The sequence below is a fragment of the Rousettus aegyptiacus genome, unplaced genomic scaffold (assembly GCF_014176215.1).
Source record: "Rousettus aegyptiacus isolate mRouAeg1 unplaced genomic scaffold, mRouAeg1.p scaffold_m13_p_3, whole genome shotgun sequence".
NCBI lineage: Eukaryota > Metazoa > Chordata > Mammalia > Chiroptera > Pteropodidae > Rousettus > Rousettus aegyptiacus.
Genome location: NW_023416306.1, coordinates 143,416,344 through 143,488,432, shown reverse-complemented (window position 1 = coordinate 143,488,432; position 72,089 = coordinate 143,416,344). Strand labels below are relative to the sequence as shown.

The 72,089-nt window shown below is 38.5% G+C and overlaps 1 protein-coding gene and 2 pseudogenes across 1 annotated transcript; 2 read left to right on the top strand and 1 right to left on the bottom strand.

Annotated features, from left to right (window-relative positions):
- Positions 1-14,996: 14,996 nt before the first annotated feature.
- Positions 14,997-15,115, top strand: LOC118600774 (annotated as a pseudogene).
- Positions 15,116-25,977: 10,862 nt separating this feature from the next.
- On the top strand, positions 25,978-29,184 carry TMEM30B (transmembrane protein 30B). The gene has a single exon (XM_016162437.2). It carries the CDS (start codon positions 26,263-26,265, stop codon positions 27,322-27,324), a length of 1,062 nt encoding a protein of 353 aa, XP_016017923.1. The 5' UTR covers positions 25,978-26,262; the 3' UTR covers positions 27,325-29,184.
- A 19,437-nt stretch (positions 29,185-48,621) lies between these two features.
- LOC118601483 lies at positions 48,622-48,740 on the bottom strand (annotated as a pseudogene).
- Positions 48,741-72,089: the final 23,349 nt, after the last annotated feature.

Genomic DNA, 72,089 nt, shown 5'->3' with positions numbered 1-72,089 from the left:
CAATGAGAAAGGGAACAAGGGAAAGGAAGTCAGTAGAAAAAAAGTCCTACAAGGGCAGATGGAGTGGCTAGGGAGAGCTTCTTATCCTTCCTCAGTCTTCCTCAAAAAAAGGGGCTTTAAGTTACTCTTTGCCTCAAAAGCCCACTTACGTAAGACAGATTCCAGAAACTGAGATCAGAACAGAGGAGCCAGCGTAAGGTAACACCCCCATAAAAAGCAGTCAAGTTGGTAACACTTTGTACTGGCAACTGCCTAGACACAGCCTGGTGATCGAGAGCAAAAACTCTATAAAACATTTCTGCCATTGTTAATAACAGGAAAATCGAGTGATGCTAAATATTTTATGTGTGTAAAGAGAACAAATACAAATCTCTCTCATGACTGTTTTATTTTTTGACATAACTCATCTGTTCAAATCGACACATATTAGAATATTTTCATTTGAATCTTTTACATTACTTAAGAAACTTTCTTAGTAGCAACATGGAACCCTGGAAAACTTTACAGGTATTCTGTTAAGAAACAGATTCATAAATGTCTTCAGCCTGAATTATAATTTTGTGGATTAAAAAAAGACATACCTCACATACAATAAAAGATGAGATAAATATTTTAGGAAAGCCAAGACTCATTGCATTTGGTCACCTCAAACATTTCTTTGTATCCACTTCTGTAATAACAATGGAAATTAACAAGTCACCAAATGAGGCAAAAATACCTTTTCATATTAAAATAGTTGAAAATTCCTTGATTCCAAATGCAAAACTTACTATAACTCCTCATTTTTAATATTTTTCTTGGCATTTTAAAATAGTGATATAGTGATAGAAGCAAGTGAATAGCGTTTGCGATAGTAATCATTTTCTCTAAACCTACTATAAATATAGTCAGGTTATTCCATTAACTTTTCTCATTTGGTTCTAGTTCATTAACAAGCCAAGAGGTTATTAACTACAAGTAGCAACCAAGTTATTAGATTTTATGGCCTGTATAAGAAACCTGCGAGAGGAAAGTGGTTATTTTGCTCTAATAGCATCTTTCTCTCACCTTTTACTGGTTTTTTTCTCCATGTCTTGTTGATAACATACTCTGATTCACTCAGTGACCATCTAATCCATCATTCATTCTACTCTGGTCCCTTGGCAGTGTATTCAGACTTTTCAAAGTCCTCTGGAATTGCCTTTAGGTCATTTGTAAAACTCTACATATTCTTTCAGTCTTTAAATTGGATAGTTTTATAGTTATAAAATTTAATATATAAAAATGGTGTTTGTCAGTTCAAATGATCTTAATATTAAGATCACTTGGGCCTTCTCCACTATGCTTTTTCACAACTATATACTGGGTGGAGTGAGGAGCAGGGGAGTTTCACTTGAAATAGAATATTTTTCCAGAATGTAGCCATAACTATTGATTATAGTAGCCATTACAGAGTTTCACAATATATTGGTAGTGAAAAAACAGGCAATCAATCCTTAATTCAGCAGGATTCTATTTGGTGTAAAATGTATATGTGTATGTTATGCATCTGTGTAAATATATAAGTGTATACCACTAAATATAAACAGTAGTTAACACAGGTCATAGATTATAGCGCAGAGTCCAGCTAGCATAGAGATTGAAAATGGGACTCTGGAACCAGACCACGTCCAAAGGAATCCTATCTCTGCCTCCTCCCAAATCCTATCTCCTAATCTGTGTGACATTACCTTTCTCTGACTGCCTCAGTTTCCTCAGCTGTAAAGTGGGTTACTGTGAGTTTCATAGAAGTTATTTATAAAGCACTTGGACAGTGCCTGGCACATTGTAAGCAACTTTATAAACATTTATTATTATGGATGGCTTTTTCTTTTTATTTATTGGTAATTTGTGATTTTTCTGTAATGAGATTTTTAGCAATTTAATGTACATTTTTTAACTAACTGCTCACCAAATCACAGATAAAGTTGACTTTAACCCTTTCAAATTGTAATCATTTCCTGTCATCTTTCTGGTGAAACTTCAACGTTTTCTGATTCTTGGAAATGAAAAAGCAGTTTGGTCCCTGTTCCCAAGAACTTATAGTTCATAACCAAGAAGCATAAAAATAACTTTTTGTCCTTGAAATCCTGGTAATGAAGTGTAAAATTTTCACATCAAACCCAATCATCTTTCTCATGCAAGGAGAAAATTTTAACTTTCTACAAAACTGATCAAGACATATTCCTACCTTAAAATCCCCTAAATTTCTTCTTCTTCTTCCTTTTTAGAATTCTGAATTTAAGCATCTGTTTTGAACACAGAAAGTTACCAAATGTTTGCTCTAGATACTAGAAGAGCAGAGTAGTAAATCAAGGTATTGTTTATTTTCCATATTAATTTAATGAAGTCCCACTATGCCATCAACATAATTTTAGCTCTAGAAACAAACACATGATAGCAGAGCAATTCAGACCTTCCAACCACAACCTTTAGAGTAGAGTGGGGAGTTGGAAGGAATTGGCATTTCTGATGAAATTTAACAAGCCCAGGTGATTCTTCTGCACCCAGGTTTAAGAGACATAGCATTCAGGCATAAGAGACAATAGCATTCAAAGACATGTTTGCATTCTCCATAATTGCTTGATGATCTCAGAAAAGTCACACAATTAAATGCAAAGTCCTACAGTATTATGTAAGGTTATCAGTTCTGCCTCCCCCTCCACTCACTTTCCCTTCCCCACCCCCACCTCATCCTTTTGCCTCACACTCTATCCCATGTGCCACTCTCGCATGAGGAACTGGTGCTCAAGACCAGGCACAGACCCACCGCCATGCATGGCTCAGTCTCGTCACCCACAGCAGAGCCTCTCCAAATCAGAGGCAGAATTTTTGACACATTCTTTTAGTTCAAATACAATTGCTCAACTTGAGATTCTAAATATGGAAGAAAACTTGAAAAAAATAACACCAATAACAAGAAAACAAAAGAGAGATCCGGCGAGTATAAGAAATAGAAAGAGGGAAAATAAGCTAACAGGTTACTTGGGTGTGGAAATACAAAAGCCACATACTAAGATGAAACTTAGGCTTGATACAGGAGAAAGGAAGAAGCCAACAAAGGAATTTTACACATTTCCCTGAGTTACTCGTTTTTTTTAAGAGTCTGAACAACTGAAATCAGGAAACACCTGTGCTTGTTAACATTAGTTAGGAAATGACTTTAAAAACTTGGACTCGGTTTGAGATAACTGATGGCAGGCGGTGATATCATTCCAGCGTCTATATTTCCATGTAAATATACAAGCTATTTCTCTTAGTTAGGGTCCATTTTTCTAATAGCAATCAGAGACTCCATTATATTTATGAGGTAACTGTAATATATTTTAACTTTTAAAATTACCTGGCACTTAGCCACATGCTTGTTTTTTGTTCCCATTTGTAATTATTTGATAATTGTTATAACCACTCAGAAATATGGCCATCATTACTCTGAGAGAAGAATAAATGTATAGAATGAATATTTTAAGATGAAAGACAAAAATATACCATTGTAATAAGAAGATGGGTGAGAAAGTAAAAATTAGGATACAGAAAGGATAATTCTTCTGCTCTTAAAGGTGTGCTAGAAGACTCCAGACAAAATCTTTATTTTATAGATGAGGAGCCAAAACTATAAGTTGAGCATTACCCTCTTAGTGTTTTACATATTCCCTGGATCTTCAGAATATGGGGCCACAGCTCCCCAGAGCAGGTTCTAGTCTCAAGTAAACGATCTTTCAACATGCCTTATCACTAATCAATTTATATAAACAACAGTATCATTTATATTGCTTTGATATGTTTTGTTAAACAATAATAGTAAAGCACATAAATTATGGTACAGTCGATTCATATCAGTTTTCCTAGAAATACAGTGTTGGGCAAATTTATTTCTGGCATTTTCCTTTGTTGTGCCAATTAAATTATAATCAGTGAAAAGTTATTTTTGTTATTTTTTTAAAAAACTGCAAGTTGCATTTTGTACCAATGAACAAGTTTTGTATAGATCATGTTATTGTCTTATAATTTTATTGTATCCTACCTTTTAGAAGGATACTAGAATATAATTTGTTCTATCCAAATTTTGTTTTAAACTTTTAAAAAATGTCTTTTCAATGTTTAATAAACACTGTAAGAAGTCGTACAGTTATTAATGTTAGTTATTAATTATTGCAATTTAGAAATGTTAATTATAATAATTTAAATGAACTTCAATAAACTAATGTATATTGAGGATGGATTGGGAATACACAATAATCATCAAGAACAGTACACAGTACTCTGAAATAAAGATAAAACAAAAATCTTTAAATAAAAAAGATGAGTGATTTTCTGTTTTAGTACTTTTATAAGGTGTACACACTATACCAAAATATACATAAGAGGATGCCTAATTCTGATCATACACAATGACTAGTACTGGACTTGTCCTCCCAGTAATAACAGCTATAAATATCTGAGGTAATGATTCCAGGCTTTTGACAATAAACATTGTAGGACTGTGATCCTCAAGAGAAGAGAAACACAAAAGAGAGCTTCATATCTTTTCATCTTTCTCCCCGGGAACACCAACTGGACTATAAGAAAATGGAATCCAAGAGAATATGGACATCCTGCTAAAGGACTAAAGGAGCTAGAGAGGTACAGGTAGAGTTTAGAATGGCTGTGGTCCCTGGGATTTGTAAGGCAGTAGCTGTGTGGTGAAAGGGGACAAGGAAGACTTCACAAATGTTGCCCTATAGCTCATGTGCAGGATGATCATACACAATGTTCATGAGGTCTAGCAGAGAAGGGCTACTGCAAGTTAAGAGAGCTGGGCCAAGATATCACAAGCTGTCAGTACTGGAAACTGGAAATGGGATAACAATGGCCCAGCCAAAAGTGGAGAGACCTTACTAAGTATCTCACGCATTCAACTGAAAATCTAAAGAAGCCACACCTTTGGAGTAAATATCAGGTCCCAGAGGAAGGGCCATGCCTCATAACTAAGGACAAAACTGAAATAGAGCTACCCTAACAAATAATAAAACAAAGGCTTACGAGATCAAGAGAATTTTTCAGTAATCTAACAGCCTGATAGAAGAAACCCCAACAACTTTTAAAGGAACATAAGAATAAGCCAGACTCAATAACTTCTTTATACCACTGAAGAATAATTTTTAAAATATTAGACATGTGAAGAAGCAGGACAATGTGATCCATAATCAAGAAAAGGAATAGTCAATAGAAGCAGAATCCAAGATGACCCAAGTGTTGGAATTAGCAAATAAAGTCCCTTAAAACAGCTATTATAAATATATTTAAAGATGCACAGGAAGAGATATATACATTGAGTAAATGGATGAGGAGTATCGGCAAAGAAATAAACCAAATGGATATATTTGAAATAAATATACATTTGGAGTCCTAATAGGAAAGAAGAAAAAATGAGGTAAAATAAAATGTAAATAAATAATACCTGAAAAGTCTTCTAATTTGGTGGAAAACATCAGCCTACACATTGAAAATCAACAAACTACAAGCAGAATACAAAAAAAAAAAAAAGCCACACCTAGGTACATCATAGTCAAAGGCTGTCAAAGATAAAGAGTAAATGTTGAAAACAGAGAAAAAAAATCAATAACATACAGGGAAACAATGCTATGAGTGATAGTTGACTTCTCACTAAAAACAATGGAGCCCAAAAGAAATGGAATGTCATCACTTAAGTGCTGAAAATGGTCAACCCAGAATTCTTAATGGTAAAAGTGTGCCTTGAAAATAAAAATAAATATTTTCAGAAAAATGAAAAAAGAATGTTTGGAGACTTCCTTCCAAACTATAATAGATACTAATTTAAGAGTCTTTTAGGGAGATGGGAAATGATAGTAAGGGAAATCCCGAGTGACAGGAAGGAAGCACCAGAATACAGGAACACTACAGGAAGAACAGCACCAGAAATGGTAAATAAATGTGCCAGTATACAAGACTATCTTTTTTTCCTCTTCTTGTATTTATTTAAAAGACAAAACTGTTTAAAGACAAATATATCATTGGATTGTTAACACATATAGAAACAAAATATAGGACAACAATAACAAAAAAGATAATTAATAAAATTATGGTATTGTAAGATTTTTATGCTTTACATGAAGTGATATAATATAAATCTAAGTAGACTGATAAGGATGTGCTGTCCAACACATAATTCACTAACCACAAGTGACTACTTTACATTTAAGTTTATTAAAATTAAGTATAAAATTCAGTTCCTCAATTGTAGGTCTTACTACATACAACATGTAGCTAGTGGCTCCCATATTGGAAAAGCATGTGGAATATTTTCATCACTGAAAAAAGTTTACTTGGAGCATTTGAGCCACAAATGTATAGCTTAAACCAACAGTGGAATTAAAATAGAGTCCTAAAAATGTTTTATTAACCAAAACATGGGCAAGAAAGAAGGAAAAGAGAATAAAACAGATGGGACAAGTAGAAAACAAACTTAAATCCAACCATTTCAATAATTATATTAAATATCAATTAACTGAACAATTCAATGAGAGGGAAGAGATTGCAAGGATGACTAAAAAGCAAGATTCAATTACATGCTGTCTACACAAGTTGAAAGTAAAAGGAGGGGGAAAGATAGACCAAGCAAATCTAAGAAAGTTGGGGTTAATATCATCACATCAGATGAACTTCAAGTCAAGAATGAGTGAAGACTAACATTTCTTAATGATAATGGTCAATTCGTCACTAGTTAAAATTTGAAATTCTAAATGTCTATGTGACTAAAAAGCTAAAGTACAAGAAGTACAAGAAGCTTTTGCTTCAAGTACAAGAAGCAAAAATGTGAATTAAAAGGACAAATATACAAATCCATAATTGTAGGTGATTTTTAACACCTTTCTTTGTAATTGATAGAACTAGACAAAAAAAATTAATAAGGATATAAATGATTTGAACATTATCAACCAACTTGATCTGACATTTATAGATTATATTCCTAGCATCTGCAGAATACATATTATTTTCAAATGCATATGGAATAATTACTTTATTGGTCAAAGTTCTCCAGTAAAACAGAATCAATAGGATGGATGGATGGATGGATGGGTGGGTGGATAGAATAATAGAGATAAATAGATGATAGATGATAGATAGATAGATAGATAGATAGATAGATAGATAGATAGATAGATAGATGATAATAGAGAGGATAGCATAGGATAGGATAGGATAGGATAGGATAGGATAGGATAGGATAGGATAGGATAGACATACAGACAGACAGACAGACAGAACCCAAAAAAGGGAGGTTCTATGGAAAGTAACCTCACAGGGTGATCTGTTCATAAATTCCTAACTGGGAAGGTCATAGAATGTAGTCATGCCCTAGGCCTATATCTTCTTTAGTGAAAGTTTCTAAGCCAGCCCTGCCCATTGTTCTTGTGCATCTAGGTTAACACAACTTTGAAATACCAGAATACCCCTAGAAGGGGGTATTAACCCTCGAGAGAACACATAATTTTGTTAACTATCCTGTAATCCCATTCCCACCTTGCTTTTTCCCACCTCCATGTAATTTTCTTTATGTTTCCTTCTTAATTTCAGATGCATAAAAGAAACCACAAAACTGTTATTCTCAGAAGTATTTTAGATTTTGCTCCCTGGCATCTATCATCGGTTCGGCTCATATAAACTCTAGATAGATAGATGATAGATATAGATGATAGATAGATAGATAGATAGATAGATAGATAGATAGATAGATAGATAGATACAGATAGACAGACAGACAGACAGACAGATAATAGATAGACAGGTAGGTAAGTGGGGAGACAGACAGATAAGCAGGCAGGTAGGCAGACAGACAGACAGAGGATTTAGTATAGGGTGTTGGGTCATGTGATTATGGGAGCTAAGTCTCATGATCTGCTATCTGCAAGTTTGGAGACCCAAAAAAGCCAGCAGTGTCCTTCAAAGCCCTGAAAGCCAGAAAGCTGATGTTACAGATCACAGTCCCAGTCTGAAGGCCTGAGAACCAGGAGCACCAAGGACAGGAGAAGATTAATACTCCAGCTCCAGAGCTCTGGAAGACAGTGAATTCAACCTCCCTCTGACTTTTTGTTCTATTCAGGCCCTCCAGGGTTTGGAGGATGCCCACCCACATTGGGGATTACTCAATTCACCAATTCAAATGCTAATCTCTTCCAGAAACACCCTCACAGACACACCCACACAATGTAATTCTAAATAATTTATGAGTCAAAGAAGAAATCCCGGGGAATTTAGAAAATACTTTAACCTGAATTATACTAAAAACAAACAAACAAAAAAAATGTCAAACTTGTGAGATACTTCTAAAGCAGAACTTAGAGGGAAATATAAATATTTATATTTCCATTGGAGAAACTAGGGAAAAGGAGCAAATTAAATCCAAAATAAGTAGCAGAAAGGAAATACTTAAGAGCAGAAACCAATAAAATAGAAAACAGACAAAATAGAGAAAATGAATAAAATCAAGAGTTGGTTCTACGAAAAAGTAATAAAATTTTTAATCCCCTAGCAAGGCCAATCAAGAGAAAAACCACACAAATTATTAATATTAGGAATGAAAAGGGGACTTCACCAGAGATAATATAGACATTAATAGGATGGTAAGGTGGTATTATATATAATATTATGCCAATAAATTAAACAACTTAGATGAATTGAACAAATGTCTTAAAAAAAACCCACAACATATAAAAACTGACATAATAGAAAATAGAAAAAGAAAAAAGAAAGAAAATCTGAATAGCCCTCTCTCTCTATTAAAGGTATACAACAGGCAAAACTCTGTAGTGATAAAAACCAGATCAGTGGTTGCCTATGAAGGGTGGGAACTAGAAGAGAGCTTGAGAGAACTCTCTGGAATGATGGGAAATTTCTGTCATAAGCTTCCTGTGCTGGTCGTAAGGATGACTCATTGGCACACTCATAAAATTGTACCCTTAAGATGTGTACATTGCACTATAGGTACATCTTACCACAATTAAAAATAAATGTGTTGCATCCCAAAAGCTATGACATAAACATGCAAAACTTGAAACATTCTGAAATTTTCAATTTAAAATTTTAAAGATAATTGAAGTAAAAGTTCCGTAAGGTGCGTCAGCATAATGCCAAAATTATCCTATAACCGTATTTGGAAAATGTTTCTTTTCTTTCTGAATAAAAGTACTGAAGTTCAAACCCTACCTTACTTCTTTCTGTAACGACAATAACAGCTATGCTGATCCATCCTTCCACATTCAGCTTGTGACCCTTCTTCAGTGTAATCTTTTCTGGAACCTCCAAGAAGATGTAAGCTCTCCTTCTCTGCTCCTTTGCCCCCAAGCCTTATGGCACTAACATACTGTATTCTGATTGTGTAAATATAGTTATTCTCCCAACCCTACACTGTAAATTCTTTGAAGATTGTACTTTTATCTCATTTTCCCAGTGCCTGATATGTAGCCAGGCCTAGTAGGTGCTCATTAAATGATGGTTGATCAAATAGTTGAATGATATTCATATGGAGGTTCTTTGAGCCAGAATACACAATTGCTCTTGAGAAAAGTATTTAAACATTTTCCCTTTAAATAGCATTTTCTTCCTGTTACATGTGATCTAAGGAAACATATCCTACAGGAGTTTTCCAGCAACCTGAGGAAAGATAGGACATCCAAGGGAACAAGAATATTAGATAGGAGATATTGAATGAAATGCTCAACAATGTTCCAGTTAAAGATTAAATGAAAAATTGAAAAGATAAAATGAAGTGGAAAAATGAGGTCTGGGACAAACAGCACACAGGCTTTTGATGACAAGGGAAGAAAAACTCAAATGTGGGAAGGGGGTCTTTCCAAACCACTTTAAAAAAATGACATAGCAGCCACATTTTATGAAAAATGTTATTTACCTTTTGAAACATTTATTTTAAAATAGCCTTTCTAATAATGCATAACTATGTATGATCATACTTTGTTATATCAAATAACAATGCAGTTTAACTTCTGTAGCTGTATTGTGATTGCAGGGTTATGTGGGCCATCTGATTTTAGGTTAGGTGGGCTGTGCTCAAATACATATGAACTCCTAAGTACAAAACATGTGGTATACTGTTATACACAACACTGTTTAGCAAGAGATCTTGTAAAACTTAACAAGTCTCTAAATTAGTATCAGTGGGACAAAAGGAACGTAACATAGCAGTTATAGATATATGATCAAGAAAAAGCAAGAAAGAAGGCTCTCGGTTTGTGAGCAACTGAGCAAGGCTCTGCTTGTCTCACGAAAAGGTGTTATGGGAAATGAGAGAAATAGGACTGAAAACCTGAAGGGCAAAGGATTGCAAAGCTTACTGCGAAGTTTTGGGCCAGGAACGCAGTGGTCCGAGGCAGAGGAGAAGAGAGATTTTGTAACAAACTGCCCTTTTACTCACAGATTGAAGCAGGTCCACATGACAATGTTTTATTAAATGGCTGCTAGTATCCTGACATGAAATAATCAAAAAAAGTATTTCATGGTCCAGCTTTCTCTATAATAGTAGTTAAGAGGTCATGATCTGGAACCAAAATGCCGGGGTCCAAATCCTGGCTCTTCCACTGATCCCTGGGCAGGCAATTAAACCTCTCTGTGCCCCAGTCTTCTCATCTCTAAAATAAGAATGATAATGCTTAACAGCACCTGTCTCAACGGGTTATTTTGAGGATTAAATTAGTTAAGGTATGTAAAATGCTTACAACAGTGTCTGACACATAGTACGTGCTTGAGAAAGATTTCGTAGTACTATGGAACAAACAATTCTCTTCTGAAGAAAGCGAGTATATAGAGTGGTTAGAGGAGGGAAATAGGAGTCAGAACACACACACTCCTTACACACTTCCAAAAGTCTAACCACCTCATTCAGACATATGAGACTTGACATCCTTAAATGATTGCAAGAGTGATTTTCACCAAGCAAATGTGTGAGGTCTTCAAATCTCAGAGTTCTAAGTAAAATAAATTTTTAAAAAATTGAAATTGAAGGTAATAGCCATGAAAAACAAAATCAGGCCTAAACCCCTAAATAAGGTAAAAACCTCATCCTATCTTAACCATAATTTGCTACATGATCTTTGGAAGCAGGAGAATCTGTTCCTTCTACAAACTCTATCAGGGGTTACCTGAGGAAGACATTACCCCTCCCTAAAGGAGTTCAGAGTCTGGTGCAGAGTCTGGGCTCAACAATTTCAGCATAATATACATGTTCTGACTGATGTACATGCACAGTGCCAGGCAGTCATTGATGGTGGGGGGGGGGGGGACCACTCCTGCCTGGATGAACTGAGAAGACAACTGACCTGGGTTATAAAGAATGAGTACAAGTGAGCTGTGTAGACTGTATTATCATTCATTCATTCAAAAGATATTTATTGAGGGCCTACTACATGTTAAGCACTGTCTGGATGGTAGAAATGTAATGGAGAGTAAGATAGATTTGTTTATTACAGTCTAGGGGTAATTACTACACAGTATGATAAGAGTTTTGGTAAGCAGGGGAGGCCATCCTATTTAGAGAAGCAGTCAGAGGAGTCCCTTCCCAGAAACAGTGACATTTAAGCAGATTCCAGTAGGAATTATCCAGGTCAGCGGGGTGGAGAGAAAAAAACTGCAGAGGAGACACCACTTGCAGAAACTGGCAGCTGAAGAATGCACAGCCGATCTGAGGTGCTGAAAGGTGTGTCTAAGGACAAAGTATCAAGTTTGAGGCAGGAATGATAAGGCCAGAGAGTCAGAAAGGGCCCAGGGACATATGTTAGCCTTAAGGAGTTTGGATCTGTCTTGAGAGAGATGAGAAGCTACTGACCGTTTCAAGCAGGGGCCAGACATGATGAGATTTACATTATACAAGGATCACTCTGGCTATAATGTAAAAAAATGGACTGAGAGGGAGCAGATTCAGGGAAGGTTAACCAATCATCATCCAAATGAGAGATGACCTAATCCATGACCAGGATAGTGGCAGAGAGAAGGTCAAGGACTGGTGGACTGGGCAACAGATTGGATGTAGGGGGATGAGAGCAAGAAAAGGTGGAGTCTGACTCTTGGACTTCTGCATGGGGTAACTGCACAGGAGAAGATGGCATTGCTTGAGAGAGAACACAGGTTTGGAGTTGGGCATAATGTGTTTTGTTTCAGGTGAGTTAAGTTTAAGAGTACCTGAAGACATACAAGTGGGAGTGGATGCTTGGACTGAAGACAGACTGGGAAACATCAACACCATAAAGGTAACAAGTCCTGGGCAAAGGTGAGACTGCTCAGGGAGAGGTATGGAATAAGAAGGCGAGAGGCCTCGGGCACACCTCTGGAATGAATGGGGTAGAGGATGGGAGAGAAAGCTGGAAATGAGAAAAAGAGGAAACTATTGGTATAGCAGAGACTGTGGTCTGTAAGAGATAAAGTCTGAGGATAAAACTGCAGAAACATCTTCCATCATTCAGCTGGTTAATGATGAGAGTAATAAAGCTAACTCCTAGGACTGACCACGAAGAAAGCCAATTAATTTTATTCTTTTCCAAAGTTCAGGCTAGTACTTCCAATAATTTGTAATTGAAGTTGCATCCTATTTTGTGAGTAAATGCTTCCAGTGATAAGAACCTCCAAATGAAAGAGTCTAAGTTCATTGACATTATTAGAAAATCAGCAGCACGATGCTGAGGGGGGAGAAAGGAGTCATATTGTCTCATTTGACTCAGGAATTCCATACCCAAATCTGAGTCTGAGAGCCATGATTCTTATGTCAGATAGGAAGGAACATTTTCTTTATGCAAGGAAAGTTTCACATGGAACTGTGGAATTATATTATAGAATTCTGATTAATAAATGATAATACTGGAAATTTTTAGGCAAAAAGTAAACTGTTTCTACCCTCAATGAAGCAAAAACATGACAATTTTAACACATATTACTTTTATTCTGCACAGCCTACCACTCATTAGTGATTCATGTGCTTTTCATATTTGAAATGCACAGCGCCATCTAATGGCCACAAGCCATAAACCGAAAGAGAAAGAAAAAGAATAGGAACTAAAGTATGACTACTACTACTATTTAATAATAATGATGAAGATGATGGTGATGATGATGACGATGATAAAAAAAAAATCAAATAAATTTCCAGTTTCAAAACTGGCCTTGCACACAATTTTTATCTTTTCCCTATCGTTACATGATCACAAATGATCATATTGCATAGAGAACTATAGATTACATTTTAAATTAAATAATTCATGACAAATCCATAACCATAAAAATCACAAAATCATTAGAAACACCTCAGATGAAATAATATGTTCAACTAGGATAATTCTATTTTTCTTTTTTTAAAAAAAAAAAAGGTCAAATTAAGGGAATAGAAGGGCTTTATCTTGATATCTGCAAGGCTAGTTCATGACCAGTGTTCCGTATGGAAAGTAATTCTTCTGTGCATTCTGCTTGCAGTCCCTTAAGATTAGGGACATTATAGGACTACTGTATGAATCTTGGACTCTCGAGAAGAAAAGAGAAGTTGGTGTACAGTGGTTCGCTTTTGGAAAGCTGCAGCCCATGGCATGACCCTTCCTTTTTACAGCCATCTCTGGGGTCAAAGGAATTTTCTATTGCTCACACATGCCGCTCAACTCTGGAAGCATTAGTGGGAGAGGCCTGTGGCTGTGTACCATCTGAGTCAAGCTCCCTTGGGAGCAGGTAAATTTGCTAATCTGGCAGTGCCTCAGGTTTACACTTGGCTGTGGGGTTCTCAAGTCAAGTGAGTCACCTAGCCTTCCAGCATTGGCCTCTTCAAGGCTACATACATTTCTTTGAGGTCCTTCTGAAGTGGTTTGAACCATGTGCTATAGAAATTGGTGACTCCCCATTGAGTTGCTTTTAAAATATCCTGCTCTGAATGAAAAGGAATTTTTAAAAGTATGCTGTCTCATGCTTTCCTTATCAAGTAGGATATTAAAAAATGACAAAAATACCACTAAATGTTATTATGTGCAAAACTGATTTTTACTGTGTAGTTTTTTCCACCTATGTTTAAGTTCTTTAGGGAATGAAGATCACACGTTGCTTTTTTCACAATGCAAATGTTTTCTGAATTAACCTCCAGGCTTACCAGAAAATAGGGAGGGGGAGGATTTCAATAATGCAAAACTCACAGAAAAGAAGCAAAGGGTTTAAACAAAAAGGTAAAAACATGAGTTGCTTATCACGGATTTCTTACTTTACATGAGATCATTAGAATGATAATTTACAGAAATTGGCAGAAACATTTACATGAACACTGTTACTGTCTTTGCTTTATTCTCGGACTCAGATAGGTCTTAAAGTGTGCTGGAAAGGGAGAAGAAGGAAGAAGTGTGAAAAGAATGAATGATTTGTGGATAAGGTTGAGAACCATGGATTAGGCACTAGATTAGACATCTTGTGTACATTATTCCATTTAAGCCTCACCATCAACCTTCAATATCCCAATATCACAAAAAAAATTTTTTTTTGAAGTTTAGGTTAGTTACCTGAGGTCATAAAAAGAGAAAGTAGGTGCATTTATATACCTAATACTAATTAAGCGGCTCTGTCCTCTGGCTGGTCCAGGGACTAGCAACAGCAATATTACCTGGTGATTCTCCCAGGGCAAATGTTTTTAAAAATCTCTTCCAATAATTCTGTTCAGCATAGCAGTCTGAGAACCACTTTGTCGAACCTGGAGAAAGATCTTTAAAGATAAGCCATAGGACTCTTTGATCTTTCTCCTTATTTCTTTTGAATTTTTTAAAAATATTAAATCCTCTGTTCTTTTCTCTATTTATAAAAGCTATTCATACTCTTTAAATTATATTTCAGAAGCTACATATAAGCACTAAAAATAAAATGAGGACATAGTTCCATAGTATAGCAGTTAGCATGTCTACTTTACACACAGAAGGTCCTGGGTTCATGCCCCAATGGAGCCATAGTCCCTGGTCTATGGCCATGCCACCCTGAACGTGCCCAATCTTATCTGATCTCAGAAGCTAAACAGGGTCAGGCCCAGTTAGTACTTGGATAGAAGACCACCTAGGAAGACCAGGTGCTGTAGGCATAAACAATAATACATAATTTTTAAAAATGAAAAATTACTGGTAGCCTGGCCAGTCGGATATAAACACTAACTTTTTTGGTGCTCTCTTTCCAGTCCTTTTTCTGTGTTTATATATACTCACACATATTTTAATGAGTATGCATTTTTTTTTTTTTCAGTTTTCAGTTTTCAAAGTACTATTGGACATCTTCCCATGACGGTAAAAAGATTTGCAACAACATATTGAATGCTCATATTATATTCCATGAAATAAATCTACCATCTAGTCAACAAGTCAACATTTAGTCAAATCTAGTTAACATTTTTATTAGTTACTCAGATGAAGAAGTATATTGATCAAATATTTATTTGGATGACACAAAGCTGGGACAGGTGGCTAACATACTAGATTTAAAGAGTCAGAACAAAAGCTTTAACAAGTGGGGATTATGACTCAAAATTGATATAAAATTTGATAAAAAACCAAAACTTTGCTCTGTAGTGTCTCTTCGTCAAAATACCATATTTCTGGGAGTGGGGGCCATACTGACTCTATGAAGGAGACAAAGGTAGGGCAGGCAAACTGACTCACCTGTCCACCCCAGTCAGGTATCAACAAACAAAGAAAGTGCAGCAAGTCGTGGTGCAACATAAGCAATGAGAATCGTAAATGGTCACCTAGGAACATGTAGAATGCAAAGCTCAGTATAAATGCGTCACTACCTCAGGAGAGCTTGGCCGTCCACTCTGTTAACAGGAGGGTTCTGCAGCAGTTTCCCTGATATGATTTTCCTGAGGAAAGTCCTGAAGTTCAGATCCTGGGTGCTGCCTGAGAGGCTAACTTCCCACGGCTTGCACTGCTCTAAGTTTGCACACTGGTCAGAGACGACCTAGCAAAACTCTCTGCTATCATTTAACACATATTTAAAGTTGAGCTAAATAAAATTCTTGGAGTTTTTGCCCACAGACCGCGTCTAGTAGAGAGCTCCAATCTTAGCTAACTTATTCGCCAAAATCAAAAAAAGTATCTTCAGACATTTTGAGAAACACGTGGTTTGGTCTCCTTGAAGAGCACGTGTTGGGCTGGAAGAACTCTGCCATTTTAATGTTGGGAATGAGATGTTATGTCCATCGGATATAAGGACAGCCAGAGGCAGGCTATGTGAGCCTACAGCAGCGCACACTGCGGGGAAGAGGGTCTTGCACTGCATCTGGATGAAAGACCTGGCACCAGTCCTTCATAAGCCCAATCTCTGTTGTTGTCATCCTTGCTCCCAAGCCTGCCATGCTTTAGGGCTCTGTGGCGCTGTTCATGCCACAGTCATCTAGGATGAGGTAAAAAGGCCTAAGGGAAGCCAGATGCTTCAGATTTCAGCCTCAGCTGTCAGGCCCTCTATGGAGGTTGAATTGAAGTCTATCAGTCCACACAGCTGTGGTCAATCAGGCACTTTAGGGTTTTGCCCCTACAGATTTCTTTTGCCAACTTGGGAGGTTAATAACGATTAGTTTATATTCAATTAACTTTGCAACTTCCCATATTCCCTTTTCCAATCATCTGCAAGGGGTCCTCATACATAAACACTATTCCCACAGCTCTTTGAAAAAAGGTTGAGTTATCATGTGGGTTTAGGATAGACAGGGAAGAGCCCTTGTTGGTGATATTTTAATGAAAACTTCTCCTTATTATTTGGACCAGAGTTTAGTCTATCATATTTTTCCTAAAGGAAATCACTTACTCTCCTCTTAATTTACTAGGTAGTGTATCTAAAGTGTGTGTCACTTTCCTGCTCGATAAATTTTAAGTTCTGGGACTCGTGGGCCAGTTTCCTCATGAGGTCAGCTATAGGAACAGGTGTAACACTATTTATTATTATTAAACTCTTTGTTGACTTTGTGGAACAATTTGATAAGAAAAGCCTACGAGTGTTTGCCACTTATATTGATCTTTTCATAATCTGTGACTCTGAATACTGATATCAGTTATAAGCCGAGATGCACAAGCTCAGTATTAATTCCCCAGGTCCAGTCCCACCCTCGGCACAAGACTTATAATGAACCTGTACTTAATACTACTGTGCTTCAAGGTCAAGAATAACAGTCCATCAGTGGATCAGATACAGTGTTTACTACGGTTCCAAGGAGTAGCACAATGGCCTTTCTCTGGTACATCAATGCCATAGTTTTAGTATCAAGAACCAGAAAGGTATTAATAGACAGCTGAGCCTATTTATTGGTGTTGCAAAGAAAAGTCAGTTGCTCTAAATTCAAAACCATCAACTTCCTAGTTTTATACATACATTAGATTTTTAAACTTATATATACCCTTCGCATAAAAAAAGCTAGATGTTCTATGAGTGATTTACTGAGATTTGTTTATGGATAAATAGGCATTTGGTTATAAGAGATTAAAAATTTTTTCAAGCTAAAATCATTGAGGCAGCACTTTGTGCATCATCTTGTTAGAGCAAACATCAAATTATTTCTTAAGGAGAATCTGAGCACTGACAGACAGTCCTTTCTTACCCCCCTCCAAGTGTAGGCGCAGTGGCCTTCTGTCTACCGTATGTCCTTGTTAGGTACTTCAGATTTAATAAGAAGTTGTCAATCCCTCCCTAGCTTGCTTGTTTATTAAAACATATGGCTCTGAGAGTTTAACTTACAACACAGAAACTCTATGCTCTAGTAATTTAGGAGGATATTTTAACTTAGAACTCATTGCTGCTCCTTAACTATTGAAAACTTTGGGAAATGAACAATAATTGTGAAAGATTACCTGAAGGATAGCCCATGCACCATTCTCGTAGATCAGTAGTTTTCAAACCTCTTTCTTAACCATAGAGTCCTTGTTCAAACCATGTCTTAGAAACCCAGGGTCAGAGACAGGGATGCTGGGAAGGGAGGGGAAGCTTGAAATCCCACCACTGATGGGGCCCCCAAAGCACAGCTTGAAAGCCATTGCTAGCTCCTCTAACTCCTATCTACAGACTGTGGGGCAAAGAACCACAGAGTGGCACACCAACTAGATCACAGGGCCTCCCTAGAATGGCTTCACTGAATTGTGCTTTGACCAAGTACCATTATATCTCACTCTGGATAACACTGTAAGAAACAGTCTCAGGAAATGACTGCAATATTTACTGCAAGGATATTGTTAATGATATTGTTTACCTAGTTTAACAACATCTTCTCTGGAAGAACCTCAAGGAGAAATTGTTTCCTATTCTTTGTACCAGGAATCATTTAAATTCTTCTGAGCTAATGGTTTATTTTCTCCTGTGGATGTAGTGATCCATCCTTCCCTCTTAGGCTGTTCACTAGGAACCTTAAGAAGCCAGCCTGCTGACCACCCCATGCAAGCCACAGGATTTCATGGCAGGTGCTTCATGAATCAACTTCTCATTCAGTTCCACTTTATTTTACAAAACGTACTCCCTTTGCCTCATTCTTTCACTTTGAAGTATTTTTTGTATGTTGTTCTATTTCATATTGTAAAACCACCTCAATCCTTTAAAAAAACATTATTGTATATAATCAAGCAAATTCTTAAGAACATCTACTAACTCAAGCTATACAAAGGAAGGAGCCAGAAATGATGAGGGTCTAGATCCAAAGAGGACCAGGTCAGGAAATGAAGCATGGTCTGGAAATAAAAATCTTGAGTTGAACATGAAAGCCATCTTTGGAGTTCTTAAAGAGTAAGTAGGGAATTCATTACTCCAGAGAATGAACCTAGAATACATGATGGTCATTACTGAAAAAGCTGTCAAATCTTAGGACTGGACAAGAAATGGATCTCACAAATTGGTGAGTTCCTTAACACAAGATGTATTCAAGCAGAGCCCAAATGACCCCTTCGCTGGAAAGTTACAAATGTGTAGTAGACACCCTTTGAGTGTTCGGCCAAACTACAACCCCTCCTTTGGAAGACTCCCTTTACCTTTTACTGAAGAGGAAGATGTAGGCAGCCACGTAGGTGTCATGAGACCTTTCCCCCACCTCTCCCATCCCTCTTAGAAGAATTTGGACCAGGGCTAGACCTCTGACACAAGTTGGATTCTCTCTTGAACTAAAGAACAGGAGCTGTAAGGTGACCAAGCACTGGCGCCCAAATCAGAACTGTGGCAAACCAAAGCCATGCAAGGCTAAGATTTGGAGAAGCAAACTGAAAGTCTTGCCGAAGAAGGTGGCCTGCTGAAGTGCAGAGAAAAGCAGCAACAAGAAACAATGCAGAGAGAGGGAAGCTGCCTGATGATTTTCTAGTTCTGTGAGAGCTAGATATACTTCCTTCAGTTCCTTCCTTCTGCAACATTCATCTTCTCTGTACAACAGTCACTTAAGCTGACTTAAGTTTCTGTTCCTTGCATTGCAGAGATCCCTGAGTAAGATCAGAGAGAATCCCCAGGTGGATTTGAAGCTGGAGTAGATTAGTGGCTATCCAAGCTGACCATCAGAATGCTCTGAGTAAGTTTCCTGGGCGCCAGCCCCTAAAGATGGTGATCTAGTGGCAAGAGGCGGGGTTCAGGGAATTTATTTTTAAACATTGTCCCCACCTCCAGTGATTTTGCTACTTGGCCAGCATGGGAACCACTGGATAAGGTATTATCTAGGGTCTTGGTCTTTATAAGCTTCAAAGTTGACACAACACAGCCATCCTCATAGTATTCTTCCTACACGAAACTAAAATTTTTAACACAACCATCACAAATTCAGATTTATTATTCAGAGAGAAAGGTCAGGGCCCCTGCAACCCATCATAGGTATACAATCTCCAGTTTGAATATTAACAACCCAATATTGATCAGCACACATGACAAGTAGAGGTCCCCAGGATGTCGGGACAAATATTTAAACATTTGAATCAGCGACCTAGAAAACGGAATTGAAAGTATATTTATTCGATTTACTGATGCTATCAAACAGGAAAGAGCATCTACACACATCTTCGTTAGGCAATTCAGTTTTCCTAAGACGTCAACCCTCCCTTCCCACTTAACGGATATGAGGACATATGGCTTTGCCCTCACCTGGGAACAGACATCTATTTAATTCAACTTCAAAATATGACAACTTTCTGAACATGTTTAAATGTTTATTTACTCCTGATAGATGTGTGAAGAATTCTCAAAGTTTCCAATAGATATTGTGACTGTGTGAAAGGGAAAGCCAGAATGTATATTGCAGGCTTCAGTGAGGTCACCCCCACACCAGTGAGTTTTAGAATGGCAAGGGAGGAACCTCAAAAGATGTGCTTGTCCCACTGACACTGCTAAGCATTGGTGTCCCCTCGCTCCTCCAGTCCTCACCTTGGGTATACACGCCCTCTCATCATTCACACTAGACACAATTCCATCGTCACTTCCTTTTTTATTTCCAGTTACAGAGTTCTTCCTTCCCCTCTGTGTCAACCCTGCCACTAAACTTGTCCTCCTATTTTGGGTCTCTCCACCGTCCGCTCACAAAGCACAACCTTACCACCAAACTCCATCCACGCAGTTCAAGCCCAACCCCTTCCTTGCTGGTTGATCTCCACTATGTCCTAACCTGGCCATCTCATAATCGATGTCAGTGCCACTTCCAGTGTCACCTCAGCGCCACTTCTAGTGTCACCTCAGTTCCATTTTTCGTTTTATACTGCCCCCTGCAGTTCAACTCACCCAACTAAGCCCCACTATTTTTCAGTAAGTTAGTGACAAAGGGCCAACACACTGCAGCAAGGAGCTCTGTCTTTTGTGCCTCCAGAATGTTCATTGAAGTTTCTCTGCATATTCCACTAGGGGGTACCACCCCATAATTTTTGAAACAGGAAGTCTGCTGAATACAGTTCTTAATGAAAAATGAAGTCCAGGCACAGTGAATTTTTTAAAACTTTTCTCAACACATGCTGTAATTTTATGAAGCAATTTAATGTGATTCCTTTTAAATAAAAGCTGCCCCGAGGGCAGAGTAATAGGCACCAATCCTGAGTAGTATAAACTTATATAAGAGAACGCCAATTAAAAACCCTGACTCTATTACAGTAAGATAAATAGTCATGAATTAAATGAAATAAATGCAAAAACTGAGTACAGCCAGACAAGTAAAGTTATTTTTACTTCAGCAAGAGAAATAGGCATGCTAAACAAAAGTTGGTTTCAAAAATAAAAGCTTTTGTTACACAAAAATAAGGCAACTCAGATGTTCTGGGACTCTTCGCATAAATGGAACAAAATTCTCTTATCTTCGGTGTGTAAGAGAAGACCTGAAACACTAAAAATTGGTTCAAGTCTTCAGGTTCTTTTAAAAGGAAGTATGCCCAGGCATTACAGTGCAGTAACTGAAAATGCAGGATGCTGGAATTAAGCTGAACTTAGACTCCCTGAACTCTCCTGACCTCCATGAGCACTTAGCCAGCCTCCATTTCCTCAGCCTAAATCTTAGTTCTGCATCGGTTCAATGGATATGATAAGACTACTACCACCCAGGTTTGTGGTGTGAATTAGATGAAATAATGTAAAGTGCTTACAGGGTGGCCCACAGTAGATGCTCAATGAATGCTATTTATTCAATGAGTCAGTGTAAGGAAGACCTCTTGAGACGACCAGGTACAGAAATCTTTCCATTGAAAGAGATATTCGCTCTTCTGGCAAACTACTCATATGGATAAGCAATCAGGAGACCAGAAAAGTTAAGCGATTTGATCGAGGTCACAGTTATATCCTGAGGAACTCTAGAGCAGAACTTGAGACATCTTTACTGTCAGGCAGCATTCTTTCCCCAACCTATACTACTTCTCCTAGTATACGATAGTTCATTAGCATAGACTAAATATATTTTGTGCTTAACAACTGAATTTGTTGGCAAAGTTGTGATGAAAGTAACAGATATACATTGTTGTGACAGTGTCAAAGACTCTAGCAGAATGTACCTATAAAGAGTTTGACTTTTAAGCCCCTTTGCTACTTTTAGAAATTTATGCTAAGGAAATACAGTTGACCCTTGAACAAAACTGATTTAAACTGCATGGATCCACTTATATGTGGATTTTTTCAATATATTGGAAAATTCTTGGAGATTTCCTTATTACCATGAAGCAGTCATGTCAATTACACCAGGCTAACCCGAAGTAATCATGTTGCTGCTTCTTTGTTTTCAATACATGAATTGTTATTCCTGTAAAAAAAATATGAATTTCTTTCTCACATTATCTTTTCATTTTTGATGTTTAACATTAGTAATATGTATAATATTTACAGTAATTTGTACCATATAAGACAATATTAATGTAGGTTACTAACAGTCGACTCATCGTGTAGATGATATATAATTATGATATCAATATAGTATAGTACTGTAAATATTTTCTCTTCCTTATGATTTTAATAACTTTTTCTCAAGCTTACTTTATTGTAAGAATACAGTATATAATACATATAACATGCAAAATATGTTTTAATCAACTGTTGGTGTTATCAATAAAGCTTTTGGTCAACAGTAGACTTCTACTAGTTCAGTTTTGGGAGAATCAAAACTTATATGCAGATTTTGACTATGTAGGAGTCAGCACCCCTAACCCTTGTGTTGTTCAAGGGTCAACTGTAATATAAAAGGTTACATGCAAATACATCTCCACCACTATATTCTTTAGAATAAAAAAAAAAACTGTAAATAATCTACATGCTCAACAATAAGAGGGTAGTTAAGTATGGTAGACCTGTGAATTTTGGAACCATTAAAAAAGTATGAAACCACAAAGAAACATGAAAAATAATTATTTTATTCTTCATCACATTTCAAAAGGAGGTAATTTAACAACTAGAATGACAATTATATTTTATTATAATTATGACCAATTAAAAATTAAATATTTATATGGATAACATCCAAAAAATGAAATGTAAAAATTAAGTCATTTTAGGAATATTGGGATTGCCCTTTTCTTTCACTGCAAGTTCTCTTTCTAATAAAGAGATGGAATAAATAATTGTTTAAAATGAACTTATTTCTTTATTGGTACTAAGAATAATTTAAATGATCCAAGTGACATTTAATGCATCATGATAACATACATAATTAAATAAAAGACATGAGGTCAGAACCCTCGCTCCATAATAATCTCTGAGGAATACAGCAATGTATCTCGGTTCCTGACCTTCAGAACTTATGCGCTGAGAGAAGAAATATGACATATACATGGATCTCGGCACTGCTCCACCTCCAAAATTTTTAATATCCCATCTCATACCAGCGCCTTTTCCCTTCAGCTTTCATGCCACCTGTTCCTTAACATTATTAAGACTGCCAGTCTACTTACTGGTCCCTATGTTTTCTTCTGATCCACCAGCTTGGTTTCATTTTCTTTGCCATTCAGCTCAAATACTAAGTCCTACCACTTTAGCTACCCCCGCCACAGGAACCACACTATCTTGAACCTTTAGCTTTCTAATTCGCCTGCCCTGAAAACCCCCATCTGTTGGACACAATCATTTGCCATCTCACAGCTGAGGTGGCAGGACTCTCCTAGACAAAGCCACCCAACATCCTTTCTTGTGTCCTCAGCTGATTCTCTCTCCCGCTCCTGAAAGTCTTCCCTACAATCTCATGCTTTCCCTTCCATCTCCTCCCTCAATGCCTTTTACTGCACAGAAATTCTTAAATGAAAATGTTCTTTGAGTAAAGCCCAAAACTCAGTTGCTTTCCGCATCTATTCTTATTCCCTGATCTCCAATGTCAGAGGTGATGTGCTCTGTCTCCTTCTCTGGGCCCAGTGTCTCCTGCCTGCTCCCGCCTCTGTACCATCCATGAACATGTCACCCATGTCTTAATCCTTGCCCGAACTATTTTCTTCCCTCAGAATAAACACTTGTCTGTCATCAATAAGGAAGCTTTTCCTTTAGGATATATACTCTTCTAAATGATTTCCACTTGCTTTTCTCCTCCCCCTACCCCACATTTCTAAAAACAGGTGTCTTACCTTGGCTGTCTCCACTTCCTCTCTCCCTCACTTGATATAGCCTGACTCCTCCCACCCCTCCACCGAAATTGTTCCCATAGAAGTCAAATCCAATGTTCATTTTCATTTCTTATCTTACTTGAACCCTCAGCTGTGTTTCACCCTGTTGACAATTCCGTCTTGAAATATTCAGCTTTTGGGACACTCTGGTTTTACCTTAGTTGGCAGAATGAATAAACTTCAGGTCACCCAGGGAAGGGAAAGCTGGAAAGACTCTCAGCTCAAGAGAACTTGGATTTTTAGGGGAGTGGTGGCATGGCAGTTGTTAGACTTAAGACCTACTAGATTAAGTTTTGAGAACTGAAAGCTTCCTAGAGACTAGTTCTTTGGACTCTATGTCAAGCCAACTAATGACTCAATGACTTGGAGTGGGTGGAACTCAACCATAACAATGCAGAGAACTGTTTATTCTTTTATTTTATTGAAATAAGGGGTAGTAGAGACTGAATCATAAGAACTTGTTGGCATTTCCTCTCGGGGTATGATTAGAAGTGAGGGAAGTAGAGTTCAAGTCATCTGGACCTCCTTCAGTAGACTCTAACAGTTAAAGCTTCCAAATTACATTCCATTCAGAGAGATGGAACAATTTTTTCATTATTAAAATATTACTTTTTAATATCAGTATCTTTCTGTAAAGTACAATTTGGTACCTGATTATGCCAGCTATTTTGATTCTTTCTTACTCCTAAGTAATATGCCTCCTATCAGACTGCAAATGTCTTGAGGACAAGGCTACTTTTTAGTCTCTTATTCTATCGTCTATATTGCTTAGCAGCTTAGCATAGGGCTAAACACTTGGAGATACTTAAAAAAAAATTCCTGATGTTTAATTTAGCAAGTATTTTAACCTTCTAAATTTCAAGGGGTTTTGAATGACTCCTGAATGCAATATATTGTTCTGGGTGCAGAAGTGTAATATAGAAATACGTAAGTTATTTGCATTTTATGAGCTGTAGGAGAGCCAATATCTAGGGAGGATTTAGCAATAAATTCAGGTGGCCCGACACTCCATTGTGTATACTGCACCAACCTAAATATAAAAGCCAGAATCTCAAGCAATGTTCAGCCCTAATTTGAGTTCAACTTTCAAAAAATTCTATAAATCCCTGTAGTTCATCTCCTTAGGCCAAACATTCCCAATGTCCTTACTGTGGGCAGCAGCTAGATCTTTTAGGACCCAGGATCAGGCCTTTCTGCAAATAATCAGGCAAAGAAAAAGAAAAAGAAATCACTTATAGTCCAGTGCATTTTTCTGCTTGTGTGGTTTGGTTTCTCCACCAGCTAGAGAGACATTTAAAGGCTCTGAACTTCTTGCAGTCTTCAATTCTCTTTTTAAAGTCATTTTATTTTTAGAGTACTTTCCACTTTTCTTAGTTAAACAATCAGATCAGGGCACCTGGCCGGAAAACCATTTACCTTTAAAAAAAATATGCTAGAATTTGAATGCAGGCATTGAATTAGAAACAGATTTACCACAGTGTAAATCTTCTGGGCATTACAATTTGTGGCTGAAAGTTGACTGAAAGGGAGTCCATAAGTTAACCTACAAAGGCAAGAGGATCTAGAGTGCTTCCCCCCCCCCCCCCCAGATAAAATAGGATTAATAACCTGAAATCTTCAAGTTTCCGGGACCCACGGTGTAATCCTTCAGTGGAACTCTGTGCTGCAGGTTGCAGCTCCTATGATTTCGGGAAAGAAGGCTGGTCAGCCCCTCCAGCCACTTGGGAGGAGGAAGGGAAGGTGGTACCTGAGCAAGGTATGAGCCACTCAGAGGCAGCCTGGGGCCGCCACTCACCTCGAAGAGGAGGAGCTGGCGCCCAGACCCATCCGGACCGAGAGGGAACTAGAGCCTTGGCTGCTCCAGGTGAGGGAGGAAAGGAACACGAGCCCAGCTCACCTCCGGAGGCGGGGCGCGGGTCCAGATAAACAACGGGGGCGGAGTCGGTCCGGATCACCTGGGCCGAGGCGGAACTGTGGGTTCTGTGCGCGGCACGAAGAACCTGGGACTCATACTCACCTGTACTGGGGACGGAGGCAGGGCCAGGCCCAAAACTCACCTGAGCCCACGGAAACCAGGCTCGGGAATAGTTCCCGGGCTCGCCCAGCGCGGAGTGGGAGGCACCCTCGGCTGGAACCATCTGAGCACCCTCCACCCGTCTGTGAGTCTGTCCCGGCCGCCATGACCTGGAGCGCCACGGCCCGGGGCGCCCACCAGCCCGACAACACTGCGTTCACGCAGCAGCGCCTCCCGGCCTGGCAGCCGCTGCTGTCGGCCAGCATCACGTTGCCCCTCTTCTTCTGCGCGGGCTTGGCCTTCATCGGCCTGGGCCTGGGCCTCTACTACTCCTCCAACGGCATCAAGGAGCTCGAGTACGACTACACGGGCAACCCCGGCACCGGCAACTGCTCGCTGTGCGCCGCTGCCGACCAAGACCACGCGCCGCCGCCCAGCTGCTCGTGCGCCTGGTACTTCTCGCTGCCCGAGCTCTTCCAGGGCCCCGTGTACCTCTACTACGAGCTCACCAACTTTTACCAGAACGACCGACGCTACAGCGTGTCCCGCGACGACGAGCAGCTCAGTGGGCTACCCAGCGCGCTGCGCCACCCGGCCAACGAGTGCGCCCCCTACCAGTTCAGCGCGGCCGGGCTGCCCATCGCGCCCTGCGGCGCCATCGCCAACAGCCTCTTCAACGACACATTCTCGCTGTGGCACCAGCTCCGGGCCGACGGGCCCTACGTCAGGGTGCCTCTCGACCGCACTGGCATCGCCTGGTGGACCGACTACCATGTCAAGTTCCACAACCCGCCACTGGTGAACGGCAGTCTGGCACTAGCCTTCTACGGCACCGCGCGCCCGCCCAACTGGCCCCGGCCGGTCTACGAACTCAGCCCCGACCCCAACAACACCGGCTTCATCAACCAGGACTTCGTGGTGTGGATGCGCACGGCAGCACTGCCCACGTTCCGCAAGCTGTACGCGCGCATCCGCCAGGGCAACTACTCTGCCGGGCTGCCGCGCGGCGCCTACAAGGTCAACATCACCTACAACTACCCGGTGCGCGCCTTCGGCGGCCACAAGCGCATCATCTTCAGCAGCATCTCGTGGATGGGCGGCAAGAACCCCTTCTTGGGTATCGCCTATTTGGTCGTCGGCTCCCTCTGCATCCTCACCGGCTTTGTCATGCTGGTCGTCTACATTCGCTACCAGGACCAGAGCGACGAGGACGAGGATGAGGAGTGATTCCTGCTTCAAAGCATCCTTCCTCCTTGCCAAAACTCTCTTGCTTCTTTGGTTCTCCTCCTCGCCGCTCACTCAGTTACAGCCTCGCCTTTCCCGTCTGTTGTGGATAAGGGACCAGAGATAGGAATTATATGTACCACGTTGGGGGCTACCAGACTCTTGCTGGGGTGCTTGGACAGTCTTGCAAATTCTCCAGTCTTCTTCACGATTTACCTAGTTGACATGTTAGGTTCTTGAAGTCCGTAGGAAGGGACAATAGAGACTCCTATTTAACGCCTATCTGGTGAAGAGACAGACCTTAAATAACTCATTCAAGATCAGGCAGCTACTGATTGGCTCCGGACTCACTCTAGAGCTTTTACTTCTACAAGATAATGGTTTTCTTTGGTGGCAGGGGAGTTGCGGGGTAGAGAGTGAAGCCCACAAATAACCTGCAGGGGTGTGGAAAGGTGGGGGAGAAAGTGCTTGTTTAATGTGTAGATAGATAGGTTAGAATCCAGAGAATCTAACACAGTAAGGCTGGGGCGAGACCCTTGAAAATGCGTTTTAGTCATCTCGTCTAGAAGTTCTTCCTGTATTCCCTCAAATTTAGGAGTCAATGTCCTGAACCAGGGAACAAGTAGCATAGTGGGTGTTTTCCTGTTTCCTCATGTGTCTGAGGTTGGGCCTGAAGCAATACGCTTAGTCCAGTTTTTCAGGTAGTCATTTGTTCCCAGAGTCAGCGACAATCAAAGTTGCCGTTTTGGTCTAGCACTCAGCCTTGAACATGGAGGGAATGTTTTAACTTTAGAATTAGAGAGCTGAAAGGGATCTTAGAGGGAAACTGATTTCTCTAAGTCATACCTGTGTCTCCTGGCTCCTGACCCAATTCTCTTTGTCATCTAAATTATTTTTTATGCTTTGAAAAAGCTACATTCATACCTTTCCCTTAGGTCTAAGAAAAAACTTTTTAACCTATGTTCTCAAATGAGCACGTTTGCTTCTAGTGATTATGTTTAAATGAATGCTAAGGAAATATAGTCGTATACGTAAACTAGAATCAAGGATCATTTGAACATTTGAGATGTTAAACTGACTACTCTAAAATCATTCTAATATATACAAAGTTATTCTAAGAAGCAATAGAATCTAAAAAAAAAAAATCGCTAAGGAACTTTAAGGAAAAAAAAAAAACCTTGGTGGTATCATCTTACCCAAATAGATATAAGGCATTTATTCCGTCAGAATTCTCCAGTACCTGCTTTATTACAGCTGCTTTCCAGCTACTACTGTTTTTGCTCAGGACTGTAAGGCAGGGCAAGACCTTGAAGTATTTGTTTAGTAGTCAAAGAATTGTATTAAGTAAGTTACATTTATTTTACTCTAGTTCTTTGAAAATTAATAATCAATGGACAGCATACATGTTCATGACATCTGATCAGATTTTCTAGAATGCTTTGATTCAAGAGATTCTGTTCCACTATTTACATAAACTAAAAAATATTTACGCATTCCAGTGTGTTAGTTTCCCAACTCCTAGAGTTGACACGATTTTATTGTTGGATTGTATATTATGATTTTAGGCTATGAAAATGATCATTATATGTCTATAAAGTAATGTTTATTTATGATGAATGTTTTATTAGGCAACTCACTAGCCTAGCCTTCATGTTGCATATGAGAATTTACTACATTTTTTTTTTTTACTATATAGTTGAGAGCAACCATGTATTTTGCTATCATTTGTACAATATTTGGTCTAGTACTATAAAATTTGAAGTGAGACTACAAAATTTAAGGTATTCTGATTAAATCAATGAGTTAGATTCCACGCCCTATTCTTTGGGTTTTTGAAAGAGAATAAAGGTTATGTTTGTTTTAGCTTGGTATCGTGTTAGCTTAATTCTTTTGAACTATGATCTTAAAGGTATAAACATTACCAACCTCTTTGCTCATTTGTTATTAGGGAATTTATATTGCAGCAAGAAATCAACTTTTGGAATAAGGCTCAAAGTGAACTCAATCACCACTAACTTCCTAAAACAATTTGAATTTACCAACACATATTAATTAGGCGATCTTCAACTATTGTTTGAATATGGTAAAATATAATCAATTTTTAAAGTATTAAAAATTATTAAGGAATATGATTGTAACAGTAGTCTCCATTTCTGCATTTTACTCAAATACTAAAATGCAATTACGTGCTGGGTATTTTGGACTACAAAACCTGAGCAACTATAAAAACAAAAAATGGGAAACATTTTCCTGTGACGATCTCTGTAATGAAGCATTTTGTTTGATATCTCAATATTCTAGTTAAGCTTGAATTCTCTTGTTGTCCAGTAAATGCTTTTCAGTTTAAGTTGTGTCGTCTGGGATGAGAGAGAAAAAGTCAAACCTCAACAATTGGACTGGCAGTGTGCTTTGATCTACCTTGATCAAATAAACCACAAAGAGAAATTAATATAGCTGGCGGGAACTCCCCAAACGATATAGCAAGTAAGGCTTTCCAGGTATTTCCAGAAACAAATTGACTAAACAACTTACTGATTATGCAAGTGTTAAAAATCAGAGACAGAATATAGTCTCGGATTTCATCCAGTAATAAATATCACGTCACGATATGCAACCACAGTCCTTTCTGCCTCACTTTTAAGTCGATTGCTCTCTTTCTGTCATTGGTAATCTAAACAATCCAGTAAGCTTACCAAGAGAGTTATTGGTAGAACTGCAATGTAACCAATTCCTTATACGCTCTTGGATAGAAGTTATCAGTTACTATAACAGTAAATTCCATCTTCCTTTATTTTTATTGGGCATTTCTTGACATCCCATATATTTTTTTCTATACTTAAAACATAGATGACTGAGTTTAGTGACAAATTAAAAAAAAAAATTTTTTAACTTAAATATTTTTTCCCCAGGAGAATTTCTCTTAATTTTCCTCCAACAAGAACAGAGTAGTTTTTTAAATGTCATTAAGAAGGCTTTAGTGAATCTGACATTAAGATCCTAAGGAGATCTTACATGAGAGCAGCACTTTGTGTAAAGTATTTGCAAAAAATAAAAAGCCACTAAAGGCATTGATTCTATATATAGCCATCCCCCACAATTGCCCTGATAAGACTAACAACGTGTATTCAGAGAAATATACTTCCCCACTGTTTTGCCACCTGGTGTTATGAGTCCCACCATTAGGCATACTTGTGTAAATTAGGTCACCACAGCAATACAGTATGGGGGTTTAGAACAAGCTGCCCCAAGATTGCCTTTGTGGTATGCAAATTGTTTCAAGCTAAAGGCAGCTTTAACCTTGGGCTCAAGAGAAACTTCTGCCCCTCCCTTAACTACCTAGAAGAACTTGAATTAGGGTCTTTGCCCATTAGAGATTATCAGAGATAACCTCTTTTGACCTATCTTTAGAGTAGGACAAACATGTTCACTAAGCATCTGTTCTTCTTATCATCCTGCAATGACCCTTTGAAGCCCCCAAGGTACCTTACCTTATTCCTAGCTCAGGATGTTTTATAGACTCATTTTCCCTTTCTATCTCTGAACCTCATGCATGTGGGGTCTCTGACTCTTGTGTATGCGGGGTTCCCATACATATGTATGTGTTTAATTTGGTTATTTTCTCTTGCTAATCCGCCTCATATCTATTTGATTATTAGACTAGCCAAAAGAATCTTGACAGTAGGAGAAGTCTGTTCCCCTCCCACATCAGCATTTCTTTATTTCTGTATGTAACTGAGCAGGTCACCATGGGACACAGAAAAATTCTGAGGCTATGAAACCCAACATAGACCGTTTGAGAGTGTGGAAAGATAGAAATAACAAAGCCCTGGCCTGGGGCTTTGTTATTTCTCATCTGGAAGTTGGAGGATCCTCCTGAGTGGGAAAGGGAAAGATGAGGTTTAAAGTATGAGGCATTTTTCTGGACAGCAAGGTATCCAGAAGGCAAGGGCTGGGCAGTGAAGGGAGCTCATCCCAGAGGCCAGAGCTCACCAGCAGACTCACTGATGACGAGGCCTTTGAGAAATGCAGAAAGCGGATGGTGGCTCACCTCCTTCTGAACCCCTCAGCTTGTCTTTTTGACCAATTTGAGTGTGATTTATCTTTTTCCTTAGAAGCAAAAAGTATTACTGTCAAGAACCTTCACTAATAGCCTTGCCCTCCACATTGAGCATTAAACTTCCCATTAAAGTGGCTGAAACCTTACATTACTGATGAAAACTGTAAATGATATGTCATTAATAATGATACTTTGTTCTTCTAAAAGGTCTTTGTTCTGAAAGTCCAAGGTGCTAACACTATGTGGTCTCATTTATCTTATCCATCAAAATGCTTGAGCTTTTAGAAAGTTATCAAGACTAAGTAGAAATATATTTTTCTCAGTTTGGGTCAGAACTCTCAAAAAATAAGTAGTGTTCTAAAACAAAAGCATAAGTTATGGGTGTGGCAGTGCTAGTCATTTAAATGGACCACTTACCACTTGAGTATTTTCAACAGAAGACTTGATTAATTGTTATGATTTTAATAAGTTAAAGACATTTCCCAGTTTTGTTAAAAAATCCAAAATGAGAGAGGAAACAGTTCCTATTCATAGGAAGTGATAGAATATAAGATACTTTTTACTCTTTTCCTGCCAGGCTTTAGGGGTTAGAAGTTATCCGTTATACCAGTATAATTTATAAATAACTGAATTATGGTATTTCTCCAGTATTACTTCAAGGAGAAAATTAGCTCATATATTTACTTCCCCAAATCTCTAAAAACGTGATTGAACATTGCATATATAAATGGCATAATCTCTATCTCCATCCTAACTTCTCTCCAAACTTACATCTCCAACTACCTCTGTGGCACACCTAAACATCCTACGAGTAGCATAAGCTCCAAGTGGTCAGCACGAAACTCACTGACTTCTCCTCCAAATCCATTCTTCCAAGAATAGTTTCAGATGCTGTGACTCCTCTATCCTTCTCAATCAACTAGGCCCCAAACCTGAACTACCTCCTTGACTCCTCCCTTTGTTTCTTTCCACCTCCAAATTGGATATAATTCTAAACCCTAAATGCACTTTCCGTCAGTCCTCTCTTTGTCACTCCCCTGACCTGGGGCTTTGTTATTTCTCATCTGGAAGTTGGAAGAGCCTCCTAAGTGGGCTCCAGTTCATTCTCCTCATCTCAGAGAGAATAAGCTACCAAGACAGATCTCAGTGTGTTTGTTATACTCTACTTGAAATCTCTCATGTCCATGTATAGCCTACAGGAAGATGTCTAAATTTCTTAGCAGGGTCTACAAGGCTTTCATGGTTGGCTTCATTCTAAATCTTCATTCCCTTTTCCTCCAAATCCCCACCAAATTCCAGCCACGTTGAATGATTTGAAGAGGCCCGAACCCAACATCCCCTCACGTCTTTGCCCATGCTATCTTGCTCATCCACCTACCCACCCAAATCTCCCCATGCATCCTCAAGACTATGCTGAGTGTTTGTGTCCTCTGACCTCTGCGAAGTCCTCCTGCCTCCTCCTCTTCCTGTCCTTAGCCTGAGCTTTCCTTTGTGCTTATCCCATTCCTCTCTCAGAGCATGCCTATGCTGCCTACAAATTGCTTATTGTTTACCTATTTCCACATCCAGACTTTAGTTCTTTGGAGGCTGAGAAACTTTTTTTTTTCATTCATCTTTATGCCAGTGTCAGGTTGAGTGACCAGCGTATGGTGAGTCCTCAAACATTTGCTGAATGGTTATTACTGTCACTGAACCTATTATTTCTTACAATATAGTCGAATGAATGCGAAATAATCGAGGAAACAAATGAGATGTGAAGAGGACAGCCTACATTTTTTGAAAATCTTAGAGTACAGGGGATGCACATTTGTTCTTAATAGCATGATAATGCTAAGCTGAGAGTTCCAATATGGAGACTTAAATGTGCAATCAGGTTTTCCTCCATAAACTAATTCGCAGAAATAAATACCAGATGGGCTGCATTAGCGCATTGATAGTGGGGACAGTTACTTTATACCCAAAGGTAACCAATGTCTTTCCTATGAAACTGCAGTGAGTTAATGGAATGTTTACATTTTTGTGGTGCTTCTTGATAGAGGAGAATTTTTTACTTACTGTAGAATTCTATAATGAAATGTAAATGAACATTGCTTTCCTCTGCCAGATAATTATGCCAGAATCCATTTAAACAAAAATAGCATTTGTAAAGAAACATCCAGAAAGAAAAGCAAAAATAAATGGAATACTGGATGTCCCATTTACCAACTTGTGTTTGGTTTATAACATTTGGCACATCTTGATATCTATATAATAGTAGTTTTAAAACTATAAATAATATTTTACAGAGGTCATACCATAGTTATTTAAGTTTAGGGGTTTATTTCCCTGAGCACTAAGTAGCTATGAATGAATTATGTTTAGTCTGATCTGCCACAGAAGAGCCATAAACCTCCAAGTCATAGCAAACCGTGTAATATTACTTCAATACGTCAGGAAAATTATACATGTAAAAGAATAATGTATGATGAGGGAAAGGTATTTTTATTTTTTTAAAGTAATATATGTTACTGGGCAGGGGCTATAAAATTTTGTTTTGTTAAACTTTCCTCTGATTCTGGAAAACAAGCATCAGCTTTGCAGTCAGCCCTAAGCCAGCAAAGCAGGCCATGGGACCAGAGAAAGGGCCTCAGAAGGAGAGTTTAGCCTTAATTTATGAAGTTTCTCCTCTTGAGATCTTTGCACCTCAAAAAGATGAAAATGAAGGAAAGCTGCAAGAACGCAAGGTGGTTTGGGACACTTCTTTCTCTTCACTACCAGCATTCTCTGCCGGTGACTCCTGCACAAGTATTTTAATAGATGCTCAGAAGTGAGGGTAGGGACAGTTTTTAGCATTAAGGTACAATTCACTTTTAAAATTAAATCTAATCAAAATGCTTAAATGAAATTGTTAAGCACTCACCACATACCAGACAACGTGCTAAGCAATTTCTCTTGCTTTTCTCATTTAATTTTTCCAACCTTAATATCATCCCCATTTTGCAAATGCAGGAACAGAGGTTTGGAAAAATAAAGAAACTGATCCAAGGTGACATAATTGGTGAGAGCTGAGGTCAGTTTGACTGCAAAAGCTCTCTGCTATTCAAAGTCAGTTGTGAGGTCTTCCTGGCAATGTTCTAAGCACCTTACCTGTATTACCACACAACAGTCATCTTCACAACAGTCCTATTGTTATCTGCTGTTATTACTTCTATTATCATCTGCATGTCATAGTTGAAGCTGAGGCTCAGAGAGGTTAAGTAACTAGCCTCAGGCAGCATAGATGGTATCTGAGAGCCACAGTTCAAACCCACCTGACAGACTGAGGGGCCACTCTAAAGCACTCAACTTCTCATTCTCTATCGATATTAAAGTTAATCTTATGAAGGAACAAGAATAGACAAGACACCCCTGAAAAAGAAGAATGGGTTGGAGAAGTGAGCAGCAGGAGGGGGAATCCTTCTTGACTCACCACAAATGAAGATCTACTTACAAAGCTTCCATAGTTTAGACAGGGTGATTTTAGAGCAGCAGTAGACATCTAGACTAATGTGACAGAATAGACAGGGAATTGTACTGTGAAGAAAAGCCAAGAAGTGATTCCAATTTAGGAGCATGGTTATCTCTGAGAAAGGGGGAGGCAAATGGAAGAAAGGGAAGGGTAAATGGCATCAAAGGTACTAGTGACATCCTATTGCTTAAACTGGGAGGTGGATACACTGGTGTCCATTTTACTATTATTCCCGAAATTGTACATATAATATAGTATTGGAAAAAATAACAACAGCCTGGACAGTTTACCCCTTTCTAATGACAAGCTGTCTCAGGGGTTCTAAGGCTAGACTTCGATGACACCTTTAGAGTCTATTCCTTTCTGTGGTGTTTCTAGTGCTTCTACAGACTCAAGCAATGCACAAGGTTAGAATATATCATTCTCAAACCTCTATCACCTTGTTAAGAACCTTGGAAAATTTTTAATTTAACATTTTCTTTAAACCGAATAATAGAAATGACATTAGATGGATTGTTACCCAAAGCACTCCATTTTAATGGAAAGTTCAAAGGAACAGAGACGCACTCCTGCTGGTCAGTCCCCTGGGAATTCTGACATTTCTAGTTTGTCCAACTATTGTATGAAGTTGTCCAACTACTGTATGAAGGAAACAAAGCTCTGGGCAGCAGTAGGATGGAGAGGCAGTTTTTGGATTAGAGGATGCCGGGATAGGACCAAAGCCTCCACATCTCTTTGTTGTCTTGCATCAGAGCAAGAAACAGGAGGAAAGGCAATCTAGTGCAGAAATTTGGGACGCAGATAAGTCACATTTTAACCACATTCGCTCGAACTTTTTGCAAAGGTGAACTCGAGCAGTCAAGCGGTGGGGCTTAGTCCCAGACCCTCACATTTTTCCTGTGTTGCACATCCCAGGGTTGGGAGAAGACGTTCCACAGAACTAGAAAGAGGAGGCGTCAACTCTGCCACCTGGCCCCATTAAGCCAACTCGTCGTGGCCTTGCTGGCCTTGCCAAGGACTGTGACCGGAGCCTGACACCGGGGACACTCAACGTGGAGTGTGCTTTCTCGGGTTAATGTGGGTTCAACCTGAAAAAGGAATGTGCTTCTAAAGATGTGCAGTACTGCACTCTGCTGGACGGAGACAGAATCACCAGGATTTAACTACCTAGGGACTGAAGGCAAGTGGGGAGGAAAAACAACCGCTTTTATGAGATTGTGTATAAAAGATCATGTGAAACACTAGTTTCGAAAATTAAAGTTCCTGAGAGCAAATAAAATATGAATGCTTATAAATTGCATAATAATTCTGTGTTTTAATACATTCCAATTAATCTATCAAAAACAAAATGGCATGCTTATCTTTAATTTTTATTCAAATATAAAATGTTTCTTCAAATATAATTCTAGTGGTTAATGCCAATATAAGTTTTTTCCGCTAAAAAATTATCCTGTGTTTATTTTACAATTATGTCATAAAAAAAAGATTCTTGACACTAATTTGGAAAAGTATATGTCATCTACTCTGTTTTAAGCTTAGGCACAAAAAAAGAAAAAGAAAAAGACAGCCAGTAATCTCCTTTTTACCAAATAACTTTGCCAAATAGGCACAAATGAGCCATTTTATATTAGAAATTGTGGGACTTTTTAAAATGAAAGGCTGATAAATATTGTCAGGTACCTCTTCTATGAATATGAAATTACCTCATGGGTTTGATAGACTGACAGATAAGGCCTATCAAAAGCCACTCCCTTCAAGAAAGAAGCTTCTAGAGTTTCTCTCAAAGCAAAATAAACTTGCTCACTTAGGATCCTATGAATTGCTTACACTGACACAGAAATTCAAGTGTGGATGATTTTAAACTTTGCTTACTTCTCTGAGGTTGGTATTGAACCTAAGGAATAGAAATTTTTGTAAGCTATTTTATATACGTGAATCTTGTACCATGATTTTGGGGTGACGCACTGCATCGTGTACCATAACATCGGCATTGAATATTCTGTCTTACGTGGGTTTTAAAAGAGTTGGACTCGGAATGTGAAAAACTTTTAGGAGACCCATAGACAATTTATTTTACATATATTTTCCTTTTTTATGCCTGCACAGATAGGATACATTATATACATATAAATAAGTATAAACGAATTCTTTTAATAAAAGTAAAATACAAAAATTTAAATGTAAGGAATTATTAGGTCCTATTTTAACTGGCAGCATATTTTTTTTAGTGGTGCATAAATTAATAGTACACATTATGATTGATGGCATTTTAAATTCAATGAATTATATAGTATAACAGGGCAGTGGAAAGAATGCTTCTGAATTCAAAACCAGATGACATAAGATGGCATTAACTGAAAAGGCATATTTACTCAATTTCCACAGTCTGCACCATCAATCAATTTTGAGAAGAAAATGGAATTTTAAAAATTCTCTCAGTCCTCCCATGTACCCAAATAATAGAAGAATAAAACAATGTGCCAGATGCCAGCATAGATCAGCCTCCCAGCCTTCGGCATCTCACTATAATTATTGGATACAAGCCAACCAACCTTCTGGATCACAGAGAGGATAGGTGAGGGGCTCAGAGATCAAAGCCAACACGTAGCTCATCTGAAGCTCATGTAATATACCTCACTGGAAGGAGGCACAGGGGGATAGAGTGTCAGAAGAGTGAGAATATTGAAGTGTCTTTCTTAGTCCCTGAGGTCTTCTTTGGACCAGGAAGCTTTGCTGGATAGACATATATCACGGCTCTGCATATTACATCTCTCTGTGCTCCCTCAATATGAGTTGTATGTGAGTGTGTGAAGTTGATGACCAAATATAAATCAGAGTTATTTCTGTTGACAGGAAATAAAGTTAGACCATCAGCCATACTCAGAGCCAATATCTGCTTTCATGTTTTTCAAAGTTATAAGGAAAAGATGTCTCCCATTATTATGACCGTCTCGTCAGAGCTAAGATGGAGCCAATTCCATTCCACCTCAGTTCTTTTCTCAGCCAAGAATGGAAACCATACTGTGATAAAACATTGCCAAGGGAGAGGCCCAGATAAAAACCTCCCAGTCGATTTAGACTCAGCTTGGTTGAAGACTCCCTTCAACCCCACCCTCTAACACCCTGCTGAAGGAATCAGTTTTTCCTTCAAAAATTATGTTTCTTGTTCCTCACCACCCAGCTCCACCTCTTAACCTTTCTTTCTAGGCTCCATTTCAGCAAAGTTCATAGAATTGAAAAAAAAAAATTTTTTTTTTAATGTATACAGACTCTTATGCCAATTTTGAGGTCTTTACTATCAAAAAATGTACACAAATATGGGAAATAGCAGGTTTATAGATGACTCAGATATATACAGCCGATTCTAGTTACACATTCTTATGAGACAATACCTTTTCTGGCCCTTTGAAAGCTACACATCCATCTGCCTTCGCTCTGGATCCAGGAAGCTTGTTTTAGCGCTGAGTCAAGCTACTGGTTCATGAGGCTAGGGAACAATTCTCTGGCTAGTGTCTCCCTGCAATGAACTCCCTTTTCTGCACCCTCAAAAGTTCCTTGAGTTTGGAAACTTTCTCTCCTGCTTGCTTTATGCAACCCCAGTGTCTGTTTGGCACTGCACACTTTCTGGAACTATAATTTTTCTGAAAGCCGTAGTAGTCTTAAAGACTCTTCTCCCATCCCAGAGCACCCCCTTTTTCAAGTTCTTGGGGCTCTTGTCTTTGGAGCTCTCTCTCCACACTCTTTTCCTAGCCTGGTCTCATCCTAGGCAAACATTAGCAGCAGAACACTGATGTAGCAGCTACCTTTCAGTTTTGTGTTGTCATGCCCCGACTAAAACCATTCTAAATTGGCTGATGATTTGGGTCGGGAAGCATTAAAGTTGCTTTGAGTGGCAGAGTGGTAACACAGAAAAGCACTGAGTTGGGAGGTGGAGCTCCTGGGTATGGTCAATTTTCTGTTACTACCTGAGCAAGTGACTTGGGTAAGTTATTGAATGTTTCATGCCTCCTCCTCTGTAAAATGAGGCTATCAGACTAAGCTTTTGGATTCCTTTCCAGGGACAGAATTCTGTGACTTTGGATTTAGATGGAAACTTTTATGGCAAACTGGACATAGGACTAATTATTTGTTTTGATGTCGAAGGATCGATCATTTCCCTGAAATGTCTTCTGTTGTTTATTTCTATTTTCAAGAGATGCTACATTTATTTTGCTGACGTGTGGAGAAAGTCCAGAGTCAAACACATTAAAATAAATTTTTATCCCCGAGGGACTTTTCAGAGCCTTTAAAATGCAAATATGCTATGAATCTCCAGGAAAGAGATTAAGTGTTACAAAACTATGCAAACATATTCGAACAACTATTTCTTTTTGTTCAAACACCATTTACCATCGTATAGACATAAGGTTCTACATAAGGCATCTTGAAGAATGGTGCCCCAAGGATGGTTACTTGAAGAGAAATGAAATTGTCAAAATTGCAAGCATCAATAACATTATTAGAATACTGAATACTATAATACTGAAACATTTTAATACTGAAACATTTTAAAAGGTTATTTTGAGGTTTATTTTGGACATGGTTCCTGCCAATGTCAACTTCTAATTTTTTTTTTTTTAATGAGATGCTTATTTAGTTCCAATAGGTAGGGTAGAAGGCTCACTTGATGTCTGTAGTGATCTTAACCCTCTTCTTACTTCAGTCTCAGCCCAGCATCCACTTTTCCATTCTGCATTCTCATCCTCACTAAAACAGACTCTTCTAAAATGCAAACTGAGCCTGTACCCTGGAATGGCTTAAATCTAAGGAATCCAAGCCTCTATGTTTCACTGCCAAGTACTGTTCCCGAAAGTTCACTGATCTTTGAAATCAGCTAGCTCTTAAACCCGTTGAAGGAGGTCAAAAGAGTTAAAAGATTCCAGATGGGACCAGAGGAGCCTCTCCAATTTCTTCCGCCTCTGTTGCTCATTCAGGGTGTGACCTGTACAGGTCACTAAATCTCTATGTGCTTTCAACTCCCCATTTATAAAATTTGGCTGATACATATTGATTTCTAGGATGTTTAGAGATACTTGAAGTCACTACAAAGAGCAAATTTCCTACCTGATTTTTGTGTTATTACCAGGGGAGGCCACAGGCACAACAGTCAGAAAGCAGCAAAGAACGAGAAATTGCAGAAATTGAGCATATCAGGCTTTCTTAGCTCTGGAGACCCTGCTGCCCAATTAAATCTGCACAGTCACATCGGACAACATCTAGTTTATAAAGGCAAATATTTAATTAGTGGGACTCTAGGACTGGCAGTGCAACTTCTAACACATGTAACAAGATACCCTCAGCTTGAGAAGCAAACCCTGTAAACTTAAACTACTGCAAAATTATAAAGTTTAACATAAAAATGGAAAATCTTTAAATAGCTGTTTTGTGCAATGTTCTTAACAGACAAAACTGCAACACAGTGGAACCGTGTAACTGCTAGCAGCAGGCACTCCAGGAAGATAAAATAAACTGGCTTTATGGACCCAAGGAATTGATTTTTAATGAGATTCTGCTTGGCTGTAACGGCTTCCTGAGAGAGTGATCCAGTTTCCATGGTCTCTGGTATACAGTTATAAGGTGCAGAGAAAAGACTTGGCTAAACAAACGCGCAAGCATTTGCCATTTTAGTGTACGCGATTAAATAAAATAAGGATGCTAAGACACACTCCAGAAAGTACATGTGCACGTGTATGTATGTATGCTCATGTATGTGCTACTATACCTCCAGACACTTTTCCTGAGACATTACTTGCATGTATATTCTGAATTTTACGGGACTAAAGCCCTTGAAGTTATATGGATATATTTTTCCACCAGAGCATAAGGACCCCTAAATTATTAAATAGTCTTGACTGATTCTTTCACACTCTATAATCTAGGTTTTCTGCTGATATTTATGTTTACATGTAGAGCAGTGGATAGGGACCACGATAGGTATAGGTATAGAAAGAGATATGCCGTAGATAACAGGCACTATAGAATGGAGAAAGTAGTGTAGCACACTGGTTAAGAGCTTCAGTTTTGAATCTTGCCTTTACTACTTTCTAGCTGTGTGTGCTTTGGTGTGTTAACTAACTTCTCTGAGCTCCAACTTTATCTTCAATAAATGTGGATAAAAGTACCTATTTCACAGGGGCATACTAAAGATTAAGTAATGCAGAGACATAACAATTTAGATGAATCTTAGCAATATAAAGTGAAAAAAGTAAATCCCAAAAGATTACATATAACACATTTTTTTCATAAAGTTAAAGTTAAGTAACATTTAAATCTATATGTGTAAGAATTTACATAACATTAATAAAATTGTACGTAAAAAAAAGCAATTATGAACACAGGGTTCGAGATGATGGTTAATTTGAATGTGGGGAAGCTGGAAGAATGGGAGATAGGATTATAAAACTAGATAATAAGTTATGGTCAAGGTGCTAGTTTGTGTTTGGATGTTGGGCTTGCAAGTACATATAATGAATAACTAGCTAACTAAATAAAACTATCCATACATAGACTAATGATGAGAATATGATGAATTAAGGAACATGATTAATCCAAATCCATGTACTGGAGACTCAAAGAAAAAGAGAAGGTCACAAGAGATAATGATATGTAATAAAGTGATTAGCACAGTGCTTGGTACATAGTAAGCACTTAAGAAAATTTTAGGTAGCTGGCTAGATATTTCTACATATATCCACATACATTCTTATCCTTAATGAGTTTAACTTCTCCAGCATCATCGGTTTCCCTTTATTTTCCTTATTTCCTCTTTCATTTATTTTTCCCCCAGTGGCATACTCTGTATTTCCAAAATTCTCAGCTTTTTAATTTTTAATTATATGCAATTATATAATGTATATAATTATAAGCATATATAACTGTATATAATTTATAATTATATTCATATATATAAATGTATAATTTATATGCAATACCAGGTACAGGTCTTTGGTGTTCAGTTTGATGTATTTTGTCAGTTGTTTTTACAAACACAACCACTATTCAAAACAAGATATAGAATATTTCCATCACCCCAAAAAAGGTCCTTTGTGACACTTTCCAGTCAATTACCTCCTGTCGCCGGCAACCTCTTATTGACTTCTGACTTCTATCATTGTAGATTAGTTTTGCCGTTTCATGGACTTCATATAAATGGATTATATAGTATATACTCTTTGATAATCAGCTTCTTTTGATCAATCTAATATTTTTTGAGAGTCTCCATATTGTTGCGTATGTAGCAGCAGTCCATTTTTTTTTTTTCATTGCTGGGTAGCACTGTGTTGTATGAATATACTACCACGCGATTATTTTTTCTCCTGTTGATGGACATTTGGGTTGTTTCCAATTTGGAGCTATTATAAGTAATGCTGCTATGAACATTCTTGTATGATTATTCTCATAGACATATCTTTTGATTTCTCTTGGGTAATACTTTGGAGTGGAATTGCTGAGTTGTAGGGTAGATGCCTGCTGATCTTTTTGAGAAACTGCCAGTTTTCCAAAGTGGTTGAATCATTCCAAATTCTTAAGTTTCTAACATCCAACTCCATTGAAAACTGATTAAGTAACCACACTGACAATGACCATTTGTGTCAGGTCCATGTCTTTTACCAACTCCAAAAGAATTCCCAGGCCAGAAAAATAAATATTTTAGAAAAGATATGAATGTAAATGGCAACAGATGAATTTAGACTTGTCTGATGGTGGAATGTACAAAATCAGAACAGCAAGAAAGCATTTCAGATTCAGGCCATAAAATGAATCATTTTTAAAAATACCGCATGGATAAAGTGTGAGACTAAATCATAGGTTCCCAAGCTGGATGGATGCCTCCTTTCTGCTCTTGGCATCAAGAGACAAACCCAATAACCTTTCTGGGGAATGGATGGGTGACCGATGGAAGGGACACTAATTGCCTTCCATTGGCTGGTTGATTTGGCTGTAAAGAGAAAGACCTGCCCTAGCCCCAAAGAGCTTACATCTGTTTCTCATACAGCTCAGCCACCCATGCTGCTTCAACCATCCCCTACTGCTAACCAGGCTACCAATTTATTGATTTTCTCTGCCCTTTTAAAAAGATGAAAGTTCCTAAAAGCTTTTTGCATGCAAGTATGCGTGTTTGTGTGCATGCACATGTGTGTGTTGCTGACAGCAATGGTTTAGGTTAACAAACTAAGCAGCAGCTAGGGAAGCCATCCGGTTTGGGGGTTTGTTTCATTTTGTTTTTGTTGTTGTTTTGAACCAATTACTCTAGGATTCCTTACCCCCTGTGGTGGAGCTGGCAGACACATAACAGAATGTGATGACAACAACTTAAAGATAATTAGTTGACAATGACTTGAGACCTCATTAACCCCTTTAACACCTCATAGTTAATGGTTAAAATAAAATGCTTGGAAAGCCTTGAAAGAACATCTTGTCTTACTACCAGCAGCTGTTTAGATATAGCTAGAATATTGAATATTTCTTTGATATGCCTTCCATTAACAGTGATCATCCAAAAGCATCAACAATGATTAACCAAAAAGGTTATCATTATTCTGTGTATATCAATGGATAGAGAATTTGTATTTTTACCTGGAAACCTATTATTTTGCTTCTTTCTGAAACACACTCCCTCTCTCAGTCTCTTTAACTAAGTGATGTTCAAAGTTTTTTTTTTTTTTTTAAGTTAGCCTCTTTGTTCCCATAAATAACATGGATTGATAGTTAACTGTGATTTTTACTGGAATCACTCCAATTAGGAGGTTAATGACTCGAGAATTCCACCATGAGAATTCAAAGGTGTGTATATGTTTAGATAAATCTTGAATATTTCACAAATCTGCTAGCCTCAGGCTCCAATAAACATACAATAGTTCTCATTTTTCTTGATGGGTCTTCAATAAGTGTTTAATTGATAGATGAATTGATGCTGGGATTTTATAACCTTTTAGAATTTATCGTTTCACCCTATCTTTAAAACAGACACCATTTAAACCACTAAAGCAAAACCCAGTGGTTCTGTCTTTTGTTCCTAAATATATCTTGGGAAAGAAGTTTCAGTGCTTCTAGGACAATCCAATTATACTACATATTAAATTGCAGACATCAGACAAAATCCTAATGTTTGAGAAGGTTTAAAATAAGATTTATTTTGATTATAAAATGTTAATAGCCTATAAAGCTATAATCTTCATATCAGTTGTACTACTTAGACATGTAAGCAGTTGTACTATGTAGACATTCCAACTATTTATTTGATGTGAAAGTTTCAAATTAATGAGGCAAATACAACTAAGTTTGTCCACTTTCAGGACAACAGTCCTTAACCTTTTTTGGATCACAGACTCATTTGGTAATACGGTAATACTATGAATCTTCCAACCCAAAAAAGGGCTCTAGTCACACACCAAATTTCATGGATTTTCAGGGATTGACGGATTCTAGATTAATATTCTAGATTTTGACCTTCCAATATAACCATGTTGGTGATAATTATTTAATAGTAAATAATGAAGGAAGGAGAAATGGACCAAATGTGAATAGATCGTATTCAAACAGGAATTACAATTTGAGAAAACAATCTTAGAAATCCAAAAGGGGGGGGGGGAAGTGCCTTGTTATAAAATAAGGGTCAAGTGTGCCATGGACGTTTATTGAAAAAATTGATTGATGAGAAGTTATAAGCAAGTGTTTCTTTGTTTTCTTTTTCCTAAAATCAAAGCAAAAATTAGAATTTATTATTTAAAAAAACTTGTGCTATTGATTTCTAGTTTACTTTTGTATGGTCTGAGAACATACTTTGCTAATTTCAATTTTGTTAAATTTGTTTAAGGTTGGGTTTATGGTCCAGAATATAGTCAATCTTGGAGAATATTCTTATTGTACTTGACTATTTTGCCAATGTTAATGGAGTGTTTTATAAAAGCTAATTAGGTCAAGTTAGTCTTCAGTGTTGTTTGGGTCCTCTACATCTTTACTAATTTTCTATCTACTTGTTATATTAAGTACTGAAAGAGAAGTATCAAGTCTTCCACTATAATTGTAAATCTGTTGATTTCTTCTTTCAGTTTTATGAGTTTTGTTCTATGAATTTTTAAAAATAATTAAAATTTTTTTCAGTTACAGTAGGCATACAATATTATATTAGTTTTAGGTATATAATATGGTGATTAGACATTTATATGTCTTATGAAATGATCACCCTGATAAATCTAGTACACATCTGAAACCATAGTTATTCAATATTATTGATTACATTCCTTATGCTAAACTTTATATCCCCATGACTATTTTGTAACTATTAATTTGTACTTCTTATTTCCTCCCCCTTATTCACCCCACAATCCCCCTCCCATTTGGCAGCCTTCAAAATGTTCTCTGTTTGTACGAATTTGTTTCTGTTTTGATTATTTAGGTCTTTAGATTCCACATGTAAGTGAAATCATATGGTATTTGTCTTTCTCTGTCTGACTTAGTCCATTCAGCACAACACCCTCTAAGTTCATCCACATTGTTGCAGATGGCAAGATTTCATTCTTTTTTATGGCTGAGAAATATTCTATTGTATATAGGTACCACCTCTTCTTTATCCCTTCATCTATTGATAAACACCCAGGTGGTCTCCATATCTTGGCAGTTGTAAATAATGCTGCAATGAACATAATGATTAATATGTCCCATCGAAACAGTGCTTTGGGTTTGCTCGGATAAATAACCAGAAGCTGGGTTACTGGGCCCTACTTTGTCTCTTGTTATAGCTTTTGTTTTAAAATCCATTTTGTCTGGTGTAAGTATTGATTCCCTAGTTTTCTGTTTGTCTGTTTTCATTTTCATAAAATATTTTTCTCTCCCTTTACTTTGTGTGTGTTTTTTTTTATCTGAAGTGTTTTGTAGGCAGTATATGTAGGGGTCTTGTTTTCTTATTCATTTAGTCACCATGTCATCTGATTGGAGCTTTTAATCCACTTATATTTAAAGTAATTATTGATAGATATGTAGTTATTGCTATTTTATTATTCATATTTTTAATCTTTTTTCTTTTTATTCTTAAAGAAGTCCTTCTAACATTTCTTGTAATATCGATTTGGTGTGGATAAAGTCTAGCTTTTTCTCATCTGGGAAGCTCTTTATTTGTCCTTTGATTCTAAATGATAGCTTTGCTGGGTACAGTAATCTTGATTGTAGGTCCTTGCTTTTCATTACTTTGGATATTTCGTGTCGATCCTTTCTGACTTGCAAAGTTTCTGTTGTGAAATCAGCTGACAGTCTTATGGGAGCTTCTGGATAGGTAACTGCTTTTCTTTTGCTGCTTTTACGATTCTCTCTGTCTTTAACCTTTGGCATTTAAATTATGCCAGCATCTTGTTTGAACTTCCTGGGCTTGAATGTCTATTTCCTTTCCAGATTAGGGAAACTTTCTGTTATTATTTCTTCAAATAGGTTTTTAATTCCGTGATCTCTCTCTTCTCCTTCAGATACCCCTATGATACAAATATTGGTATGCTTGATGTCTCAGAGGATCCTTCAACTAGCCTATATTTTTGGAATTTTTTCTTGTCGCTGTTCTGATTGGGTGTTTTCTCTACCTTACGTTCTAAAAAGCTGATTCAGTCCTCTGCTTCATCTAATCTATTGTTGATTTTTCCTAAGGTATTCTTCATTTCAGTTATTGTATTATTTCTGACTGCTTTTTTTAATGTTTTATATCTGTTTTTTAAAGTTCTCACTGAGTTCATCTATTCTTCCCCTAAGTTCATTGAGCATCCTTATAACCAGTGTTTTGAACTCCGCATCTGGTATATTGCTTGTCTCCATTTTGTTTAGTTCTTTTTCTGGAGCTTTGTTCTGTTCTTTCATGTGAGACATGTTTCTTTTTGCCCCCATTTTGGCTGTCTCCCTGTGTTTACTTCTATGTATTAGGTAGGGCTACTATGTCTCCTGATCTTAGTAGAGTGGCCTTATATAGTAGATGTCCTCTGGGGCCCCATAGTGCAGTCTTCCTTAGTCTCTTGAGCCGGGTGCTCCAAGTGCATCCCTTGTATGGCTTTTGCGCGCCCTCCTGATGCAGTTGAGCCTTGGTTGCTGCTTGCACATCAGTGCTGGGAACTGACCCTTGGGCTGATTGGTTGTGAGGACTGGTCAGTGAGGGGCTGACCCTGTGGAGCAGGGCTCTGGTGCCTGCCCAGCCTATCCTTTGGGTGTGTTGTCCTTGGATGCAGCCCTGGGTGGTGCTATGCCTGGGTCTGAAGCCAGCCACGAGTAGCGCCAGCTCCAGGGCCTCCAGGGAGGGGCCCTGCCACAGGCCAAGTTTAGTCACAGCCTGTGCCTTCCCAGTGCCACCTGGCAAGAGTCACCAAGGAATCCACAGATGTCTTCCACCCACGCTAAGCTTGGAGGTTTCTCAAGAGGCCAAACTATGAACAGAGGTTGCCTGACAGTAGTGCTGAGCTTGAGGCTGTTCAGCAGGAAGTATGGGGTGCTCCAAGTCCAGATGCTGTTTGTTTGGATTTTGTGAACATTTGAGATTTTAGAGAAGTCTGTAGCATGAATCAAGACAGGAGGTTTGTATGGAAGAACCACTGGAAATGGCTTGGGTGGGCCCAAAAGTTGGGCAGGGTGGGGTCTCAAAAAATCACCAGGGCAGGGCCACCAGTGTTAGCCATGTTGATGGAGACTCAGATATGGTGCCTGTCTGTGTGTGCAGGCTGAGTGAAGGGAGGGCTCAACAAAGAAATAATGGATTCTGCCAGCACTTCTGTCTGGGAGAAAGCTGCCTCTCCAGCTATCACCCCAAAGCCAGATAATTAAGTTCCTCCCCTCTGTCACTGGCACTTTCTAAGCTGCTGCCCCAGTGCTGGAGCTCAGAGCAAGCAAGTCCATCAGAGAGTAAGTCTGTGTTCAGGACTCTTAAGAGAAATGTCTACAACTTGTGCCACCCTCCATCTCACTCAACCACAATCTCCATTGGTTTTCACAGCCAGAAGTGGAGGAGACTTCTCCATCCTGGAGTACCTGGTGTGAGGCCGAGATCCCTCATTCCTCCAGAGGCACATCCACAGCTGAGACATCCCTCCCAATTCTCAAGAGCCACACATGGGTGTGGGACCAGCCTGTCCCATGTCTCCATCCCTCCTATCAGTCTCAAGGTGACTTCTTCTGTATGACCAGTTGTAGGACTTCTGTTCACCTAGACTTCAGGTGACACCCAATAATGGCTGTTCTGTAATTTAATTGTAATTTTGATGTGGTTGTGAGAGGAGGCAAACATAGTATTTCCCTGTTTCACTGGGCAAGTACTTCTTACAACATAATCTATATGACTCCAACAAAATTAGCAGAGATGCTTATTTAAAATGCATATTCCTAGGTTATACATTTAGCCAATTTAATCTGCAACTCCTTTATTTGGAGTTGGGACCCTGCATTTTAGTATAACCAAGCTCCAGGTGATTTTTTCTTTTGTGTGTCCTCAGTGCATAGGTTTTTTTAAATATAATTTTTTACTTTTTAACTGCAGTTCACATGCAATATTATATTAGTTTCAGGTATATAATATAGTAATTAGACATTTATATAATTTATGAAGTGCTCATCCTGATAAATCTAGTACCCATCTGACACCACACATGAGTCCGTATTATATCATTGACTATATTTCCTACACTATACTTTACATCCCCCTGACTATTTCGTAACTACCAATTTGCATTTCTTTCTTTCTTTTTTCTTTTAATGCCTACAGCACCTGGTATTCCTAGGTGGTCTCCTATCTAAGTACTAACCAGGCCTGACTCTGCTTAGCTTCCAAGATCAGACAAAATTGGGCATGTTCAGGGTGGCATGGCCATAGACTCAATTCATTTTTCTTAATCTCTTTCCCTGCTTCATTTATCCTCTCAACTCCCCTCACATCTGACATCCATCAGAATATCCTCTATATCTACGAATTTGTTTCTATTTTGTTTTTTTTTTTTTGGATAAATACCCATAGGTGGAATTACTAGGCCCTTCTTGGTCTCTTATTATAGCCTTTGTTTTAAAGTCTATTTGTTCTGGTATAAGTATTGCTATTCCAATGTTTTTTGTTTGTTTCCATTTTCGTGAAAAATCTTTTTCCATTCCTTAATTTTTAGTCTGTGTGTGTTTTTGATCTGAAAACTTTTATATACAGCATATGTAAAGGTCTTCTTTTCTTATCCATTCAACCATCTTATATCTTTTGTTTAGAGCATTTAATCCACTTACATTTAAAATAATGATTGATAAATATGTAGTTATTGCCATTTTATTATTCATTTTCTTCTTCTTCTTCTTCTTCTTCTTCTTCTTCTTCTTCTTCTTCTTCTTCTTCTTCTTCTTCTTCTAGAAGTCCCTTTAACATTTTCCATAATACTGGTTTGATGGTAAACTTCTTTAGCTTTTTCTCATCTGGGATCCAGGTAATTTTTACACACAGTTAAGTTTGAGAGTGTCTCGTACACTCTGATTAACTCTTATTCTTATGTTTTTTGCAAAGCACTTTATATTAGTATCATCAGTCAGTCAACGTGAATGAATATCTTTCATAAACATCCAGGAAATGCTTTTGATAACTCCAATTTGGATAGTGGATGTCATCAGGGAGAGAGCCCCTGGAAGGCAGCTGCAAACAATTGTCACTCTGCTGCACTTACCATCAGAGTCAGGCCACTTTAGATTGGCCCATCACACTGTTCCATTTTTTGGTACTTAGTCATTTGTTACAATAAAAATTAAGTTACAAGGAAGGAACACTGTGACAGGATAATGGACTCCTGCTCAGAAGAAACCAGCCTGCCTCCAATTCATCATGGCATTTATAGTGCATTAGAAGACATGGCAGTGACAACATCATTCCTTTGGGGCAGGAAGATAAAACCAGATTGAGTGGGGAAGAGGGAATTTACTTCATGAACTTGGCAAGAGTGAAATAAAAATAGAATCCAGCGGTGGTTAAAATCGCCATGTTCGGCAAAGAACAAGGAAAAAGCTCACAATTTCTGAGACCAACATTCCAATATGTTAAAAAATTAGCTTATTTCACCTTGCATCACATGAGTAGTTTGAGGGTTAAAATAAAATGATTGCCTGAGGAATAACAGAGAGGCATGGAGAAAATGGGCAAAGTTAAGGCAATTTAAAATGATTAAAGCCCACAAAATATTTTGCAAATATAAAATCCTGGAGAGAAGCTTAACAATAATATTTGTCCAATGGACTGGGCCAAAGATATCTATATTCTCTAGGTATTTTAATTGGAGGCCTGAAGTATCATTATAAAATCATAAGAAATCCATGTCTGTGTTCTCATAAAAGTAAAAATGGTTGTTTGATGTTAGAAAGTAGTATTTTCAAATGTAGGAGCTAAAGGAATGTGGTGCTGGGTAGGCATGTCTGCCAATTTAGACTTGGGAACTTAATAACTTTATAGTATTTTTACTATTATACCCTACACTATATTAAGCCTGGGAAAATACGAGCAGGCACCAGGCAACTTAGTATAACGGGAACAATGTCTTAATTCTGAAATTTTTAAGGTAACATTTTTCTAAACTATACTTTTTATTAAAGTAACATTATTTCAAAGATCTCAGATATTTATTTATTTATTTATTTATTTATTTATTTATTTATTTATTTATTTATTTATTTATTTATTTATTTATTTATTTTGAGAGGGGGTCCGTTTTCTCCTTAATAAAATCTTTAATTCACTTAAGAATCGATTTGAACAAAAGCCTGTGTGGTCTCATTTTCTTTCCCTGTCAATCTGTGTTATTTCCAGGGTGAAAGGTAATTTTGACCATAAACATGGTTTCCATCACACATTTCTAATTTTAACCTATTTGTCTCTGTTTGATTTACATTGGGTCTAGAGCAAATTAACTATTGTGAGCTTTTATTGAAAATTAATTAGGTGGCTAAAGTGCCCATGGCAGACTCTGCCAGTACATGTTTCTCACTGGGTCGCCAGCCTTCTCCAGTTAAAACACCTAGCAACTTAAAAAAATCTATAAAATGAATGATATAATTAGTTCCAGAGTGGAACTCAATCTCTTTGAAATCAGATGCTTTCTTCTAGTGCTGAAGGGCCATGCTATAGCAAGCATTTTATGGTATCAGGGGATTTTCCTGGAGGTAAAGAGTAGCTCATTCTAGCTGAATCACCTCACATGACTTGCAAAAGGTGTCCTTGTGATACTCAATATAGCTGCATCTATGATCTGATTCCTAAGTCAAAGCAAGGAGAAATAGGAAAGCTTGGTTTATAATACTGTAAAGATAAAAAAACAAATAAGCTACCCAGTTTGGAAAATAGTGTGTGTGTGTGTGTGTGTGTGTGTGTGTGTGTGTGAGCAAGAGACAGAGACAAAGAGACAGAGAGAGACAGAGACAGAGAGACAGAGACAGAGAAAGAGGACTTATACTTAGGAAAAGCCAGGATGTAAATGTGATTTATTGTAAATAGTTCCACCACATTAAAATGAGTTTTTATTTTCTATGTATGCTGCTTCAAAGAAGAGCTCTGTGGGCTCATAAAAATGCAGAGAACAAATAGGGGCCTCTAAGTCCAATTTATATGCCATGCCCACTGTGCACTGAGACACATATAATCTGTAAAATGTCAGCTTCAAAGTTCCACCGAGATCGGTGTTAACCCTGACCTCTGGCCTCGCTGCCTCTGGCTGGGCCTGCGTGCTTTCTTTACCAGCTGTTTTAGATAAATGTGTTCCATTTTTAAGAGATTGTCTCAGCGTTTTTTACATGAATAGTGGTTAATATTATTAACTCTCACTGGAGGAACCACCTTTTCTAAGAGGGCTTTACAGAGGAACCAATCATTTCATGCCCCATGCAGAGAGTCGTGGATTAATAAATATGTCACTGTACTAAAAATATTTAAACAACACTGGGAAAAAAGAGCAAGGCACATATAACAAAAGGAAAGCATATTAGTAGTGTTTCCTGTCAAAATACACAGAGGAAGCACTTTATTTGGACCATTTTCTCCATAAAGAGACATGGCGGGCCAAGATAAACACAGCGAAGGAATCTGGTTTATCCCACTTTGGAGATTGGAGACCATCAGCTCAACCAAAGTTATGAGACCAAAACCAGGTTTTCTCTCTTGAGGCAGCTAAGGAAAGCCATCAACAGAGGCAAAGCAGATAGGCTTAGTGGATCAATACTGCACAGTTAAGCAGTACAAAAAATTTCTTACAGGTTTAGTGGAACAATTCCTTAATTAGGATCAATAAACAGAAAATTTAGAGCAACATATATAAAATTTTAGTGCAGAGGATTTACCCAACCAAGACTATAAACAGAGGTTCCAGTCAGAGTCTAGGGACATTTCTCCATTTCAACAGAACAAAATAAATCCTGAATCACTGTTTACTGAGTGCTTCCTGGATGCAATGTAGTTCTTGATGTGGAGTAAGTTTAAGACATAGAAAAAGTATAATTTCTACTCACCTAAAGCATTAACCTTCCAGGATCAAAAAGCCAGTCAAACTTCATAGGGATGAGTGTTGTCATCAGGAAGAGCAATTACAGATGGACTAAAATTATGATAGAACCTGGAGCACATACGGTGAGTTTTACTGAGGGAGATATGCCTCCCAATCAACTCTCATTAGCAATTGATCAGGCTCAGATTAGCAGCTAGGAAATGGAATGCTATGTGTTTGCTAAGGGAGACAGAGAGTAGAAAGGATACAAAACAAAAATAGATCAACTTTTGGTATGAAACATGCAGTGTGAACCTCCTGAAAACAGGGAAGTGGGCCAGGGGACCAATTTAATTCACTCCTGGTCAATTTTTACCAGCTGTCTGTGTCCCTCATCTAGAAATTCTGGCTAGTACCCATTTTAACAAGTCATGGAACTATGATTTGTGATACATTCCAAATTTAAGATGGTGACAGAAAACATTACAAAACCCCGAAATTAACACAACACTTTCAAATCCATATGCATTTGAAATAAGATCCCAAATTCTCACCATTAAACTTTATGTACTAGGACAGTTTGGAATTTTTTCATATATAGAGACTGACATCATTTAGAGTGAATAAGCCACAGTTAGCATCTTTTTTTAACATGAAAAAGCCTTCAAACTAGATAACACTGTCAAAAACCGCTAAAGAAATTATTTCAAAAGGGTGGATATGCCTACTCAAGGATATCATGTTATTAGTAAATTTGGCACTCCCAAATGTTACTCAAAAGTATTAACTCTATACCAGGTAAGAAGGTTGTTTTTGAAATCGATCCTGTAGAATTGTCCCTTTTAAGTGGCTACTTTCATGAACCAGCCAGTATTTATATATTATTATCAAGATAATACCCTAACTTACCCCACAAGGGTGTTTGAGAATTAATTAATGTTTGCCAAGTCATTTGAGCTCTATAGATGAAAGGTGGGTAGAAATGCTAAATAGTATTATTATCTTCATCTGCATTTGAACTTGCCACTTATAAGGCAATCTTTTATTTTTAAGATAATAATCTCCTTTGGGGAGAAAAGACAAAGATTGCTTCATGTACAATCAAGCTCTCATAAAAAGGACAGGTGTGACTATTAGGATTTGGTGTAAAGAATAGATTGAAGCGAATGGCAAACTTCAAAAGAATGTATTCCCAACTCCGGAGACCTCTCTCAGGAGTCATACAAGTGTGAAGTTCATCCTATGAGTCCTGCTGAGATATGGTCAAATGTAAAACCCAGGGCCAGAGGGTATTTTTGTGGCAGATAAATAACAACCTCTTTGCTGCTAGGTGTTCTTGAGATCCACAAGCTGCTTACTGAAGAGACAGATGCTCCCTTAATCTTGCCAAGAGGTTAAAGGACAATGCTGAGAAATTGATTTGACTAAACCAGTAGGCTAAATTGGCTTGATTTAGGAATGGATTTTTCTCCAGGGCCCAACTCTAACTTTAATCCTGGTCAGTGCAATGAGAATGGTTGCCTTAGATCTCCATGGGCCCATCAAAGAGTGTGTGGGACTCTAGTGAAGAAGGAGCAGTGCAAATCTCAAGAGCCTGAAGAACTCAAGAAGCCTTCTCTCTGTCCCTCTATAGAGTGTGCACTTCTCACAGGTAGGGGATGGGTCTTAGGTACAGAGCTGGTGAAGGAGGAACTGACGTCACACTGATGATGAGCCAGGGGTGCTCGTCTATACCAATAAGAAGATTGCCACCCCCCCACCCCCCCCCAGAAATGTGGTTTGAACTTCCCTGGCAGTTTATGAGTCAGTCCTTCTGTAGAGAAAACCAAAGAAACTTTAAATTTGACTCATTTTTATTCCTTCCCTAAATGAAAGGCTTGCCTAATCAATGATTTCCCTCTCAAAAACTGACATATGTAATTGACAATCTTCCACCATGGTTTTTAAAAATCATTCTTCTCCGTGTCTTTACCTCTAAGATTGAACTTTTTCATCTAAAGTTAGTTGGAATTATTCTGGAGTGTTAGCAAACAGATTTTAGATTGACCAACTTATGTCCAAATGATAAACCATCAGAGTCTAACAGCTCTCTCGGGGAAGGAAAGGTGTCTTTTTCAGCTTATGTTCATCAGCATCTGGCATAATTTTGCACATAGCAGGGACAGGAAAGAAGGAAGGAAGGAAAGAGGGAGAGGAAGAAGGAAGGAAGGAAAGAAGATGTTTGTATACAGGTTTAGCTCACTTCCAATAATTATATCTTGTATTCATTGAGCATTTACTGTGGGCCAGCTACCATCTAAGCACTGAGCATATACTATCTTATTAAATCCTCCCAATAACCCCTTGCAATGGGCACTTCGTTTCACAATGAAGTTGAAATAAGCAATTCCATATTACAGAGGAGGAAACTGAGGCTTAGGAAGTTTAGAAAGCTTGCCCAAATTTGCCTAACTAGGAAGTGGCAGAATCAGATTAGAAATCAGTGTGACTACACACTTTTGCGTGAGAAGCAGTGAATTGAAATACCAAATTCTGTCTTCACCATGCCCCTGAAACAGACTGCAAAGAGGACACTGCAAAGTAGAACATATTTTAATGCATCGGAATATTTGCTATGTACTAAAAAACAAACAAACAAACAAACAAACAAAAAACAACTTTTTTTAAAAAAAGCATCCACCTTACAAATTAAGGACCTAAAGATTCTGAAAATATCCAAATTCCACTGTGGCCAAGAGAAAAAGTTTGGCAACATGTGTTAAATTTTCTTTGAATGTTTTGACCCTATTGACCTATCTCAAACACATCTCTTATCCTCAGGCAGTTCTGAAAACTCAGTCCTGAAGTCCACCATATGCTTTCAAGTTTATCAGAATTACTCCTGATCATGAAGCAGATATATTCCAGCCTGTGCGCAAATAACTTGGAGCACTGGCAGGCAATTAGATAGAAAAGAAACAGTTCAGCTATTAGGCAGTTAAGCTGCTTTTAGAACCCCTGCACAGAATATACAGAGCTCTTAAAAAATCACTTAAGTATCAACATGCTGTAGGAGTGGCAAACACTCAACAAAGTTTGTTTCTAGAAACTAAAAAAATAATAAGCCTTATGGCTTTGTTTTTTAATCCATAAAGCTAAAAGAGACGATTTAAAAAACAAAACAAAACATTTTCTCTCCTCCTCCAGAAGCACTACTTTAAACCATTTTTCTTTATTTTTTCTGTTGGTCCAGTGCCCTGCTAGTCTGTCCTCATTCATCCAGCAGGGGTCACTGTTGCCCACCATACTTTTAAAAGGCTCTTTTGCCTGTCTACATTCTCTACGGAGGCTTTTTTCTAAGGCCGCAAAATGAAGAAATACCGACAAAGACAACAGGACTGAGACACTCAGAAGAATCTGTGGTTTTGGAGGTGGGATTGCAATATTGGAAAATGGATACTTTAATAATGATTCTGTGTATGAACAGAAGGCTTTAAGTCTGCATTTATTCTCAATTTCTCGGAAAAATTGGTCAGACCCTATTGCAAAATTATTACTCAGTTTCACTCTTGCTGTTAAACCTGAATATGTACTGTCTCTTTTCTATGTGTCTTTATGAAGCTGGGCAAATAAGGAAACGGAGTCGAGCTGCATGTCTTGCTATGTATCCAGACTATATTCTCAGGCAGACATTTCGTCAGTGTTGTTCAGCCAGGCCTCGGTGATGGCTCACACCTCGGTAGAGCAATGATGATCCAACCCGGTGTGTCCTGAGTGACTGTAATCTCCGGGTGGAAGTTAGTCTTTTGCTATAGCAGCTTCCTCCTTCAAGAACTCAAGCCAAGTTCCCATGGGCTGTTTAGACCAGATACTGAGTCTGTGAGCATGTGAAAGAGGTGCTGGGGAAGGGCATGGTCTTCCAGCATACTTCAGGGCCTTCTCCTGAGGCCACAGGCACAAACCAAACAGGAAACGACCTGACTCATGGCCAGGTTCTGTCACCGTGGAAGGTAGGAACGTGTTTCTGATACTGAGGAAAGTGGTCTGTTGAGGGTGGGATTGCATCAAAAAGACACACGAAAAACAAAGCATCCCTTTGGACTTCTCTAAGCTTCTCAGCGGCTGAACACTGATATTTAAGTCAAATATTTAAAAGACTCACTTTTATTCTGCTTCCTTTATATTATCATTTTCTTTTTAATGTGTCAGACAAAAACAAAAACAAAAAAACAAAAAAAAAAAACAAAAAACAAAAAAAACAAAAAACAAAAAAAAAACTTATTTTTTGGCAGTTTTAGGTTCACAGCAAAACTGAGCAGCACATCCAGTTTCCATGCATGCCCACCCCGCACTCACACAGCCTCCCGCCACTGTCAACATCCCCCCCAGAGTAGCACATTTGCTACAATCAGTGCACTTACGTTAACATATCACTATCATCCATAATTAACATTAGGGTTCACTTTTGGTGGTGTGCATTCTATGGGTTTAGTCAAATGTATACTGCCAGGTAGCCACCATTTTAGTATCACATGGAATAATTTTACTGCCCTAAAAATCCTCTGAGTCCCACCTAGTCATCTCTTTGTCATTATTCCCTGGTAACCACTGATCTTTTTACCGTCTTCAAAGTTTTGCCTTTTCCAGAATATCGTATAATCGAAATTATACAGTATGTATAATTTCAGATTGGCTTTTTTCAATTAGTAATATGCATTTAAGTTTCTTCCATGACTTTCATGGCTTGGTAGCCCATTTCTTTTTAGCACTGAATAATATTCCATTGCCTAATGTGCCATAATTTGTCTATCCACTCCCCTACTGAAGGACATCTTAATTGCTTCTAAGTTCTGGTAATTAGGAATAAACTTGCTGTAACATCCATGTGGAAGTTTTGGTGTGGACTTAAGTTTTCAACTTGTTTGGGTAAATATCAAGTACAGCGATTGCTGGATGGAATGGTAACCTTGATACCTTTTTAACATGGTCTGTACAACTGTGTCAAAATTTTACCTTCGACATTACAGAACAAATGTTTTTTCACAGTTGCCGCATGCATTCAGGTGATGACTGCTCCCTCTGCATCCTGATTCTAGCATCAGTTTCTGGAGAAGGGCCGTGTCCTAGCAGTAACCATCAGAGGAGAAGCAACTGCAGAGGAGGCTGTAGTCAATGTCGATGCTTCTTCAGTTGGAGGTATAAGGTGGGTAGGTGTTTTCATAAGTTGTTTATCCAGAAGGAGACCAAACCATACACAATAAAATACATGGTTTATGAGCCTGGGGTTTCCAATTGCCTGTTGCTCATGTAAATTGAGGCTGTTGAATTAGGTTAGTTTCAATTTCACATTCTGGAAAAAAAGATATAATATTGTGTTGAAATGGTGATGTGCCTGGGGGGTGGGGAGCGCTCATTGAATAATTCGATGCCAGATTTGATTCCCAGCATTGGATGCTTGTCAAAAGGAGTTGGAATTTTCGAAGTATGTGCTGGACACTTTTGACTCTATGGGCTTGTCCGTGGTGCCGATGGTTATAGCGGGGTGGGTAAGCCAGGATGCAGACTGGGAGCTATCAGCCTACGAGCGCAGCCCTGCCTTTGCTCCTTCTAGGTGGAGTGGTGCCAGCCTATATCTTTGCTTTGTTTATGCTGATGTGGTCTCTCGGTCATCAACATCGTTTTCCTGACTGACAATTTTTTTGATTTGCATCAAATAGTTTTTCAGAAAATAAACCAACTCCAAATTATTTTGATGGTTGAGGTAACGTGGTGAATGTATAAATGCAAGTTTTCCAGTAACTCCAGGTGGGCGAGCTCCAGTTGCATGGATGAATTTGTACTCTAGATATGGTTCAACTCACCATTCCAGGAGTGCTAGAGAACACCAAGAAGATAGAGACAGCTATAGGATATCTATTTTAGGTGATAAATAATGTTGGCAGAGGATATAGTTCATGTGAACTGAAGTATGTTTGATGCATTTCCTTTAGCACGCCCCTTTCTTAGAATAGACCCAAAATAAACAAGGTAGTCCTAGAGCCGAATGATTATGTCTCCACTAAGCAGTTGATGAAGTAGCCTGTATTCAAAAGCCATTTTAGAATTCCAGAAAAATAAGGCCCAAAAGGACATGGAGGTCAGCCTATCAGTGCTGTCACTTCCAAATGATCTCTACAGTAGTCCCTCCTTATCTGTGGCAAGACCCAGTGGATGCCTGAAATCACAGATAGTACTGAACCCTCTATTTATTATGTTTTTCCTGTATGTGCATGCCTATAATAAAGTTTAATACATAATTTAGGTACAGTGAGAGAGTAACAGTAGTGACATAATAAAATAGAACAATCGTACAGTGCCCATGTGATGAGATTAAATGAATGAGGTATTCAGAATGGCATGTAACTTAAAACTCATGAATTGTTTATTTCTGGAATTTTCCATTTAATATTTTTGGGCCATGGTTGACCACAGTCAACTGAAACCATGGAAAGTGAAATCACAGATAAAGGGGGATCTACTATCCTTCTGTCTCCAGGTAACCGTGTAACTTTACTTCTACTGGTGGGTATTTTCAAGCTTCCCTAAATCAGATGCTCTACAGCTTATTTTTCTTGTTCCTTCCAATTATTCCACTGAAATATCCTTTAATTGATCAGCTTTCAAAATTATTTGGCTTTTTATTTAAATCAATTCTTAAGGGCTGAGCTATATAGAGAACACATAGAGAGACCTAATAACGATAATTAAATACCTATATAGGTATGTTCTTGAAGAGTTAAAAGAGAAAGAAAGAAAGAAAGAAAGAAAGAAAGAAAGAAAGAAAGAAAGAGAAAGAAAGAAAGAAAGAAAAAGAAAAGAAGAAAGAAAAAGAAAGGAAAGAAAAAGAAAGAAAGGAAGAAGAAGAAAGAAAGGAAAGAAGAAAAAGAAAGAAAGAGAACAGTTAAAGAAGGAAAAGAAGAAAAGAAAGAAAAGAGAAATAAGAAAAGAAAGAAAGAAGAAAGAGAGACAAGAGAGAGAAAGAAAAGAAAGAAAAGAAGAAGAAAGAAAGGAAAGAAGAAAGGAAAGAAAGAGAGAAAAGAGAAAAGAGAAGAAAAAGAAGAAAGAGAAAGGAAAGAAGAAAGAAAGAAAAGAAAAGAAAAGAAAGGAAAAAGAAGAAATGAAAGAGAAAGAAAGAAAGAAAGGAAGGAAGGAAGGAAGGAAGGAAGGAAGGAAGGAAGGAAGGAAGGAAGGAAGGAAGGAAGGAAGAGTCTAATGCCCTAAGGAAATTTGCTTTGGGGAAGCACTTTCTTTTTGGCAAGTAATGATTTGATTTCGTTTATTTGATTTAGCAAATTTCCTTAGGGCATTTGACTTCCTTAGGGCATGCCTCTCCATATGGACTTTGTGTCCCAGAAGGCTGGCCACTGTAGGCAGCACCACCACATTTCTTTGTTGTAACTCCTGCCAGATTTTCATAAGGGCTCTGCCATTCCTAGGCCCTTGGCATTGGGGTGGGAACATCTCCCTGCTGGTGATAGTCACTGGGTGCTCCCCCATCCCTCACTGATTCCCTTTACCTTCCCATGCCTTGCTAAATAGCTCCTTCATTTAATTCTCCTTGGTTAACTCTTCTGACAGTTTCCTGCCATTCTCCTGCTGATACTTGCCCTTTCCTGCATTTGTAATTACTTCCGTAGGGGAAAGACACTGAGCCCCTGAGCATAAGGGTAGCCATGGAGAAAGGAAGAGGATTCTGGGGTCATAGAAGACCTCATTTTCACCTATTCTAGGGCTGTCTGACTGCCCATCTGCCTGGCTCCTCTTTCGCCTCATGTTTATGCTGTTTGAGGAAAAGCTACCTTTACAGGTCTGGTTTAAGTCTATGTTTTTAAAAATTCTGAATTGATTTGTAAGCTCCAATCTGTAATTCATAACCACCAATAGGTATTTCTTGTCTAAGCATATAACTCGGTAGACTCATCGCATGGAGGAAAACGAGAAACATACAGATGTCATTTGAAGTTGGGCACATAGCAGAATCTTCAAGGGTTAAGAAACAGCCACACGCTGTGCCTCAGGTACAGTAGGTTTACCAGAGGTTTTCCTTTGTGCTTAAACAATAAAGTAGTTGGTGGTCTGCTGGCTACAGCCTGTTACACATTCCTTGGTTTTATTAGGATAACCATAAGCCTCAAAGACCCACCCTGATGTCAGTGGCAGGTTTTATAGAACACTCACAAGTTTCTTCTTGTTGTATTCAGGGGTATATAAAGTGTGAGGCATAATAGGTAACAGGTTGGAAGACCAGTTGAGGGCCGACGAAAGCCCCTGTTCCTGACGTGAATATTTAATAACTCCTCATTACAGGAAAAGGTTGACTACCAGATGCCTGTTACTACGGCTCCAGAGCCCACTAAACCTTGAGTTCCTCCAGGAGCAGGAGTGTGTTTTGGCAGTTCCCTCTGCCATTCAAACAACCCGGAGGTCAGGACGTGCCCATTTGATGTAGGAACGCCAGGGAGGAGTGTTTGCTGGAAACATCTCATCTGTTATTCAGCTGCCAAGTGGCTAATTACTTCTGATAGAGTGACTTCCTGAGGTTTAAAAGTTTTTTTGATAAACTCAAAAGCATTGCAACAAATGTAAACCGCATTGGCATGTTGGTATTACTAAGAGGCCATTATAACTAATTATTAGTTATTAGTATAACTAATGGGCCATTTCAGGATGTATATTTGTAGAGGTCCCTGAGATCATCACCTGAGTTTGAACTGTAGTTAATTGGCATGACAGTGACCTAGCTCTGCACCCCTGAGCTAAAAAACACCCTCGCAATTTGTCAGGTTCTAGATGCTGTCGTTTGTCCAGCTGTGTTTTGACCACAGTTAGTCTGGGAATCGAATTGTTTCGCATTTCCATGGCACATGAAGTTTCATAACAGAAAGCTCATGTGGCAGTCTCATGCCTCAATTCCCTGGGGCATGAGGGAGAGAAGGGTCTATTGCTGTTCAGCCTTGCACCATATGCTCCCATCTTTCCTAGCATGCTCCACGGCCCTGAACTGACAATGTTGCATTCCCATCACCATTCCAAACTCCCTGTGTAAAGGAGGCTAATGTTTCTAGAACAAGTGTTATTAAAAACATTTTTACCCAATATTTTAATATATAGGATGAGTCTATTGAATTGGCTTTAAATAGCTGAACCCGAGAACCCCTAAATTCTAATAATGAATGATTTGAAATGCTTTTGTTGTTTTCCTTCTTTTAAAAAATATTTTCCAGAATGGAACTAGCTATGTGTTACTGTCCCACTTAAATCCCTGGCTTTTTGTTCCTATCAAAATCAAATATGAACAGTCACTATGGAAACAGTAGGACCCAGCAATTCTGCTTCTGGGTATACATCCAAAGAAATCCAAAAAGTAATTAGGAAGACATATGCAACCCTGTTTATTGCAGCATTATTTGCAATGGCCACAATATGGAAGCAACTTAAGTGTTCATTGATAAACAAATGGATAAAGAAGATGTGGCACATATATACAACGGAATATTACTTCACCAAGAAAAAAAATGAAATCTCGCCATTTGCAACAGCATGGTATTATCCTAAGTGAAATAAGTCAAAGAAAGACAAATACCATATGATTTCACTTATATACAGAATCTAAAAAAATAAACGAACGAACAAAGCAGAAGCAGACAGAGAACATTTGATGGATGCCAGATGGGAGGGGGGTCAAGGGGGTGGGTGTAAAAAATAAAGAGATTAAGAAGTACAAATTGCCAGTTATAAAAATAGTTGTGAAGATGTAAAGTACAACATGAGGAATATATTCAATAATATTGCAATATTATTATTATTCAGTAATGACTATGTTTGGTGTCGGACAGGTGCTAGACTTACTGGGGTGATCACTTCGTTAGTTATATAAATGTCTACTTTTTATGTAGTGTGCCTGAAGCCAATATGATATTGTATGTCAACTGTAATTGAAAAAAAAAAAACTTTTTCCAGTATGTAGCATATAGATAAGCATTACTTCCTGAAAATTGGATCCGATGGCCATTTATTTAGAAAAGTCCTTAAAATGCCCCAGGCTCCTGATGTTCAAAATTGATGTCAGTGGGGAGACCTTTCAGTAAAGATGTCACTATTCACGGTCTCTAAAGCTAGTGAGGGATTAAAATCCAGCTCCCAGGAGCAAGTTTGAGATCTTTTTATCATATTCCACTGTCATACTTAAAATGGTTATTTAGACCCTTTTAGTAAAGTAATAATTCTTAAATATTTGAAAATATGTCCCCCTGCTGTTTAATTTTTATTGCTGTTGTTGTTACTGTTCCCCTAATTCACAGCATATGGGACATTTTTCAGAATTGTGGTAGCAGATTGCTAATTCCTAGCTCTTTTGTGAAGGGAGAAGTGTCTGGAAATAGACTAGAAACAACTGGATAATCCCCATTTCCAAATAACGGTGTGATTTCTTTGCCCCAAGCACCTAACAGAGTTTATCACATAGAATCTGTTTTTATAGATGGGCTAAGTCCACAGAGCAGGTACTATAGTTATGCTCCTTTTATACATGAGGAGATATGGCTTAGAAAAGTCACTGAAATTCCCAGTGGCTGCACAGCAAGTCAGTGGCTGAGTCAGGGTTAAAGCCAGAGTCAGCATGACTCCAAAGCCCAGGCTCTGAGCCACTATACCATGCCACCTGAAGTGGCTCCCTCTAGATTTTATCAAGTAGATCAGAAATATGAGTAGACTTCACAGAGCCTTGAAAACCCCTGAGCTTATGCATAAACTTTGTGTGTCTGCATAGAGTTTGTATTTCATCTCAGAAGTTCTCTACAGTTCTTCAGATTTGCTTGAAACAAGAAAAATAATGATTCATCTGGATTAACAATTACACTATTTGTTGACTGGTTACCAAGTACTGTTCTAAGCACTCTGCATGTATTAAATCCTTTAATCCTTACAATAATCTTATATGATAGGTACTATTATCCATATTTTACGATCAAAGAAACTTGAGACACAGAGAGGTTGTTATTCACCCTAGGTCACAGGGCTGACTTGTGCTGCAAGGATCTCATCCAAGCTATCCACTCAGGTCTGCACTCTTAGGTCTCTCCTTTGCAGATATCTCAATACTAATTTGCATTTTCTTCCCCTGAACTTATAATGTACCTCTCTGTTAATGTATGTAATCCCTGTAGTAGTTTATCCTTTCTCTCCCTAAAAGCTATTAATAAATTAAATTGATGGTGGATCTTAAAATAGAAGACATCCTAGAATAGAAGAAATTCACAACTCTCCTTAGAAGGATTAATCTTATTAATAATTCATCCCTTGGTAAAACCTATTTTTAAAAGATTGTAGTCCCTCTGAAATGAAATTTGGACAAAGCATTAATGGAGGTGGGGTTCTGCATTAGAAGGCAGTCATTTTAGGGGAGGCAGGGACAGAGTAGTGACTGGAAGCGAGAGAGGATCCCAAGGAAAACCGTTTTATGTATGGGGGTCGGGGGTGGGGAACAGTCACAGTTCGCCTACACCTACTTTGTAATGTGCGCGTTTGTGAATACACACTTCTATTATACATACAGACTGATACACATTTGATTTGTATATATTGATTAAGATAGATGCAATTTGAATTATCTGATACTTTCTGTATACCTTTTGAGATAAAGAGACACAATATAAATTGTTCCGAAATGGCTTTCAGGGATGACTACATTTGAGAATCGAACACACTATCTAGTTTTTCCCTTTGCAGATGGAAAACTAGAGGTAAGAGCGTCGGGCCGCTTGTACAGGGGATCGTAGAGAATTTAATATAAAGCTAAGAAGAGAGTTATGACTTTATTCTCCCTGCTGAGGATTCAGAATGTTCCTAATTAAGTGACACTGAGGCCAAAGACTGAAATAACAGAACGTAAAAGATGAGAATTGAGTCTATCTGAGAGTCCAGATGAGGTGAAAGACGAAACAGGAGGTGGGTACATTTACAACAGGAGGCCTTAGCTGGTGCCCGCACAGCCTCCATGGCTCGAGCTGAGTGGGTGTGGGAGAAAGGCCTGGAAAATGTACCCTCTGCTGGCTTTCAAAAGAGGAAGATCTTGTACCTTTTTTTTCTCTGAATGTTCAAATTCTGGCAGATTCTGACTTTTGAGCCCATTAAAATTCAGGAAGGAAAAAAGGGGAAAAAAATTGCAAGTTTCAAAGAGGAAAAAGACAACAAACACGCCCACTCTTGCAAAAATAAAATCCACCCCAAAAAACCTCTTTGAAAATGTATTTGAGCTTTAAAAAACAGAAGTGGATTGGAATGTGGATGGGGCACAGGCCATGGAATGACTATTAAATGTGGCATTCCCACTGGCTCCCAAGCATGTGTGTGTTAACCTTGTTTGATCCTTGGAGAGAAGCAGTCCTGTTCTCTCCTTTTCTCCCCGGAAGAAGAAATAGAACCCAATTCTACCGATGGGCTGGATCCCACTGTGTGTTAATGTGGTTAGGTGGAGTGCGGGGAATGATTTGTTCTAATTCATTGCCTCAAAATAAGAGCCTCTTGCTCTGGAAGTTGCCTTTCCAACCCACCCTCCAATGCAATCAACAGTCCGGGCCAAATCTTTTCTTTAGTCTCAGATTTCAGTTATATAAACTTTTCTAATCGAACAGACTCCTTCCAATTCAGAACAGGGTAAAATAACCATCTACACATACAGCTATGTAACCAGAGCCAATACACAAATTATGAGAAATCTGCTCACGCATTCAGGTGCCTCAGATGAACAATGGCAGGTACATTCCATAGCTTGGGTTTCATTGACTAGAGCAGAACTTTGTTCGGGCAGCTGTAAGTCTCCCGAGAGGTCCGTCCTTCTTCCAGTCTCTCTCCAGGTGAAAGGGCTCCACTGTCGGGTGCACGCTACCCACCCATGCAGATCCTTGTTCTTCATAGAAAACAGATTTAGCCATTTTTATTTCAGGGTTAAAATGGTGGACTTTATCTCCTGGTGGTGTGAAGTTTTCTGATGACAAATAAATATATTCAGAACAAAAAACTTTGAAAAATACAGAAAAAGAAGAACATTAAATTCATCTGTAATTCCACTCCCCAGAGCTAGCTACTTTTAACATTTCGTATATATCTTTCCAGTCTTTTTTCTATATACATATATACACACACATATTATGTATGTATGCATGTATATACATATTAAAGATGTGCATATATATATTTTTACCCAATTGTCATCATCATCATCATATTGATCTCATCTTCATTCCCATTTTTATCTTTCTTACTTCAGTTATCCTTATAACACCCCTCGAAGTTGCTATCACCCTTCTCATGTAATAGCTGAAATTTGAGGCCTCTGAACCCTGTGGTCTTAAACATTGCCTTATTTCTCACTGCTATTAGATACTTCTCTAAGGAATGTTCTTAGTGTCTATTTGCATTCCCATTGTATTTTATTTAACCCAACCTCTACTTTGGAGTGTTTAGATAATTTCCATTTGAGAGGCTATTATAAAATAATTCTACAAGGAACATCCTCTGTTATAAATACTTACACTATACTATTCTCATAGTATAAATTCCTGGCAATGGAATTTCTGGATCAAGGATACGTCTGTTTTGATGGCTTTTTATTTCATACTGCCAATTGCTTTCCAGAAAGATGAAATGAATTTACACTCCCACCAGCTACTGCCCATGCTCTAACCAAAGTCATTTTATAATTTTAAAAAATGATTAAAAAATGAAAGAAAAAAAATCTTTCTCAAACTACTTTCCTTATGAAAATAATATATATATATTATATATATATATATATATTTCCCCCTGCCCTGAAGACGCCAGCAACAGCTTCTGATAGCCAGTTCTCCAAGAGCTCAAGGGAAGAGGTGGCCTCTAACGACACAGCAGAAGGGAACTTGCGGATGGGGAGAAAAAAGGGCTCATGTTCCATGCTGTCAGCAAAAAGCTCCTATAAACAGAGTACAACACATTAAGCCCTTGCTGTTAATATGCTGTCTAGACGTGAAAAGATTGCTTTTCTCTCTGTCTTCTAAGCTTCAACTTTTGACCTTGTTTCTGTCCTTGTGTCGATATTCTTCTCTCCTGGAGGTTCGATAGTCAAATTACTTGTCACCAAGCTATTGCAGTGACCGGGTGCAGACATGATGCAATGCAATGCAATGAAATGAATGAAAAGTCTGGCAACACCTGACCCATGAGGCAGAAAATGGAGGAAGTCCCCCTTCTTCTGGTTTAAGGGTAAAATGATACTCTCCATAGACACTGGAGCAGACAACCTTTTTGTTGATGGTGGATGTAATTCTGGAAGGTATTTAAAGGAGGGTTAAGAGGAAGATTTTGTGAGAGCAACACTTAGGGATAGACACAGGTTGCTAGCAAATGATTGTGAGTCCTTGCTTCTGAATATGTTTTCCTCACGGACATTTCTTCTCTCTTTCACATTATCAGGGTTCCCAGGGCCTTCATGCTAATATCTGGCTGCTCAGGTTCCTCTTCCAAGACGTAATACCGATTAAGTACTTGCAATACACCAGACATTTTTATGCACTAACCTAAGAATGCTCCCATTTAATCCTCAAATTGCTATTTGATAATATAGGTACTATTATTATCATTCCTGTTGTACAAACTAAGAAACTAAAGCAGTAAGAAATTATGCAATTTGAAGATCATAAAGTAAGGGCAAAAGTCTGACCCTTAGAAGCACATGACTAACCACTATTTTATACTGCCAATCAATCTAGATTTTTTTTGTTGTTGTTCTAGATATTCTTCATCATCATCATCATCATCATCAAAAAAAAAAAATCATTTGTCTTCTCAATCTCCCTGGGCCACGCCAAGGTGGCAAAATTAATCTGATAAACAAATTTAGTCGACTCATGACTGATGTTGGACCAACAGGTTACCCATTTTAGCAAATTTATAGAACAGTTTTAGTAAATTCACTAAAACTTTCACTATGAAAAGACTAGTGATGGCACCCAAGCATATCTGAGGAAAAACGTGTGAGAAAGGCGGTGACGGGCTGTGGTGCGTAGAATATTCTTAGGTGGGGGAGACTTTTTCATTATCAGCCCGTGGCTCACTGAGCATACAGGACAAGACAAGCCCTGATATAACATTTAGGCCTTTAACAGAAACGACCAAATGCGCAGATGTTTGCCTTCATCATTGGGAGAACTCGCTCAGAATCTTTAGAGACGACCATTGTCTGCTACCCACTGTCAAATACCATGCTTTATGGAACCACATAGTTCCCTGGTCTATCCAGAATATTCTGTTTTCTGGCACATTTTTGTGATTAAGGAAAGTGAAGGGAGTATGACACGGTTGCCCTACACAAATCTATCTGTCACCCCGCCTAGCATAAACCAATTGAAATATCACAAACCTACATTAAGTTGTCACATCTTTTTTATTTGATTGACCCACAACATCCTGCAAATACTTTCCTCTCCTGACTCTCTTTGGAACCACGCAGATTGTGGAAGAGAGGAGATGATTTCCTGAAGGGTGTGGCCAAGGAATAATATAATTTTTGGCATGAACATGTATATTTTGGTCCTGGATAAATGTATTTAAATGATTTTAATGAATTATGAAGGTAGTGTTGACACTTGGAATAATATTTTTCATGCTCTTTAGAATGGATAACTAACACAGTACCTGGCTCAGTGTAGAGGCCAATAAATGCTTGTTGGTTAAAAAGCATATGAGTAGTGAGAACTTAACGTGGCATAATTCACCTACAGTTCAGACCTTGCTGTAACAGAGGTGAGTCTAAGCGGGGTCTTACAGGGTCTGCCAGACATTGGTAAATGCTTTTTGCTTTGTCAGTCGGTTCTCCAAACCATATTGGTTGACCTAGGTATTTTGCTTCTCAGTAAAAACATTCCCACTCCTGAGATTATGTTTATTTTTTTCAAGAACATTTATACATTTTTACCAGAGTATATTGTCTTGACTTGTTTATCTTTATAAATTGACTGGGGGGGAAAAAAGGAGACTTTCCATGTTACTGCTGCGGTAACAGAGCAGACACTATCTGCTCGTATGTAGGTAGAGCTTTCTCTCCCAGAATGTTGGAGAGCTTATGAATGATATAATGCACCATGCTCCTTGCCCTGTGAGACCTTCACAGGGGACAGAGGGTGAGTTCTGTGCTCCAATGTCTTCATGCCACATCATCGCTGGCATCAAGAGCTGCTCATCTTTAGTTCATTCTATCCAGGTCATAAAGCATTTTGCAAGATGCTCTGCAGGGACCTTGTGTTGTCCTTCCACTTGGCAGGTGGTAATTCTGAGGTCCTAGGAGGAAAAATCAATTTTCCAAGTCTTCAGTGTGGGAGTCAGTGGTAAAACAGAAATAGGTTCAAAGACTTTTATTTCCCAACAGGAAGTTCCAGAGCTAGAACTGCAAAACACATATGCAATTACAAGCCTGTGTGTATGTTTCCCCCAACCCACCCCACTATTGACCATCCTGTGAGCCACACATTTTTTTTCCCCAGGACTCAGCTCAAAACAAAATCCAATGCAAAGCCACTGAAATTTAATGGAGAGAGCATTTTCCTAGTGCATACAGCACTGTGGGGTTCACCCCCATAAACCTTGATTTTGATGCAGAGGCGTTGCTATAAAAGCATGATTAAAATGACAGAGTGAAAGCCCAGTAATCTGTTAAGTGTATGAACAGCTTCTGAGAAAGTCTGAGTCCTGTTGGGTGGTGAGATCCTGCTCCTGCTGAGAAAGTCTGACTTGAGAGCCTCCACTCGGAAGAACAGTCTTAGCACATGGTTTGGTGCTCCTAAGGGGCCTGCCCATTTGCCAAATACAGATTAAGAAACACCGTGGGCCCCCTGGAGTGTGGCTGCATTCAGGGTCTTGCTCCCAAAGAACAGAGTATGAAAATTAGGGGAGGAGGAGAAGTAACTTCACAGTGGAGAAACCTGGTGAACACCACCTCGGCCAGGTGATCAGGGTCAACACCAGTGGTAATAAGTCATGTTGACAGCACGTATTTGCTGACATGATGTGACGAGAAGAGCATTATAGCTCTGTGGTCCTCTTCCCAGTCTAATCATGAGAAAAACAGCAGACAACCCCCAGTTGAGGGATATGCTACAAAAAACTCAGCCCACCACTCCTCAAAACTGTCAGTCATCAAAAGCAAGCAAAGTCTGTGAAACTGTCACAGCCAAGAGGAGTCAAAGAAGACATGATGACTAATGCAATATCCTGGATGAGATCTTGGACCAGAAAAAGGACATTTGTGGAAAAACTAGCAAAAGATGAATAAAATGTGGAGTTTAGTTAATAGTAATGTACCAAAGTTTGTTTCTTAGTTGTGACAAATGCACCATGGCATTGTAAGATAATACCAATAAAAGAAATTGGGTAAGAGTGTATGAGAACTTTCAGTATTATCTTTGCAGTGTTCCTGTAAATCAAAACTATTCTAAAATAAAAAGTTTGTTCAATAAAATAGAAAACCAAAAGTAACGAGAAGCACTGAAAGGGTATATAAGAAACTAATAAAAGTGGTTATGCTTGCGGGATGGGGATAGGTGCACAGGCTCAGCGTGGGAGGGAGACATCTCAATGTATACATTTTCGTATCATTTTGAGTTACGAACATGTGAATGTATTACCTGCTTTTAAAAAAAGGCACACTATATCTGCAGCCTGCTGAAACAGATGGAATGAGAGCAACTTTTAAGAGTAAGCTTATTAGGCTAAATGTCAATTTTTAACATATAGAGCTAGAGTACTAAATGAGGGCCAGACATTTGGGTATAAGGTTGTCAGTTGTAAATGCACTCCTCCACAAGGAGCTGCTTGTGGCTGCCTGTCTGGACTATGGGATTGTGAGTGTGAAGTTTTGAAAAAGCAATTTGGCTTTGAGGGGCCTCCGGAGGGTTAGCTCTTTTGCAAGCCCCTGGCCCTTCCTTTCTGGGTACTGACTTTCTATGACTGTTTATGACAATCAGTGCCTTGCATTTGCTCTGCTGCATAGATACTGTGTCAGACAGGAAGCGTAGGGTTGTATATTATGGATCTGAGTCCTAATAAATAAATTCAGAGGCAGATATCATGCTGTATAATGGAGTGTGGGAAAAGAGCAATAAAGATCAGGCAACAGAGTCTTCCCAAGAGGCCCAGGAGGAGGGCAGGAGTTGGAGAGAAGCTGAACTTAGGCCAAATGGTAGGAGCCAAAGATGAAATTGCAGGCTGCAGGCAGTAGAAATTGTACTAAGCTCACCTCAGCTCGGGTCTCAAAGGCAAGATGCTCTAGACAGTCTGAAAACCAAAGAGACGGGTTGTAGGGAAACATTGTCACTTCATTTTAAACCTGAACCGAAAGTCAAACCTTTTTAACGTTTACCCCCCTTCTCATCCCTTTGATGTAAGCCATTTTATGGGAGCTGGATGGTGGAAGGTGTCTGGAGTCTGAGGGTTGAACCAATCTTTTCTTTCTGTGTAAAGTCTCCCCCAAATTGTAGGAGTGCTTCCTTCTCCTTCTATCTAGAGCCTTTCCTGTGTTGAAACTGTATAAATGGGTGAGACTAAAAGAACCCTAGGGTCTCTTCCGCTTCTAAAAGGCTATGAAATACCTTTGCTTAAGAGGAATTAGATTTCAGAGCTTAAATTCTCTGGGATAATCTGGCAAGACTAAGAGCTGGGCTGGTTGGTGCAAAATTTAAAGAGAGAGCGAGGCGGGCGGTGGGGGGAGGGGTGTCAGTCAGTCAGTCAATGGTTCCTTTAAAAGTGAAAAAAAAAAAAAAAAAAAAAGGTGGAGGAGTGGTGTCCTGACAGGCTGAAAACATCTCCCTGGTTTTCCAGGTCTCCTAAATGTTATGAGTGTGAAACTGGCTACGGAGAATAAAATGTGGAACAGGAATAGATCAATTAACTGAATCTTTGAGGTTCAAATTTCATGAGTTCATGAGAGCCTTTTGGTCTTCTGAGAAGACAGAATTCATGCAAGAAACTGAAAGCTTTTTGTCCATGTAGAGTTTATTTTCTCCAACATTGGTTATCCATTATAAAACTAACAGTCTTTGCCGAAAGACCATCTCATTAAAACATTTCAGGTAGAAGTAGAATATTTTATGCGGTCATATCTCCCCATGAGGAAACCCAAGCTCAAATGATTCACACACAAAAAAGTTCACGGAGTTGTTCATGTCTGATTCGAAATTCTCGGGAGACACATTAGCTTGTATGATAAACCAGAAAGAACAGTGTTTTTGTGGAAGTATTTTAATACAGGAAATATGCGTCTAGTCTGTATCTCTTCAAGTCCGTGTGTAAGAGGGAGTTTTGAAATAAAATGCCGCTTATTGTCTTAAAACCATAGTTAAGAGATACACACGAGGATACTACCACCGAAAATGTTTCTCTCATTTGTTACATGCTGAATAAATATAAAAAACACACCAATTTAATACAGATAAAAAAAAAAAAACTAAAGCAAGAATCATTTCAAAGACTTTTCCCTGTGAAAATCTTTTGCAATGGTCCTGGAATCACAATTTCAGAATTAAAACACACCATCACACATCAAAATGTGCAGCAAAGAGCAAGGCCTATGGGGAGGCTCGGAACCAGTCTGACCACATTTCTGAGATTAGAAAAGGGGAAAATAATCACTTTACAGAATCAACTGTTCAGAAGGTGGCATTAGCAGTCTGCGGGGACCAGGCCAAGG

Bases quoted from the DNA above. Each gene is read 5' to 3' on its own strand.
- TMEM30B (XM_016162437.2), top strand. From the start codon at position 26,263: ATGACCTGGAGCGCCACGGCCCGGGGCGCCCACCAGCCCGACAACACT.